The sequence below is a fragment of the Amborella trichopoda genome, chromosome 9 (genome assembly GCF_054954075.1).
Source record: "Amborella trichopoda isolate Santa Cruz 75 chromosome 9, AtrichopodaSantaCruz75HAP2 v2.0, whole genome shotgun sequence".
Lineage (NCBI taxonomy): Eukaryota > Viridiplantae > Streptophyta > Magnoliopsida > Amborellales > Amborellaceae > Amborella > Amborella trichopoda.
This window is the reverse complement of record NC_142344.1, coordinates 14,322,459-14,394,547: the sequence shown is the minus strand read 5'-3', so window position 1 is coordinate 14,394,547 and position 72,089 is coordinate 14,322,459. Positions and strand designations below refer to the sequence as shown.

General features: G+C 36.0%; 3 protein-coding genes, 3 long non-coding RNA genes and 1 pseudogene across 16 annotated transcripts in view; 1 reads left to right on the top strand and 6 right to left on the bottom strand.

Moving 5' to 3' along the window:
• LOC148780408 (uncharacterized) overlaps positions 1-3,799 on the top strand; it is a 6,011-nt gene extending 2,212 nt beyond the window's left edge. The window contains exons 1-2 of the long non-coding RNA XR_016041441.1: positions 1-888; positions 2,036-3,799. The exon at positions 1-888 is cut by the window's left edge and continues 2,212 nt beyond it. This is a non-coding gene — a long non-coding RNA (uncharacterized LOC148780408). The remainder of the gene's footprint in view (positions 889-2,035) is intronic.
• A 3,781-nt stretch (positions 3,800-7,580) lies between these two features.
• Positions 7,581-8,144, bottom strand: LOC105421838 (pentatricopeptide repeat-containing protein At5g15300 pseudogene; annotated as a pseudogene).
• Positions 8,145-22,709: 14,565 nt separating this feature from the next.
• Positions 22,710-37,910, bottom strand: LOC18424433 (mitogen-activated protein kinase 4b-like). 9 transcript variants are annotated; one of them, XR_016041437.1, is made up of 5 exons: positions 36,989-37,910; positions 25,138-25,311; positions 23,720-24,014; positions 23,333-23,534; positions 22,710-23,241 (listed from the first exon to the last, which is right to left on the bottom strand). XR_016041437.1 is itself a non-coding variant. In XM_088848010.1 (4 exons), the coding sequence occupies exons 2-4, from the start codon at positions 25,222-25,224 to the stop codon at positions 23,159-23,161; spliced, it is 465 nt and encodes a 154-aa protein (XP_088704136.1). In that variant the 5' UTR covers positions 25,225-25,311; positions 36,989-37,910; the 3' UTR covers positions 22,710-23,158. The 9 variants fall into 9 exon arrangements, 7 of the variants coding, with proteins under 7 accessions (XP_088704136.1, XP_088704138.1, XP_088704137.1 ...); XR_016041438.1 differs by having other exon boundaries at positions 36,941-37,877; XM_088848010.1 differs by lacking the exon at positions 23,333-23,534.
• On the bottom strand, positions 37,010-37,610 carry LOC18424432 (pentatricopeptide repeat-containing protein At1g09220, mitochondrial). Its single transcript, XM_088845994.1, has 2 exons — positions 37,265-37,610; positions 37,010-37,191 (listed from the first exon to the last, which is right to left on the bottom strand). The coding sequence occupies exons 1-2, from the start codon at positions 37,608-37,610 to the stop codon at positions 37,010-37,012; spliced, it is 528 nt and encodes a 175-aa protein (XP_088702120.1).
• LOC18424431 (pentatricopeptide repeat-containing protein At1g74630) lies at positions 37,845-42,953 on the bottom strand. Of its 3 annotated transcripts, XR_016041436.1 has the most exons (4): positions 42,567-42,953; positions 41,495-41,583; positions 38,506-40,230; positions 37,845-38,037 (listed from the first exon to the last, which is right to left on the bottom strand). XR_016041436.1 is itself a non-coding variant. In XM_011630798.3 (3 exons), the coding sequence occupies exons 2-3, from the start codon at positions 41,504-41,506 to the stop codon at positions 38,596-38,598; spliced, it is 1,647 nt and encodes a 548-aa protein (XP_011629100.2). In that variant the 5' UTR covers positions 41,507-41,583; positions 42,567-42,953; the 3' UTR covers positions 38,451-38,595. The 3 variants fall into 3 exon arrangements, 2 of the variants coding, with proteins under 2 accessions (XP_011629100.2, XP_020517338.1); XM_011630798.3 differs by lacking the exon at positions 37,845-38,037 and having other exon boundaries at positions 38,451-40,230; XM_020661679.2 differs by lacking the exon at positions 37,845-38,037 and having other exon boundaries at positions 38,451-40,230; positions 41,495-41,578.
• An 8,944-nt stretch (positions 42,954-51,897) lies between these two features.
• Positions 51,898-54,412, bottom strand: LOC148780407 (uncharacterized). The gene is made up of 3 exons (XR_016041440.1): positions 53,215-54,412; positions 52,995-53,122; positions 51,898-52,743 (listed from the first exon to the last, which is right to left on the bottom strand). It is a non-coding gene; the product is annotated as an uncharacterized LOC148780407 (long non-coding RNA).
• Positions 54,413-61,008: 6,596 nt separating this feature from the next.
• Positions 61,009-69,753, bottom strand: LOC110006380 (uncharacterized). Its single transcript, XR_016041439.1, has 3 exons — positions 69,312-69,753; positions 68,441-69,079; positions 61,009-61,488 (listed from the first exon to the last, which is right to left on the bottom strand). It is a non-coding gene; the product is annotated as an uncharacterized LOC110006380 (long non-coding RNA).
• Positions 69,754-72,089: the final 2,336 nt, after the last annotated feature.

Genomic DNA, 72,089 nt, shown 5'->3' with positions numbered 1-72,089 from the left:
TTGGTGATTTATATTGCCGCTTTTTGGTGTTCTCCAATTTTTATGAAAAATCCGCCAAAGTAAGGATTTTGGCGTGGTTTCCAATTTTTTCGATAAAAATTAGGGGATTTTAATGATCATAGATATATCTAGATTTCTAGACTCCTGAATCTATTGAAACGGAGAGATTTGGAGCTCGATTTTGAGATTGAAGCAAACAAGATAATCTCCAGCCTGATTTTTTTTTAATTTGTTTCTTAATTTTGCAGCTTTTTTTAGAATTATTCAAACAATATTTGACTGAAATTATTGATTGCATTCAATAGAAGAACGGATTTGAGAACAAAAAATAACATTTGAAGCTCCATTTTAGGAATTTAGGGTTTCTTGAATCAAAAATGAAAAAATACATGGAGAAATACATATAGATATATTTTTATTGCAGTAAACTCCATGGAGAAATACAAAAACGAAATTGTTTTATTGCAAGAAACTCCACGGAGAAATACAAAAACGAACTTGTTTTATTGCAAGAAACTCCATGGAGAAATACATATATAATTTTTTTGTTATATTTTTGAGGTGTTCATGATAGATAATTGTGTTTCTGAAATTGAATTTGCGGTTGATATTTGATATATTTTAGTCAAATTTTTTTATATTTTGATGTTAAGCTTGTTAAGAAATTGAGTCTCACTTTTTCATTTTTGCTAATTCCGGGTAATACTTCTTGGTATTGGACTGATCTCACTTTTTCATTTTTAATACGTCTTGGTATTGGACTGAGATTAAGATCCTTTTTCACCTGGATCAAGATCCTTTTTCACTGAGATTATATCCCCGATTTCTGATATCAAGTTTTCGAAGGATGGAAGATACATTCTCAATCGTGATTACATGACTCTCAAGGTCCATCAATGTGTACTCATTTTAGTGATTTTGTGTTACTTCTAGGTATTTGATGTTTTCTATGGTAATTTTTAGGTAGAAGAATTCATGCTTGCATTCATTTGGATGATGGACTATCATAGTTTATCTATGATGCTTGTGATGGCTTTTTTTGGTTTTTTATACAATGGTCTATTGAATTGATTTTTTACCATTAGGTGTAACAATATAATGCAATTTATGGTAATTTTTGGCAAAAAAATCAAGTTTAGAGTGCATGAATTCATGATGTTTGTTTGTCACATTTCATATTCAATCTATGATTTTTCTTGGAGTGTGCAGTTGGAAGAAAGCATGAATGATGTTCATGTGCTCTCTGGTCTTACTTTTTAAGCCGTTCTTTAAGTTCGGCAAAAGATGTATGAGCCTGAAGTGGTGGAACTTGAAAAAAAAGGCACTAAATGAAGAAAAACTATAGTATCTCAGAGCTTCATCTTTGCACACCCATATTTCAAATTTTTTATTCACAATTTTTCAGTCGTATAAGCATAATTCCAACCTCATATAACCAAAAACGGATTACAATCCATTCAAAGTTAAAAAACTCGTCAACTCTGAGTTTCTGCTAGATATTCTCTTTCCAGAGAGACTACAAAATGGGCATGTTTTGCTTTCTAAGCCTAGCCCATCTCTGCAACTGATTCAAAATTGACAACTCTGAGTTTGTAAAAAATGAGCAAGTTTTGCTTTTTAAGCCTAACCCATCTCTTCAACTAATTCCATTAGGCTAGAGCCTCTGTTTTCTTAGCATACCATCTATCCTAAGTTCCTAACAGGGTGTTCTATAATGGAGTTCTTGTGTTTATCTTCATCACTATTAATTCTTTCTCTTTGCTCTTTTCTCCTTTCATTTCTGGTTTTTAGATCCCAAGCTCAAGAAACACTTGACCCAGTGAGAAAATCATACACCAGTGCATCTATTTTTAACTTTTAAGTTTACTAGACACCCATATTGATTAGTTCTGATAACTTTATTTGCTAGAGAGAGATTTGTATTTTTGTATGGATTTTTTGGTAGAAATTAGTCAACCAGAAAGATTAGAATAGTGGTTTCTTTATTTGTGGTTTAATTAACTGGTTGTCTGACCTGTTTCTTTCGAATAAGCAGTCGTGGCTCTGAGATCATTGTCAGAAAGATGGAGTATTTCTTCTTCTGCTAGCTGGAATATCAGTGCTGAACCTTGTAGTGGAACCGCCATTGATACTTCAAAGATTGACGACAACAACTCTGCAATTAAGCGCCCTTGTAATAGCACAACTTGCCATATTAAAGAGATGCATTGCTCTAATCCTTTTTCATGTTTTCCCTTGAATTATTTGGAGTATAGTCTAGTTTTATCAACTAAGGTACTGAACTAGAAACCCAAAAAAAAAGAGGTTATGAACTTATCACTCTAGAATCTAGTTTGGTTGATTAAGGTTCTATACTTCTCACTCTAGAATTTTGCTTCACTCTGTGAGGTTCAAGATTCTCACATATGTTCTGGCTGGTGCAAGAGAATCTATGCCATGAGCATTACAGGAAGCTTTCTGGAAAAGATTGGGAATCTGACTTTCCTCACAAATTTGTATGTCACCATTTCTTAATTAGATTAGTGGAATTGTAGTATGACATTCGTAAAACTTTTCCAGATTTGTGTTTTTTCAAAAAATGATGATACCTTAGGCCCTTAGCTATCTGTTATGTATGATTAGGAAACTCCTATACTTTTTGGTTGATCTGATACTCTTTTATGATATGTTTTGTTGTGATTCAAATCTGATTATGCAATAAAGGAAGAAAAACTGTAGTATCTCAGAGCTTCACCTTTAGCTCAGAAGGCATGAAACCAGTCCTTGAGATGTAGCACAAACCATTTCACTGAGAATGAACAAAAATGGCTTCCAAATTCAAAATCACAGTAGAAACCATTTCACTTTGCATAAACAAAAATATTTTCCAAACTCAATTCAAAGGATTATTATCTTAAAGGTTTTGAGTTTCACTTATTTAGGCAAAAAAGAAAGAGAGGGGCCTGTTCCTCAAAAAAAGAGAAAGACAGGGGTCTTGCTCAGATTGAAAAATGGGGTGTTTGGGGATCATTAAAAGAGTAGAATGGGTGCATCTTGTAACCTTCTCATCCAATAAAAACATGAAAATAAAGCTAACCATCAAAGAAAACACAAAGAAGAAAGGAAAAGAGAAAGGGGATTCCTTTTGTTCCAATGTTGCTACGAATCTCTCTCCTCTCTCCTAGGAGCTATACTTTATGATTTTTCATCCTTCTCTCTCTACTTTAGTCGTGGTCAATAAAATACGACCCAAATTCTTGTTTCCATTTTTCACAGTTCCTTCAAACATTAGGGCCCAGAAATAGAAAAGGCAGGAAAGAGTAAGTGATAGAGAGAGCAGCTCAAATGAAAGGGGGAGTGAGAGAGAGATTTCCTAGAGTGTTGTGCATTATGTTTCTAAACATTACATATTCTTGTGATTTCTTATGGGCTGTGGGGGTGTAATGTGAAATTTTCTCTAGATTTTCAATGTCATAAAAGAGTGAGAGCTAGCTTATTAGCTGGTACCATTGCAGTTCATCAGTATACCGTAGATGTTAATTTCTCAGTCAAGAGCTATTACCTTGAAGTATACACCGATTCGTTAAATTGTCCTTATGGTTCTAGTCTTTTAGGATTCTAAATCTTTCAAAGTCATTGCTGCACCATATTTTTACCTTCAGCGGATAATGTAGTTTGACTATTTCCCTTAAGAGGTCTTGTTCCATAACTCTTTCCCTCAAAGTCTTTGTTGCACCATATTTTAACCCTCACCATATCTTGTCAAAGTCATTACTGTACCATATTTCTTCGATCTATGCAATTCATTTCTGATGCGAAACAATCTTGGATTCAGCAAAAACTACTTTATAACTATTTGAAGCTATTAGGAACCAGTTGGGCTTTTCTCTTTTGCGGCTTTGTGATTTATATGAAAATGACTCAATATTCGACAAATTTGAGTGTTGTCTAAGTGGAGATGGACTGAGGGTGGCAACTAGGTCAACTACTTTAGAAGCCAACAAAAACCCCACAAGGTATATTGAATGATTTTTTACAAGAAAATAATAAGATGAGGAGGGGAGAAGTGACGTGGCAGTATGGCACAAAAGTGAATGATAAAAGAAGAATTCGATGTAATTTTTATAACAACGAAATGGGTGGTAGAATTTATCGCCTAAAAGAATACATTGCTTGGGTAAAAGGTAATGTCACCGATTGTAAAGAAGTATCATCTAAAGTAAAACAATAAATGTTAAAATTAATTACGGACGAAAAAGGAAAAAAAGTACAGAGAGAAACGGATGCGGCAGAGGTAGGGAGGGGGTATGAAAGTCCAATAGATGAGGATGAGGACGAAGAAGCACAGTTTGAGGTGCAAATGGAACGAACTAGGATTGCCAGCTTTCAAGAGTTAAATTATAGACAAATGGAAATTCAAGAGATGTATGGGAGAAGGGATGGTACATCCGATAGCCGTCAACCTCAACAACCTATAATACCGGGTAGGGGAGGATGTGGGCATTCATTGCTTAGGTCTACATCTAGTAGATTGAGGCGCAGTTTCTCTAGTCGCCCATCATCTTATAGTCGGCTATCTACTACTCAACGACATGAACCCATAGATGTGCTACTAATGACCCGCAAACCCTCTGGACTTGATCCCCACAATATCATCAAAAGAAAATAAAATTCACGTTAGCATGTATATTAATAGAAAATGCGAAAAAGATAATTAGCATGTTCTGGTATGCTAATGCGTTGTCATTAATTCTGCGAGCTCATACTTCTACCCACAAATGGTAGCTTCTATAGCTGAGGTAGGGCCGGGTGTTAAAGACCCAACTACGAAGGAGCTTGTAGGGCCATGTTTAGAATTTGTTGTTTGTGATGTCGATAAGCATATTGTCCAATTCAAGGTTTGTTGACCAGGTACAGGTGTGACCATCATGACAGACGGTTGGAAGGACAAGTCCGATAAACATCTTGTCAATTTTTTAATAAGTTGCCTTAGGGGCATTGTTTACCACTCTAGCATTGATTTATCAAGAAAAAAACATATAGGGAGACTAATATGCATAAACTTGGACAAAATTGTAGATGAGGTTGGGTCTGAAAATGTAGTCTAAGTAGTGACTAACAATACTGCAAACTACAGAAAAACAAGCTTATTGCCAATGGAGAGAAGACTCAATTTTTATTGGACTCCCTGTGCTTAAGGAAATAGGGAAGCTGATGAGAGTTAACAGTTGTATTTTGAAGTGTAAGTAGATTACAAGATTCATATACAATCACACGTATCTCCATGCTTTAATGAGGGAGCATTGCATACAAGAGATTGTTAAGGAGTCCACGACCAGGTTCGCTAAAACGTTCCTTACTATACAATCGATATTGTCAACAAGGCAGGATTGAGGTCAATGATACGCTCTAATGAATGACAGATTGATAGGGCAACAATGAATCAACATAAAAAGCAAGTTGAAACCATCCTTGTCGATCTGAGGTTCTGGGGTTGATGTAACCATGTTGTTTCTGTAACTCAACCTCTAGTGTAGGTGTTGAGGTTAGTTGACTCTGATGATAAACCTGCAATGAGGTTTCTGTTCGATATAATGAGACACACAAGGCAAGCTATATTTGAAAATAACATATGGATTGCAGAGATATTGGAGATCATTGATCATAGGTGGAGAAACCAACTACACCGGGATATCCATGCGGCAGATAATTTATGATTCATCATCGCAATTCATGATTCTTTCTTAACTCCGAGTAAAGTTACCGTAATTAATAATATGACAAACTATTTGCAGGGTTCTTTCTTAATCCATAAAACTTGTACTCCAATGCCACCTTAGATGTTGCAAATATCATGGAGGGGGTAAGAAACTGCATCTACAGGCCTGAGCTTGATCTTGAAACTTAGATGGAGTGCTTGCAGCAAGTAAACCTTAATCACAATGAGTCTGTAATAAAATTTTAGTTCAAAATAATGAATTGCATTTCTATGTTGTACTAATTTCTTGCATATGCATCTTGTTATTTGTAGTTTATCATGTATATGGAAAAAAATGGGGAATTTGTATACAACAATGCCAAAAAAATAGCTAGAAAGTTGCATCTATGTTAGTTTTAAGTTAAACTTACAATAGTTTAGTACAATACTATTTGTGGTTGTTTTAAATCAATTTATTTTCTATTATTTAGTAGTTCTATGTTTGTCTGTGTCAGCAATGGTGGGCGATACACGGAATTCAAACAAAGCAATTGTAAAAGATTGCAGTTAGAGTTTTGAGTCAAACTTGTGCTTCCTCGGGATGTGAAAGAAACTAGAGTACATTGCAGTGGATACACACCCCGAGGTGAAATAGGTTAAAGACTCCGACGCTGCACAACTTGGTGGACGTTCATTACAACCTCAAATTGAGAGAGTGATCTATAAGTAGGACGCCCACTGACTATACACCGATCAACCTTGATTACATCTTCCGAAAGGACCTCGCCGATGACTAGGTCTCACAAAGGACCCCACTATTAGACCAAGATTTCCTTAATGGGGCAATTGTTACTATGGATGATAATGCGGATGTTGTAGTACCCAATAAAGGAGACATGGCAGTGGAAATGGACACTGACTATGACGATTATACACAAGATGAAGATGACGCTCAAGTCGAGGAGGACACAAATGCGATAATAGAAAATAACTGGCAAGGCCTTATCGTCTAGGAATGTGAAGGGACGAAACATGATGCGGTACCCGAAGATCAAGAAGATCCAATGAGATTGACTTAGGAGGAAGTGCAGGCATCGAGGCGTAGCAGCTACTCGACATGGGAGAGATGAAGCCGTAGTTGCCACCGTAACCTGGTTATTCATGATGATGATGACATTGAAGCTGCTGACGACCATAACATAAAACATAGTGGGGGTAACATAGAACAACATAGGAGTAACACATAACAGGGTGTGGGAGACCCCGAGGGCTGGACGAGTCTAGAAGACTTTGGCCAAGGGGGTACCACAGGAAATGTTCCTGATTGGCGAGGGGTATAACTGCAGCATTACAAACTCCATCAAGTTTTACTCAATGTTTTTGTCCAATAAACCCTGATAGCGAAATACAACAGTACCATGATCCCCCTCGCCACTCTCATTACTACTAGGCATTGTTAGTTGGACATTGTAATTTCATCACTTGAATTTACAAAGGGGTAAGTTTGGACCACACTTTTTGTCTAATGTTTTAGAAATGCGAGATAAACGCTTTACGGCTTTACTAAAAATATGACCTTTAATATAGCAGAACGATAAACCACGATTCGTATAGCAGACCTCAATTAGTTGAGAGAGGTGTTTATAGTACAAACCACAACTGTAAAGTGGCTCATCCAAACTAGCAACTTATGCATCAAAATAGTCCGGGATTCATACTAGGATACCCAAACTCTATCATAATATCAAACAGTTCTTTTAAAATTTGAGGTGCAAGAATTTTAACATGTACACAAGCCATATGTTTTAATAAAAATATCTCAATACAAAATTACCTCGATCAATTATCTCTCCCACAGTGTAAATTACTTGTAAAAAATTACCTCAATCAGTGATCCTGCCCATCAAAGCAAATTACTCGAACTAAGAGTTTTCATGAGATTCCCCTCTTCTATAGACCTCCTCACTCTCTCAGCATCACTCCATCTCCTAACCCCTGCATAAATATTAGAGAGAAGCACATAGTCCCCTCCAAACTCTCTCTCTAGCTCCGCCATCCTCTCCATAACATGCTCCGCCAAACCGACTGCACCATGAAAACAACAAGCTCCAAGTAAAGTCTTCCAAACCACCACATTACCTTTTAATAATGAGTTCTCTCTTTCTAACATATTCTCGGTTTCCTCTAATAAGCCAGCTCTACCTAATATGTCGATCATGCATCCATAGTGCTTGACATCTGGTACAATCCCATAGTCCTCTACCATAGCTGTGAAATACTGATGGCCTTCTTGTACGAGCACTGCATGGCTACAAGCATGCAACAACCCAAGAAATGCGATCCCATTTGCCCTCACTCCCATCCCCTCCATCTCTCTGAAACTTGAATTGCCTCTTTGGCATGGCCATGCATTGCATATGCCGATATCATGCAGGTCCATGAAACCAAGCTTTTTCTTGGATTTCATCGAACACTTTTCCCATGTTTGCTATGCTCCAACATTTTGCATACATGTCAATGAGCGCTCACTGGCACAATGAATGAAAGCCCCATCTTTCGGGCAAAGGCATGGATGGAGTCCCCAATATGGGAAGCACTGAGACATTGATTCAAAAAGTGGACCGCCTAGTCGGTCCAGAAGGCTTGGGCTCATCGCCTAGGCCTAGGCGATACGGAACCTGCCTAGGCGGGCGCCCAGCACCCAGCGCCCAGCCTAGGGCAGCCGTCCAGGGCCTGTGCCCCGCCACCTAGGCGGCCTCCCTGCCCAGAGGTAGAAATGTTTTTTTTCAAAGTTGATAAAAATTAATTAAAACATCACTCATTGATATTAGATTTAATTTTTGATGTTTTATAAATCTATTGGGGTTTTTTTAGAAGATTTTGAGTCCTTAAAAGCATATTTGACTGGGTATCTTTTTGGGATTCGACTGGGCCGCCCAGGTTCTGGGCGCCCACCTAAGCGCTGGGCAGCCTGGACCCCCCAGGGCACCTTGGACCTGCCTAGTTCTTTTTGAAACTATGCACTGAGACCATGTTGCAAGGCTGGGAGAATACTAAGTATAGTGGTCTCATTGGGTTCGTTCTCATTCTCCTCCATCAGCATAAAGCAGAAAATAGCGAATGCCTCTCTTCTTCTGTTTACCCATCAATCATCGTGCTCCAAGAAAACACACTCTGTTTCCACATCTCATCAAACAGCTTGTAGGCATCATCATTCTTGTCATGCTGTCCATAAGCAAGGATCATGGCATTGCATATGACCACATTCTTCTTTGGCATTTCATTGAAGACTTTGCGACCATTAGATAGGCACCCACTTGTTGAATATACAACAAGGAGAGAAGTACGTACATAAATTTCGGAATGGAACACAGTATTAATAATGTGGGAATGGATCTCCCCCCCTTTATCTCTCAGGGAGGGATCTGTGCATGTCTTTAGAAGAAATGAATACGTGAAGCCGTCCCTGTGGGGGGCAACTTAAATTTTGCATTTGTTTGTATATAATAAGAACTGCTTGTGGGTTGTTGTTCCTTTCATAGACTCCGAGCAAAGAGTTCCCAATTATTGCATTCAATCTCGACTCTTAAATGCACATAATCAACTGAGAATGGACTTGTCTAATTGGATTTGTACTGAGACATCCATTCAAAGAACATTTCTCTCTCCGAACCTCGAATTTCCTTATGGACCGATTCTTGGTTTCTCCATTATGAAGTCGAGTAGTGAGAGGTGATTTAGTTACCCAAGTATTGAGGATTGAGAGTTATAAACTGGACTTACCCTTTGAATAAGAATGTAGTTTTTTCAATCCCTTGTATATCATCAGTATATATGATGTTCTTCTCTCTACTTAGCTTCTCGATTTTCAATCAGCCATTGATCTCAATATGACTGCACCCAAGAGTCTTTAGAACCCCCATCTTAACCATCATTTTTCTTACCCTCTCAATATCATCCCATGTGTGAGCCTCGACATATATATTGGATAATAGCACATAATCCCCATACTTTAGAGGCTCCAATCTACCCAAATTTTCCAGAGCGACCTCTACCAATCCCACATTCCCATGAGTCCTAGATGCACCCAACAAAGTCCTCCATATAATAGTATTGGCCTCAAATGACTTTTTATTAATAACATCATGGGCCTCTTCTAAGAGGCCTTATCTACTAAAGATATCAACTATGCAACCATAGTGCTTGATCCCAGGCTCTATCTTATACTTCTCTATCATATTACAAAACTATTGGCAACCCTCATCAACAAGCCCACTATAACTGCAAGTCGTTAAAACCGCCAAGAAGGTCACACTGTCAGGATTGGTTCCGCTCGACTGCATTCTCGCAAACAATTCGATTGCCTCTTTGCAATGGCCATGAACTGCAAAACCCAGAATCATTGCATTCCATTCCATGAAGTCACATGCTTCATTTTCATCCTCTCAAACACTAAACTTGCTGCCTTCAAGTTCCCACATTTTGCATACATATCTATCAGAGCATTGCCCATGATCCCCTCAGCCTCAAACCCACATTTTTCTCAATGTATTCATGTAATTTTTTACCCATCTCCATGGCTCCAAGTTCAGCACAAGCTCCAACAAGTGTGATCAACGTAATCTCAGTTGGACTCACATTAGCATCTTGCGTTTTATCAAAGAGTTCCAAGGCCTGATTGTAAGATTTCTTCTTGACATAGTAAACTATAATGGCATTCCAAGAAGCCGTATCTCTTTCAGGCATTTCTTCAAACACCATTTGAGCAGTTTTGATATCGTCAGAGTCAACATGTGCCGCAATCATGGTGTTCCATGAGACGACAATTCTTATCGGCATCTTTTTGAGCAACCCATTCGCTGATTCAATATTTTTTGCTTATGGTATGCCATGACCATGGTATTCCAAGAGACTATGTTTTTCTAGGTCATTCTGTTAAATACCAATCGAGCAGCCTCAATGCTACCAGATTTCGAATACATGGAAATAAGAGAATTATGAACAAACGGATCCAATTCTAGAGTAGTTTGTATAATTGTGCAGTGAACTTTTGCCCCTTTATGGAGAAGAACAAAGTTGTGCCCTTCTGCGATGCTTCTCGACACCCTAGCACAAGCCTTGAGCACGAAAGGGAAGGTAAAGTTGTCGGCCATGAACATTTTCAGAACGCATTATGTTATAGAGAAGAATGGCTTCGATTGGAAAGTTGCTATTAACGTAACCTCTTATCATGTTGTTCCATACAAATGGGATAGGTTTTGCTCATAGTTATTGGGAGTGGGAGCGGGAGTGGCTCCGGTTCCGAGAGCTAGTGATGGCTACTTGAAGCTCTAGATCTAGGGAAGCGAGTTCTGGTGAGGGTAGAAGTTACAGATCGAGATCCCATTTAAATAGGGAGTGAGATCCCTATACATTGGGATCGATATCCTATTTAATGGAAAAATGTTTCATATATTTACGAAACAAGATCCCATTTGAATAGCGAGCGAAATCTTGATACATTGGGATCGAGATCCCTATTTGTCAGGAACGCATTACATGTAACATGGGATCGCGCTCCCATGTCTATTAGGATCGCGTTCCTGTTGACAACGAGTACGATATCTCATTTAATGTTGAGTCTCACCCCCATCTAAACAATACCACGATCCTATTTGGCTAGGATCGAGCTCCATTCATTATAGGATCGTGTTTTGCACAATGGTGATCTGCGCCCCCATTGCAGTACTCCACTTGTATGAAGAACTCAATTCTATTACACATGGATTCGTGCACCAACTAAACACGGCAGCCCGTTCCCATACAAATGCGATCTCAATTTGGTTAAATTTAGAAATCATTGTTCTATCTATCAATGGCCCATGCGGCTAGATCTATGCACAACCAATCTTAGATGTCCATGGATTAATTAAATCCCATTAATCTAGTATGAAATAAAGTCTTCTAATGCTATGAACGATTAATGTTAGTATTATTCAAATTCACATACATGAAATGAAAATAAGCTTTACGTTGACATTTGTATACACGGAAATATATTTTCCAGGATTTGGGTACCATTTGGATGCAACCTAAGCATATATGGTTACTGTTAGGTTTAAATTTGAGAAATGCATCACCGTTATTTTTTGGTAGAAATAACTATATGAAAATTTTACTAAAAATATTAATTTTTATAGTTTAATGTTATTTTTATTTAAAAAGTTTCTTTTAGAAATTTGTAAAATGGTAAAATAAATTTATTCAAAATTTCAAAAAAATTATTGTCATAGAAAAAGGTAATATATATATATATATATATATATATATATATATATATATATATATATATATATATATATATATATATATATATATATATGGGAAAATATGAGATTAGGCCACTAACTCATATGAACATATGAGCTCAACTGCCTAGATTTAATCTGGGCCGATCTGACGATCATGGATGTCCAATAGTTCCTAAATTTTATTTATTTTTCTATAAATCCAAATCACTTGAAATTTTAGGTGTATGTTCTTCTCATCAAGATGCACCTAATAAAAATACAAAAAAAAAATATTCATGAAAAACAAAATGACCAAAATACTCTTGAAAATTTTTTAGGGTATTTTGGTCAATATATTTCATGTAAAATATTTTTTGATATTTTTCAAAGATTCAACTATTTTTGATAAACACACACCTAAAATATCAAATAATTTAGATTTGTGAAAAAAACATTAAAATTCAAACACTATCGGATATCCTTGATCGTCAGATCGGCCCATATTCAATTTGAGCCGTTGGGCTCATATGTTCATATGAGCTAGTGGGCTAATCCCAGCTTTTTCTTTTATATATATATATATATATATATATATATATATATATATATATATATATATGTATATATATCCAATTTTGGGAACTCATTTGAGAATTATATAGTATTTTGGGAGCGGGAATCTAACTTATTCAGGAACCGCATCTACAAAGTTACAAAACACATTAAGTGAGACAATGAGAGCGAGATTCGTAAAGTAGAGGGAGTGAAATCCGTTGTGTATGGGATTGAGATCCGCGCTTTAGCGGGAGCGAGATCCGTTGTAAATGGGAGCGAGATCCCTGAAGTATCGGAAGCAAGCTCCATTGTGAATAGGATCGAGAATCCTAACAATTGGAGTGATTTTCCAAAAAGATGGGAATGAGTTTCGAGCGAGATCCCTGCTCCAGAACGCCAGAGCGAGATTCCGGTGCAAGAGCGGTAACTATGGTTTTGCTAGCTCTTCAAAGACCAGGAATGCATAGTTTAGGTTTCTTGAAACAGAGACAACACAAAAGCTCACCATTCTACAAGCGACAGAGTTGCGTTCTTTGAGCCCGGTCTTTGTGATTAGAGCATGAACCTGATCCATTTCTTTGATACAAGAAAACCCTTTAAGAAGTGAAACAAAACCCTTCAAGAAGTGAAACAATCTTCTTTTTCACTGAAGAAATGCATGAAACCCATCTTTGATTTGTTAGGAGACTGTAAGGCTGAAAGAAAAATCTGCGGCATGCGAGCAAGAAATTAGGAAGAGCCATTCCTCAAATGCTTTGCATGCATACTAAGAAAGGTAATAGAGGCATCAAAACATTGGGTTACTAATCATACAATCATGGTTCAGCATCGCATCTAATCCAATACTTAAAGCCTAGGCTGTAGGCTCTAAACAATCAAATCAGATCCTACCTTAAAATAGTGTTGAGAAATGTAGTTTCAATACTGGAAATTACTATGAGCTTTAAAACATATTTTTATATTTATTTATAAAGTTTAAAGCTTCAAAAATAGTGTAGATCGATAGATCTATGAAAACTTGAATGGATGTTTTTTTGGTAATTATCGCTAATATACCTATATTTTAATAACATCGAAAAAAAAAAAACCAAACTTTACAAAACCTCGCCTACATCCTTTTTCCCAAAGTTCGGCTTTTTTGGATGAAAATAACCTTCATGGTAGTCTTTCTACGGTAAAGAATATTATGGTAATTTAAATACCGTAATAAGTTGAAGGAGTATTACGATAATTAAAATACCTTAAACTATCATTTCTGGCCTATAAACTATCATTTCTTTCCTTTTTTGTCACAAAATTCCACTGAATGCGGATTAATATCATCATCACATTATTCCAAAAAGATTTTTTAATAAAAACATCATCACCATTCCAAAAAGATTTTGTAATAATAACTTGTATCATTTTAAAGTCATCATCACATAATTTCTTACTTATTTTGCATGCCTTTGGCACTTACATGGAATCACATGTCTTCTAACATGATTAGATTTTGGCTTCAACATGATAAGTCATTAGAATAATATGATTGAAATAACATGTTTTTATTAAGATAGCCTTTTTTTTTATTTATTTTTTATAGAAATCTTTGAAATGTCCATCTATATAATTTCAAATAAGTAATAAATTTATGATACTAAATTAAAAATCTTTATGATACAAGTTAAAAAGTGGCCAAAAGTTTGATTAGTAAACTAGAAGGTTTGGTAATTGGTGAGGTATTAGAGGAAACTAAAGAGGTATCTTATTTCAATTGAGCTTTTATTCATCTCTTATGAGGATTATGTTGGGTGAAATTTTTTTATTATAATTGTATTGTGTAATTTCTTGTGTTGGGTGAAATTTTTTATTATAATTGTGCTATCTAATTTCTCATTGATTAGATATTCTAAAGAGAATGGATATGCTAAAAACAAAATTTCTCATTAATTAGATATGCTAAAGAGAATGGATATGCTACAAACAAAATTTCACATTGATTAGATATGCTAAAGAGAATGGATATGCTAAAAACAGAATTTCTCATTGATTAGATATACTAAAGAGAATGGATATGCTAAAAATAGAGGGAGAATGGAAATAGTACAGATGAAAGAGGAAGGGGTTTAAAAAAATATTAGGAAGTGGCTCAAAGATAAAAGGGCTAAAAAAATGCCTTAAAAAAAAAAAAAAAAAAAAAAAAAAAAATACAGATGAAAAAAAGGGGCTTAAAGAGAGGGAGCAACATATGAAAACTAGTTATTAGGGTTTAAGAGAGAGGGATCGGGCTTAGAGAGGGAGGGAGTAGGTCGGTTGGCATTTATTAAGTTGAAATAGGTAGAGAGACATGCGAGAGATTTCTAAAGATTATCTGTCAAGCGTCTAATAGATTTTTCATTTTTCACCGCGCTTAATTTGTTTGATGATTTTTGAAAAAATCTCAAGTAATCTCTTTCTATTTCTTTACTATGAAGTATATCCAAACGGTGGAAATGTCATATTTCTCCATAATTGATTGTCATGTAATAGATTTCCAGGTACCCAAACCAACCCTGTAGTATTACGGTAATTTAATTACCGTAATATTGCCCAAGACAATAGATTTTTTTATGAGTTTGCTATCTATTTACTCCATCGACAAAAATCCATGCTAGCTGTATTTTTCAAATTTAAAATTTTTAGGATATAATATCTACTTAATTTTTATATAATTCTCAAAATTTTAGAATAAAAACACTCTTAAATAAGTGTTTTTGAGCGAGGGAGTAGATCCACATCGTGTCCCCATTAAAACATGGATTTTTTTAGAACTCTGAATTGAGCATTGAGTGAAGACCGCAACAAAAAAAATCACAGCCTCCATGCACCAGTAGCAATATCAGGTATCTATTTGAACAAAAGAAACAAACTCACGAAATCACTTGATCCACTATGAAATCTCTCTCTCTAAATAAACCCAACTAATGTTTTTAGGGGACTTGAATTACAGAGGACTTTCATATTATACCTTTATTGTTTTTTTTTTATGTTTTCATAATTACCCCATCCGAAAGTGCTCTTTGGTTAATCGAAAGGTATAAGAATAAAGAAAAAGAGAGAAGAAAAAAAGCCATACTCTTTCAATCATTTGACTATGAAATCAATTGATCACAGTTGAGATTTAACATGAACATTATATGTTTCACAATCATGCTGTAGTCTGAACTGCATCACAACAAGAAGCTGTATTAGTTGAAGTTTGATGCCAAACATGCACGAGGGAACAAAGACAGCTAAATCTGTAGCAACTCATGTTACAGACTTAGATCCAAGGTCACAATACTCGGTTAAGGCTCAGAACTCAGCCCCTGCCTGAGCAGAATCGTCCAAACAGTGTACTGGCCCTAAAAAAACAACTAGTAAAAAAAAGGAAAAATTCAAAGAAATAAAGGAAGCAGGAAAATTAATTTGGGGGAGAGAGAGCAGTTGAGATGATAGAGAGAGATGAAAACAGGGTGTGCGGATTTCCTCCCCCATTTTGGAGAGAGAAAAATGAAAATACAAGCCTCTTAGAGAAATTGGAAAATTTCTGCTCCCTTTAAGAGAGAGATTTCGGAATGGTTAAAGTGATTTAGTGAGTTTGTTTTTTTTTTTTTTTCCGATAGATACCTGACATTGCTACTGGTGAATAGAAGCTGTGATTTTGTGTTGTGCTCAACACTTTCCATAGAGAGAGTTGCTAAGAGCTGTATTTTTCAAAAAATTCATGTTTTTATTGGAGCACGATGTGGATCTACTCTCTCATTCAAAATCACTTATTTAAGTATGTTTTTGTACTAAAATTTTGAGAACCATATAAAAATTAAGTAGATATTATATCCTAAAAATTAGAGATTTGAAAAATACAGTTAGCATGGATTTTGTCGACAAAGTAAACAAATAATAGACTTCCGAGAGAGTAGAAAATCTTTTGTACTGAATATTAGGCAATATCACGGTGTTTTAAATAACCGTAATGTTATGGTAAAAAGACTAGCGTGAACGTTATTTTCATCCAAAAAATCCAAAAATTGGGAAAAATGATTAGGCGAGATTTTGAAAATTCAAAAGTTTTTTTATTTTATTTTATTAAAATATAAGTATATTAACGATTATTTCCTATTGTTTTTTAATGGATGTGAAACCCATATTTTCTTGTAGCTTTGAGCAGATAAGGTCTACCTAGGGGATTTGGGTTTGTGAGTGGAAGTGATAGAAAAGTAAGGAATTGGGTCTTGGTGTTTTTAGAGAGAGATAACAGAGAAGCATCTTCCTTTGTAGGAGACAGTACAAACATAAAAACTATGAGGGAGGGAGACAGAGAGGTGGACCGGGTGTTAATGGCTACGTCTTGTAACGCTACAGAGGAAGCGCAACTACAGAGGGATTTATCACATGGCGGAACTACCAACGCCAGTTTCGTCCTCTAGGTCCATTGCAAGAGATAGGAGGTGGTTACTAGAATTCTTTAGTGCTCCTGCAGGTTAGTTACTATGGCCACGAACGGAACTGAACACGACTCGTATCAATGTAGAAAGCCGCCCAAATCTATCCTTAAAAGGACTGCCCTTACAGGCTAACCTTATGAATGGGTAATGGACTCGAACCGAACATTCTAGTGACTCTCCTGTTCCGGAGGGTCCATTCTTCTTCTTAGATTGACTATACACTACGCGCGCAATTAGTTGTTCGTGAAAAGACAAGACTAACTTCTGGTCCGGGCATAGAAAAATGAATAATGAAATTCAATTGCAGTAGGCGACGTAAATTTAAATAAAAAGTCCAAAATAAATGACGAACTCCATTACTTATATGATAGCACAGCGCTAAGGCAGTAAGATCGACAGAGCGTAGGATGAACTTCGGTGAGGATTGATAGAATTTTTCATAGGCGAAGCTAATCAAACTTACTTTCAGACAACGTTATCGCTAACTTCTATGGGTACTCCATTTGGCCGTCCACTTAGGAAAGGGACTGACTCCAATCTTTGACCCAGCCGAACGAAATCGTAACTTCTTGGTCAGTTAACAGTGGACCATCATAGGTGCATGCAATAGGATCTGACCACTAGGCCTAAGTGGTGCTGTAGGATCCGAATGCTTCCGCTCCGTTGGTCCTATGATTCCCCGAGTGATATTGCCATGCAATAAATCATCATAAAAAATTCAGTAAAACCCCAGCAATCAACAAGAAGGCCTTATACATCATCGCTTTTAATTACATTTCCTTCTTAAGTGGAGGATTTAAACCCGAAAGAGCTCCCTCCCACTGACTAGGTCGGATGACGTCGCGAGAGAGGAATACGGGTACAGCAAGTGGATTTACAAACGAAATGGGGTTTCTTTGATTATTGTAGATATGACGATGCCTGTAAATGTTAAATAGGCCACCAATTTCATGAAATAACTTGTTTGTGGTAAAACAAAATGGGGGCAACCAAAACCAAAATTACTTGATTGTAATGACATAGTTTTTTAAGTTTTCTCCTTTCTTTAGTTTTTTTCTTTTTGAATTCATATAAGAGGGTAATTACCTATTTGCGGCGGTGGTTTGGTATTTGTAGGGAAGAGTGTAAGGGTAAGCTGGTGAGGATCTTGGGCTACATTGATGATGGCGTGGTCGCCACCAAGTTTGTTGTAGACAACAAAATGTAGGTTTAGTCTCAACTTTGTTTATTCCACTTACATGGATCGGTAGGAACACAAAATGAGCATAGATGATGTGGGAATTTTTTTTTTTGGTTCTTTTTTTTTTTTTTAGGGAGGAGTTTGAGGGTAAGCGTATGAGATGGTAGGGGTAAGTACTGAGCACAAATGGTGTGGGACTAACTTTGGTTGGTTAGTTTGGATTGGAGTTGGGCTTGAGCTTGAGTGGTTAACAGTTAACGTTTTGTAGTGCTATTTCTAGTTCGATTCCTACCAATAATAAAATTGCAATATCAAAATTCTTCCAAAGATGTATGTTGTTAGATTAATGTCATGCATTAATGAGGTTTGGGTAGATTAGATTTTCCCAAACCTTTCTCCCCTTTTTATGTCGAAAAATTACTCAAATACTGATTTTTGAGGGGTTTGTTTTCACCCAAACAATGCCGCGGCATTTTAGAACATTGACTTCCTCTTCTTTAGTTGTAGCACTCTCCTTTGATAAAATCTTCATAGTACGTATATTTTTCCACTTCAATAAAAAGAAAAGTTGGAGTTGTGTAGTCTTTTCATATAAAAAAATTCCCTTAGAATTGTCTATTAACACTTCCGGGGACATGTTTTGTTATGAGTTTTTCAAGCATTTCACATGTATGTTTCTTTGTTCGATTATCCAAACTTTGAGGGTCGTTTTTTTGTTCGAATTGTTGCTTAATTTTTGGGGTTTTTGAAAAATGGATTTTTTAAAAAAAAAATATTTTGTTTACTAAAATTATGTTTTTTGATTAATAGAGGAAGTGTTTTTCGATTTTTCTTAATAACATTATTTTTAATAGAATTATTATTTTTAATAAAATTACGTTTTTTTGATGAATATGGGAAGTTTTTTTCTATTTTGCTTAATAAAATTATTTTTAATAGAAGTATGATTTTTTAATAAAATTACATTTTTGATGAATATGAGAAGTGTTTTTCTATTTTCCTTAATGAAATTATTCTTTTTGATAAAATTATTTTTTGATGAAATTGATTCTTCTTTTTGATAAGTGCATGATAAATTTGCTCGATTTTTTGCTTGATTTTTTTTAATTATGTTTTTTTAAGTGCATGATATAGTTATATTTGTAATGATGGAAATGTGACATTTTGTTTTTTTAAGTGCATGCAAAAATTTTGATTGCCTTTTGTTCAATATAACATTGCACCATTGTCTTGTATGTGCTTGGTTCTTCTCTTTGTCTTTTTTTTTTTTTTTTTTTGTTGTTCCTTTTTCATTTACTATCAAGGTTTTTGGAATTATAGAAAGAGCCTTTAAGAGATCAGGTGATTTTTAAAAAATCGGCCGACTAACTTGAGATCTGTCATTGGTTGATCCCGATCTGGCCTGATGCCACATAGAGAGAGAGAGAGAGAGAGAGAGAGAGAGAGAGAGAGAGAGAGAGAGAGAGAGAGAGAGAGAGAGAGAGAGAGAGAGAGAGAGTTTTACAAATGTGATCTCAATTTCAAATTATCCCTCACATTTTGAGAAATTGATTTTTCTAAAAAAAAATTCATTTTGCTTAGTAAAATTATGTTTTTTATCAATGTGGGAAGTTTTTTTCTATATTGCTTAATAAAATTATCTTTCGAATAAAATTATGTTTTTAATAAAAAATTATGTTTTTTGATGAATATGGGAACTGTTTTTCTATTTTGCTTAACAAAATTATTTTTTTAATAAAATTATGGTTTTTAATAAAATTATATTTTATGATGAATATGGGAAGTTTTTCTTAGTAAAATTATTTTTTGATAAAATTATGGTTTTTTAATAACATTATGTTTTATGATAAATATGGGAAGTGTTTTTCTATTTTTCTTAATAAAATTATTGTTTGGTCAAATTATTTGCTCTATTATTCTTATTTTTAGATATTGTTCTTATATGTATCTACCATATCCAAGTATGTTGTGCATTGATTTTTTTTTTGTTGCGTATCATGAGATGTACGTTTGTGAAGTATGCCTTATTTAACTTCAACGAAGTATTGTATGAATAATTCTTTATCTAACTATATAGAAGAGGTCCTTTTTATTTCTTGTCTTAATTAGTTGGTGTTTTTATTTAATTTAATAGCATCAAGCTACTCTTGTTATTTGCAAAAAAGTGCATAAACTTTCTTTCCTAATGCGAGCAATTTTTGTACAAAAGAAGCTAGCAAGTTTTTCATGTAAGGTTGGGGATGAAAATGTTAATTCTTGGAAGAAGATGTTACATGACAAAAATATCAATATCCTAAGATATTTTCATGTTCAGGACCATAATATTTAAATATTAAGTTATAAAAAGTTGTTTCAAACTTTTTTTTGACGTAAGCTCTATTTTGATGTAAGCTCTAATTTAATCGTTTAGAGCGTCGGCTCTATATAAACTTTTCCCATAAATAAAACCCTCTCTGTCCTGTGCCCTAAAACTCTCTCTCACGTAAATCTCTTCACCTTATTTTCTCTCATCTATACGAGTTTCCATATCTCTCGCGTATCTTTCTCATATCTCTCCCATGACCTAAAATTCTCTCTCTCAAATAAAGCTCTTCACTTTATTTTCTCTCATTTGTACGAGTCTCTATATCTTTTTTATATCTTTCTCATATCTAAATCCAACTCTATTTAAATCTTCTATAAATCTCTAATAAATCTCCTTTCAAGATTATCTTTCCAAAATTAGTTCCCATCCATTACCCAAAATCATCTTAACAACTCACGCACCTTGTCCCACGTAACATAAAACTACGCATTAAAATTCTTCTTCTCATATTAATTATTCCAAATGACTTCTTATTATTGAGAAAATAAAACAAAAGAATAATAAAATAAAAATTAAAATAACCTTAACTTTATTTGCATCAGTTTCTCTTTCTAAAATTTAATATTTGAAGTAGTTTGTCTCTCTAAAACTTCAAATTTGAGATAGTTTCTCTCTCTAATAATTTGAGATAGTTTCTTGCTCTAAAAAATTCAGATATTTTCTCTTTAAAAATATTTGTATTGTCTCTATAATATTTGATATAGTTTCCCTTTTAAAAATTTTAGTATATTTTCTCTTTAAAAAATTTGATATAATTACTCTCTGAAATTTGAAACTGTTTTTTAATAGGTCATTTCCATAAAATGTCAATTCCACCTATTTTGGTGGAATTGAGGTTTCCAAATTTTAGGCTTAAAATGTACATTTAGGAATCGCAAAGAAATCTCAATTCCAACGACAATGTGAATTTTATGCGAATCAAACACGATTGGCCCCGCTTTTCCAAAAAAAGTGACTAATAGAAATCTGAATCCAAAAAACCACACGGGCCCTTAGTGATTTAAATTACATCGAAGTTGAATCAGTTATCCAGAATCCGAGCAGGCTCGTAACCGCCAGAGCTAGCTCATCGGTTCTCTAGAGTTTTCCTATTAAATAATCACACAAAAACACAAGGGAAAACCCTGGGACCCGGACCAATCCACAGTTCCACACCGGTTTAACCTAATTCCGCAATTATCAAAATACTGAAGATGGCTAGATAATACTTTCAACTCGGCTGTTATCAAGACCCTTCAAAACGGTTGCTCCATGCCTGATACAGGACCAATTTAGATCTTCACTTCTGTGGGACATTAAGTTGGGGTCCTAAAGTTTTTAAATTTTTATTCCCAATTTACCTCAGGTCAAAAGTCAAACTCGAACCACCCGAACCACCCAAAACACAAAAAGATGGTATATTAAATGAGAGTCAAAGAGTTTCAAACCACCAAACACTTAGTGGCTTCTTCTCTCTTTTTGCTCTTTTGGCTATTCGAAAGTTAGATTTGATCCTTACTTTTAAAAAATATGTAGTCTTTTAACATAGAGATCATGAATACGAAAAAAAAATAAATTGAAAATTAGAAATAATAATTATATTAAGAAAGCATTTGACTTGTTCTTAGATGGACCACCTATTTGCAATGATTGATGCTTTATATCTTTGGACAGCATGTTGTAGAAATGCAGTCCAACCCGCGTGAAACAATTTCCTTTAAACAATCTAAATATTTAGGGGTTTTTTTGTTTTGGATAGCTCAAAAGTTAAACTTCTTAACTCCATAGGAAAATTCGAGTTAAAACAAAAATCAAGACTACATAATCTCACCATAACTCATCCCAAAATATGGACCATTCGGTAGTACATCTTTTTTCTGTACGTAAATTCTTCTCCTATTTTTTCCCTCTAGGAAAACTCAGTCAGAGTTGTGATCTGATGACAATGTGTGTTTCAGATGAATGATAAGTTCTCTGTGTGTCTACCCAGAGCCAAAATAAACCTTCGATGAACCTGTGTTGTGCAAAACAATTTTCAACATCGGATCGAGTTCACCATTCCCATACTCTTTAATTACACTTCCATTCATGAACCTTTCGCAAATAAACCTAGCTTTAGAAATCTGCAGCAATTTAAATTTCATCATAAATTCACACCTCGACAATTACCCAAAAAAAATTCACACTTAGACGTGGTACAAACAATTAAAAGCACAAGCACCACGAAACACATGCAAAGTTTTTGAACATTCTAGCCGATAAAAAATAGAACTTAAAAGGTTTTACAACTTTACAGATTGAACCCACTCAATAATAATTTAACTGCATAATAATTTAACTGCCCGTCCAACAGTCACAAACATTGATTGAGGGAAGATCGCATCCCATTTTATTTTCATAGACCATCGTACATTCCCCTCTGCCTTTGGGCCTTCAAGATAGGCAACATCGTCACTCCATCCCTAATTACGAAATGGTTCCCTCGGCCGTATGAGAACAGGTTAATCATACGCATAAATTTCCATACAAATTTCTTACATCCAAGGGATGACAAGATCGCTCAGACAAGCAGCACAGGCAATGATAGTAAACTACATATTCTACGTCTTTGGATCTGGATAAAATTAGAGAGATTCACCCCAGATAAGATCCTTAATATTCTCTTCTGTGATTGATGGCTGCTCAAAGTCAATTGGAAGGCGAGTGGCAAACGGGTTCATCATCGATGTCGTGAAGACTTGCCAAATAAGGGTGGGCCAATGCTTCCTCAACTGTATACACACAATAGAAAAGGTTAAAATAATTCCGACTCAATACCAGGGACAAAATAAAGGAATTGCTCATCTATCACTTAAAACTCACAAGCAAGTAATGAAGTAGCTGTGATGCGCTTGCTAGGATCAAATACGAGCATTTTCTCAACCAAATCAACAGTCTCAGGAGACATGGTTGGAAATCTTTGTGAAAATTCTTGCTTGGGGAATTGTGGGAATTGGTGAAGATATCTGCACGCATTATCACTTCGTAGAAACCCAAGGCTCGAGTCACTTGGTGTACCTAGGAACTATTCAAAGAACAAAGGCTGGCTCTCATTAAACTAAAATTCAGAAAAGCGATAACAACTCATGAGATTACTGAACTCCAACCATAATTCTTTGAACCAAGTATTTCCCTCTAAAAACTGGAAAGCAGCACAATTTTTCAAAGAAACCTCAGTGATAAGCCTCAGTTGTTGAACATAGTCTTTACCAGGAAACAGAGGTTCCCGTATGACTGCTTCAATGAATGTACATCCAACAGACCAAACATCAATAGCAGCAGTGTACTCTAAACAACTTAGGAGCAATTCTGGTGCTCGGTACCATCGAGTGACAACATACTCTGTCATGAAATTCGTTTCTGATGTAATCCGTGCAAGTCCAAAGTCACGTATCTTAAGGTCACAGTTGGAATTTAGAAGCAAATTGCTGGGCTTTAAGTCACGGTTAAGAACGTTGGCTGAGTGTATATATTTCAGCCCTCGCAGCAATTGATATAGAAAATACTGCATGAATATGCAAGTATCATAAGCACAATTATGCAAGTTCATCAAATAATGAATTAGATACTGCACATTTAAGAAGTTTGTCCAACACAATAGTATTTAGAAAGCAGCTGTGAAAAGATGGAGCTAAAATTTGACAAAAAAACAATCTCAAGAGGATGAAGGAAAAATAAAAAGAACAAGGAATTTTGAAAATATGAGGTTCATGATACAAACTTCAAACTCAGGTAAATTTTAGGGGCATTATATCGAACATGATACAGAGAACAGAAGGGAAAGAAGAGTGGGAACAGATGTACACAATGGTGAGGTAGAACTAGGTTGTCGGAGGCAAAGATGTAAAAAGTAAGACGCAAGTGCATTTCTAAGGTGGCAATAGTGGAGAGACCGTGTGAGGCATATAAGAGAACCCAAAAAACATTTAGACATAGAATTCAATGTCTTGCAGCCGATCAACTGGCCTCAAGACTTTGAAATAAATTCAATGGAAGATATTTTCTTGCTCAAAAGTGAGAGCAGATTACATCCAAAACAACGAAAAAAACTTGGGGTTGAGGCCAATAGGGTCTTCCTCACTAATTATTAAAATCATGCAAGATGATGGTCACAAGCATGAATCCCCCAATAGGATAGTAAAGTAACACCAAGAATAAATTAACTTGAGTTCCCTTTGATGCGGTGAACAGATCCCCATGACATATTGAATGAGGTCTGCAGGTTATAAGAACTTTTAAACCATGAATTAGCATGTATATTCAACAGATACAAGGTATAAACACAGCTCTATCACCTTGTTTGAATGTTCAAAATAATTAAATTGAGTATTATTGAGCCAATGACCAATGATAATCATGATCATCATATTGAAGATTAGTCTTCAAGGAAGTATGCATACAGAGGGCACAGGCACACACACACACACACCCTCTGAGAGAGAGAGAGAGAGAGAGAGAGATATGAGACAAACTGATACACACATATGTACGTATTTAATGTCTGCACATAAAAGCACATGCAATTGGTCATAAAAAAGCCTACATGTGGAAAGCAATTAATTAGAACTTAAAAGGTTACATGCATATAAAGAATACACAATGATTGACATGCAAGCACCAATACATACCTTGCAATGATCATCTGTCAAAGGTTGTTTAGAGCGTATTATCTGATGAAGATCTGTATCCATTAACTCATACACAATATAGAACATCGTTGAAAGGTTCCCTATCAGGTGGACGAATGATATAGAACATCGTTGAAATTTTCTCTATCGAATGATATCTTTGATGGCAATAATCTGTAGCACAAGAAGGGTAACCTGTTGTAGTGGGCTCCACACAAAATATAAATATTAAAAGATCTCAACAACTACTAAGAATCCTAAACCGTTCCAGCTTATGTAGTGGTAGTACATCCATAACTAATTATTTGAGCATCTATTTCAAGTTGATCTTTGCCACTTAGGGAAGAACAAGATCATTTATGAATTGTGCCTTGATTCAAGAAAAATCTACCAATTGTAGAAGACATAGGTAGAAATACCCCAATTCAAACCAATTTTTTGAAAAGACTTCGATTTCTTCAGCAATGTAAGTGAGAGAACTTCAAAAAAAAAAAAAATTCATTTTTTAAGGAAATAAAATTTCAGCCATATGATACTATTAGTCAAAAGAACTACTAAAACCAACTTCCTGAAAATTACCACCGAGTCAATCTGTGCTCCCTCCCCCAACCAAACCCAAACCCAAACCCAGCCATCTATTCTCTCACGCCCTCCCTCTTGACGTAGTCAATTTAGATGTTCATCTTTTAAAGATGACAAGGTTATAATGGTGATCCAGAATATGATTATTTTCATTATGAACATAAAATTTTCTTTGTTTTACTTATAGTTTATTGATTTTAACCAGCCCTCCCCAACAAATTCACCCAAAGCAATAAATTATAGTGTCCCAATGATTACTAAAGAATACAAAGAGAAGGCTTGAATAAACCTTAAAACGACAAATAACAAAGCCACATAGAGCTTTGACACCCCAAAAGTCGATGCATAGTTCCATGGATGATTTGCTTCTTGAGAAACAATCGAAAAAAGATCAACAACAACAAAAAAAAAAATTTTAAGATGATGCACAAAAGATGTAGAATAGCCTGCCAACCTCACCATTGTTCCTAATCAGCTAGGATGCACCAGACCTAGAAATAACAACAGAATTCCAGTCAACAAGCTCCCCTGGGAAAATTAGATTCGTAGACATATCAGACATGAATCACATTTGAAATAGAATCAGAATCTTTAGGATGAATGACTAAATTGTCAATTTGGTTATAGAAAAGATATAATCATATAACCAACAGCAGCAGATAACAAAGTGGTGTCTTGATATAGACAACTTAAGGTAAAGGTCTCAGAAATGTCCGTTAACAAGATATAGGAAGAAAGATTACCTAACGAGAAGCAGATAAGGCTGGAAAGTTTCAAGTAAAAGCAATAGGATGGTAGGTGCACAAAATATAGCATAGGATGTTATGTAGTGGCTTCAACATGACACAACCTGTCACTTATCTGCACTAGGACCTCTTATCCTAAATTTCTTTGTCTTCTGAGGACAAGAGGTTCTATGTATCCAAATTTCTTTCAACAGTTACATCACATTTTAAAATATGTCAAAGCCACAATTCACATGCATCATAGAGGAGACTAGAACTGAGACTAAGTTGCTAAAGTTTAAGCTTGTGGTGTCACCATAGAAGATTAACGTAAGAGTTTCCTCATTGATGGAAGAGATGACCAATGTGGAGAAATTCTGATGCATTCACATTATAGACTGCGAAAGATAAGCCCATAAACCAATTTTCAAAGTTACAATTGTTGGGGTTTTGGCCTTTAAAGCCTGTGAGAACATGAAAAATAAAGAATTATAGTGGATTATACACTTCACAGGGAGTTTGTGTGTTGGCTGTCTGACCTAGGGTTGTGACGCAGGAAAATTTGAAGGAACATTTAAATCAACAAGAAACAAAGCTAAACAGTATAATTCAAATAAACCTAAGGCTTCTTGCCCATACCCCAAGTTAGGGTTCCAAAAGCCCAAGCTTTTCTCTCTTTCAATTTCTAAAATTATTTGGAATTGACCCTCTCAAGACCCCACACACCTCATATATATTATAATTCAGTGCTCGAATACATTACATGTCCATACAATGATTAAAATGGTCTATATATGTTAACGTTTATCCAAAAAAAAAAAAAATGGTCTATATATAGAGAAGTTTACCCCTATGAACAATACCCATGAACAGTATTCGTGAATAGTACTTATAAAGTAAATAAAAAAATAAAAGCCGTAGAATCTATATATAGAGAAGTTTACCCCTATGAACAATACCTGTGAACAGTATTCGTGAATAGTACTTATGGAGTAAATAAAAAAATAAAAGCCCTAGAATCCCTCGAAATAAACCCTAAAACTAAAACTATAATCCCCTCATCATTCACTCCTAATTGGAGAAAACTCGTCTTCGAGTTTTGAAGTGTGCTAATATGAAATTGGTGCTAGTCCGGCAACATTCTTCAACTTGAATATTGTAAACATGATCTTGGGACTTGTAGGTTATTGCACTAATCAAAACACAGTGATTGTGCATTAGAACTAAGAAACCCTCGAGGGAAGGGTCATTGTATGTCAATAGAATATTTTTAATCACATAAATTTGTTGAAATTGCATCACTTCAGCCATGTGATCCAGCTGAATTTGACTAGACTCAGCTCTAGAAAACACCACAGGTGCATCTTTGAGATCAGTGACTAAACCAACAACTTCACCTATCAATTCTCCTTTAAGTCCTTCATCTTTTTCGTTGTGAAATACCAATTCAACCAGAAAATCTTGATCATCATAGAAGATAGGATCTCTTACAAGATCTTTTTCTTCATCTAAGTATGCGTCAAAGAATGGTGACAGATCCCAATCTTCATCTTGCTAATTTTCGATATGATCTGTATAAAAATAAAAACTCCAATACCAATTTGAGTACTTCCATACACAATTACAATACTTTCCGTGTAGATCGTGAGCTCTGATACCAATTTGATGCAAGAAAATTTGCGGGAATAATAAAATCAGCAAGAAACAAAGCTAAATACATGCATAATACAAATAAACGTCGGGGTTTTTTCTCCATACCCCAAGCTTTTATCTCTTTCAATTTCTAAAAATATGTGGAATTAACCCTCTCAAGACCCCACACACCTATTATGTATTATAATTCAATATTCAAAGACATTATATATTCATACAAGGATTAAAATGGCCTATATATTCTAACTTAAACTTAAATTTTACAATAATAGCTTTACCGCTGTGAAGATTAATCGTAAATAGTACTTATGAAGTAAATAAAAAGAATTAAAACCCTAAAATCCCTAAAAAACTAAAAATTCTAGAAATAAACCCTAAAATTAAAACTATAAAATGTATCCTTTAAAGTTGAATAAAGATAAAAAATAAGAATAATTTTTCCCTTCATCAGGTCGAGCGGTCTATGGCCGTGGTCGTGTCCAAAACCCTTACCTCTGGGCATATAGCACTACTAAAGAGGGTTTTTAGAGGTCATCAGTTGTTGAGGTTAGAGAGATGCCAAGGGATGGTTTGTAGGCCAAGAGAGCCTCATGGTCCCTTATGGACGGATATAGGCCTATGAGAGCAAGGGTGAAATCCTCAAAGAACTTCTGAACAACATACACATATGACAGCCGCATTACTAAGAAGCAACCCTAAAAAGGGATACATGTACATATGCATAGAGAGAGTCTCCCTTGTAGTATAGTGATATATGCTTAGGTCTTGTTCTTGAGGCCTGTATAAGGAGGAGAACCCGCTCATTATCAAGAAGAAACCCTAAAAAGGGATACATGTACATGTGCATAGAGATAGTTTCCCTTGCACCATAGTAATATGTGCTTGTGTCTTGCCCTTGAAGCCTATATAAGGAGGGGAACCCGCTCACTCTTATTCACCACATTCTAGCTACTCTCTCTTTTATTCTCTCTCCTCCATGCCTCTCTCTCGCTCTCGCATTAGTCATTAAAGGGTGGTGCACACCACCCTAGGCTACTAGGGGCGGCATGCCACTCAAAGACAGCAAAGAGGGGCACGCCCAGCCCACTAAGAGAGGTGCCTTTCAGGGCATGCCCTATAGAGGTCTAAAAAGGGTCTAGAAACCCTAATCTTGTTCATGTTCTAAATATATGAGGTATTGCCTAAGGAAGCATCCCATCTCAAAAAATTCAGTAGGGCCAATAGGATCAGAGTGCGCTATAGATCAAGAAATTGGGTGTGGGATATACTAAGTCCTAAGGGGATGACCCTAGGCAAATTCAAATAAGTCTTCTTGGCTGTTTGGGAATCTTTGCTTGTTTATTGGAGTTTTCAAGAACATTATTTGTATTAAAATTTATAGTCAAGGCGTGTTTTTCAATCCTGGAATGTGTCTATTCTATTTGGCAGTATTGTGTAGCATTTGTCAGTGGAATTCAGATACATAAATAAAACAAATGAAAAGAGAATTTTTTTTAATTTTACTCCCTTGAATTCCACCAAGCCACTGCTTTCACACACACTATGCTAAAGAGCTTGGGGACCCATAGGATAGATAAAAGGGCCAAGCCAAGCCCTAAATAGGACCAAGGGAGGTGCCACTTGTGGCATGCTCTAGATAGGTCCAAAAGGGTCTAGTACAACCCTAATTTGTTTTAAGCCTCAGAAAGCCTATATATCAAAAAATTATTGCCCAGCAGTTTCCCGACATAGAGAATACAGCAGGGCCAATAGGATCAAGAGTGCGTCATAGGTCAGGTAATTGGGTATGGGGTGAATGAAGTCCTAAGGGGGTGACCCCAGGTAAAGTCAAGTAAGTCTCCCTGGCTGTTTTTAGTTTATTTTTTATCAATATTATTCAATTTATTGCAATTTCCAGGAACATTGTTTGTATTAGAATTTACAGTTAGGGATTGTTACAATCCTAGATTGAGTCATATTTATTCAGCAGTAAAAAGAGAAGATCCTAGCTTGTATTTAGGGTTTTATTTCTTGTTTACAACATTGTTTTGTGGTACTTCTAAGTGGAATTCAGATATATTAATAAAAGAAAAAGAGAAAAATTTTATACCATATAAAGTTTTACATAGCCACTTCTTTCAACAATAATAAGCTAGAAACATGTCAGCTGCCACTATTCAAAATGGTCGATTCATCATTTCCTAAGCATAAAAAATCTTACATAAATTACAACTCTTGCACCAGCTGAAAAAACCAGGCAGCCTTTGCCTGTCAGTATACTCTCTCCAAGAAATTCAGACCAATATTGGTAATTTTTGAGAAGGATCAAATTTGAGCAGTTCATGCACCAGTCTCCACAGACCACGAAACATTTTGCATATTGTTTATCAACCATTCTTTATAATTCTTTTCAAAATCAGGTCAAATAAGAATTAATGTGACAACAGCTGTATCTTTGTCTTCCAAACAACCAAAGCTAGCCATCCTTGATCTTTTTTGGGTAGGATGCATTTCCATCAATTAAGAATATTCAAAGTTACTAGCCCAAAAAGGAAGAAGAGTTGTTGGATCAGATCACACTCAAAAATAAAAGGAATCACAAAAATAGTCTGCTACAACACTTGCTTGCAATTCCCCCTCATACCTTTCTGAAAAACACAGAAGAGTCTAATCAGTTACAATAACAACAATAACGATAATCCGTAAATATTTACCATCCCTAATCAGATACACAGACTCTGAGAGAACAAACACTCCACAGCGTGTTAGTAAATATATGACCTGCATGACACATAAAGGGTTACACACAGGAGTTTTTGTTTCTCCAAAAAAACTTCAAAAACTGGAAAATAGGATAATTTTTAGTTGGGACACTCTTCCATAGAAAAAATATGATGAATGGCATTCTATTCACTCATGTAGCTAGAGGATTTACCGTTGTGACTGCTAAAATAATAATAATAATAATGGTAACCCTTGCTCTAATCCTAAATCCCAACAAATGAAGAAAATTTACAATTGATCCCTCACGTAAGTTCTGTCCTTCCAGACAACAGAGCACGATAAATGTGCAACATGCCAACACAAAAAACTATATGAATCCTATTGAAAGGACAACTAGCCAATAACTCATTGGAGAGAAGGTTTACACTTAAAGCCTGAGTTGGCCCTTGGCTATAACATTATGAGAATTTAGCCCACAGTCTCAAATATTGAAATTGCTTTGCCAGATTAGCATAGTCCCAGATTTATGTGGTTTGACATAGGAGACAAGTAGAAAACACTAAAATAACCTCCAGGCAAAACCTGATAACAAATAGTGAAAAAAACAAATTAAAATTCCTTCAATTAAAACAAAATATCACAGCTAAATAAGAACAACTCTGGGACAACCCAACAATGGGGAATTGTTGATGTCGAACACAATCCAAGGCTCACTAGGCAAGGTCGAGCAGATATTGGTATCAATCATTTTCATCAATAGATGTAACACTACAATGCAACGAGCACCGACAAAAGAAAAATGACATCATACATCTGGCTTCCATGTTTTACTACTTTGATCATTTCTCTTGTTGTCCTCCCAAGACATCCAATCCAAAAATATACAAGATTTCATATCTCGGGAGAGCAACAGGAGAAAGGATCAAAAAGACCAAACACAGAAAACAGGAATGACATAAATATTCACAGAAAAATCTTACGAAAAACAGAAATTACAAATGAAAATAGGGCCCTTCTGAAGCTTGTTGGCAGCATTTTGCTAGCAAATTATTTAATGGCTAACGGTACATCATTTGAACTTATATTTTCATGATCCATATGAAGAAGGAGCTTCATTTCTCTTAGAGTCCTTTTGGCATCGATTCTATTATCAGAGGCATTACCTATTTTCTTGATAGCAACATCTTCATTGGTTTCTGAGTTCACAGCAGAGTTGCAGAAAAATGCATTCCCATTCATTTCAATAAGTCGATGGTAAGAGGAAAATGCCAAAAGACAAGCTAATGCTCATACTGACTTAGTTAAATGATTTTATATTTTATCAATCCTAGCTGAAATGCGCTCACAGACAGAGCCCCAACAAGTTAAAATAATCAACCATTGAAACCTTGAAAAAATATTCTTTTTTTTTTATCAGTAGCAGAATTTATTGATAAATTTTGTCGAAATGAATCTTCAACAAGAAAGAATACAGCGATAATCAAGAAAATAATCAGTGTACACATCACACCAATGGCAGAGGAATGTTCTCAATAGCATCCTTCCCAGATTTATAGCCTGATCCAGCACATGCTCAGTTCAAAGAGGCCACCCATTCAACCAAAGCAGTAAATGTTGCCCTGGAAGCATCTCGGCAGCATTTCTGCATTCTAGGATAGGCATACATGAAGCTTATCTTATAAATTGAGTAATTTGATATTAAAGACAGGCCTTCCCTCCAATTGGCACCAGCTTGCAGACCAGTAATGGGAACTAATTCAAACTCATAGCAAGTCTATCAGACTGGTGATTCTAATGGAGCTATGAACCATGCATTCGGATATTCCAATAAAAATGACAGGAGGTCATACTCTACAGAAGTCTAAAACCTAAATTACTTTGGAAAGGTTTAAAGGCACTAAAGAAAGTAACGAAAAAGAATGATAAGGAAGGAATTAACTATCAGTTGTTAGATTCTTTCCTGTTTACACTAGCTGACTCAACAGTAAAAAATAAGCAATTGCCTGGGGTCCATAATATCGTACTTGATCCATAACCTACTCAAGCTTTCTTGACTTGAACTGTCTTACATAAGGAAATTGAGGGCCCTAATCTTTCAAGATGGTTCTATAAATAAGTTAAATGCACCTCAACACCATTCCAGAAACTGGATTAACAGTGATAAGATCAATTGATAAGAACCAGTAGGAGTTTTGTAGAAACAATTATGCATATATTTCATTACATATGCAATGGGCAATTCAAAAGTAATGTGTAATCAGGGTGAATAATTAAAACTTTTAGATATAATTATTTATCTTAAAAAATGAACCCAAGCTCCTGGCATCTCATATGTATGTGCTGTTAGGATGGCAGAATTTTGATGTAAGATTAATAAGGGGAAGTTAGTTTTTGACTTCTGACAACAGGAAGGTTGTTTGTGGAGAGTAAGAGGTTTGGGGTAGAATGCCTTGTTCGCAAATGGCCTTTGTATGTGGCTTTCGTCTTTCTTTGCCCTTGAGGGAATAACTGGTGGGTAGGGAGCATAGTCCAGAGACGTAATAAAGAAGCAACATACAATGATAGGGAGGGGGAAGTCCATAACGGGGATATGGTGGTCAAGAAAGAAAAGGCAATGTGGAATAGAAACGAGGATACTTTTGGTCTTTCACCTGGTTGACTCAACTGATGAGTAATTGTTGTGCTCGGCTTTCAGGCAATTCAATAACTAATGCTTCTTTATTTTGATTTCATCAAAACATATTTTACAGCAAAAGAGACACTGATGGGCAGCATAGCAAAAAATAAATAGACATCGATGGCAGTGACCCCGGATATAGAGTGTGTAAGATTGATTATATGTTTCAAATGGAGAAGCCATCAACTTGAATGGATAATGGGGAGCTTTCAATGCTATCAAAATCTCCTAGTCATGGTATGGTAGTAACTCATGGATGAAGTTGACATCTCTATTATCAATCTTGTTCTTTACTTTGCAATGAAGATATTGTTACTTGTGAATGAGAAATTGTACCAATCCTAAAATTTCAAAAAAAAAAAAAAAGAGAAAAGATGCTTTTAAATAGGTGATGGTCTGATTGAGTATGATGGTCCTTGGGGACCATCACTATTTTCAAAACTTTTTACTTGGTTTAAACTTTTGCTGCTGCTTTTGTTTGCAGCCTTTGCAGTTGCTGCTTGCTGCTGGCCACGTCCTTTAGCGGACGTGGTTTTCGTATGTTAAAAGCAGGCGCTTAACGCGACACCTCAGGTATGAGGTAGAGCGTAATAAAATATTATAATAATACGTTATAAGAATTTAAATAGGGGAGGTGAGCACTCCCACCCTAGAAAATTTTGAGATCTCTCTCTCTCTCTGGTCGAAACACAGTGAACTCCTCTCTCGAACCGAGTTTTTTATCGGAAGCTCCCTCTCAAACATTTGTGGGTAAGTGATATCATCTTCCTGAAAAATAGTCTGTTTTTAATAAATAGTGATATTTCCGTCCAGGATCTTTATTTTATAAGTTTTGTGTGTAAGTGACCCCATTGTCTTGAAAAATAATCCATTCTTTTTAAAAATGAAATGAAATAATTATTTCTGCTTATTATCGTGAATTTTAGGCGCGATAAATTTTATGCGCACGTGACCTCATTATCTTGAAAAATAATCTTTTTAATAAAAATTGTGATATCTTATCTATGTTAGAAATTTTGAATGCTGTAAATTAGAAAAATAAATTTATTTATTTTTCTTGTTTATTGTTAAAAATAAATGTGATATTTCTGCTTTTAGTAAAATTGTGATATTTCTTTCTACTGTTCTGAATATTTAGACATTGTAAAATTCATGTGCAAATGACTGCCTTATTATTTAAAAAAATTGACATTTTTGCAATTGATTATAGTATTGTTGTGAAATGTTTATTTGTGGATTGATATCCCATAAATTGTGATAATTCCGTATTCTTGAATTTTTATAAGAGTTTTTCTATACATATTAAATTGGCAATTATGCTAGAATGCCTTTACAAACTGCTACCTTTCTAAATTTGAGCCCAAAATATTTGATTGGTTATTTTTGAAATGTTATAGAGAGTGACTGTTATTAATGGTTTAAGTGAAATTCATATTAATGATTTCAGTGATATGTTGAGTACATGATATTGCTGCTTTCGAATGTTTAAAGAGATTTAGAAATAATTTAAGTATGCAAGTGGACTCATCCGGTTCGCCGGTGAGGTATAAGGGGACCCATCTGGGACGCCGGTAGGGATTAAGTGGACTCATCCGGTACGCCGGTAAGGTATAAGTGGACCTGCAGGGATTAAGTGGACCTATCTAGGACGCCGATAGGGATTAAGTGGACCCATCAGGACGCTGATGGGGTATATAGGTGACCTACTTGGGACGCCAGTAGGGTATTTTGTGAAATCCTTTGAATTATGTACTGCCGTTAAAGTGTTATAAGCATTTCAATTACTCGGATTATACTTAATTATGCATTTATTGAAAGTGAAACTGTTGATGCATTTCTGTTAATAGATCTCATTTTGGAAAATATTGATATCTTTCAATCATGATTATTTTTAGGATTATGATGATCACTTACTGAGTAGCCAAACTCATCAAACTATGGTAAACATTTTTTTCAGGATAACTGCGGATTCATTTTGAGTGCTAGTCAAGATCAACCTTGGAAGATACTGTTGTTGTGCTAGCTTTCTTTATTTATTTTGTAAGACCTCGCCACTGTAAATTTGTCCTATCAATAGATGTATATATGTTTTGTCTGTCACATCTCAGGATTAATAGTACTGTAAATTTTTGGGGTGTGACAGAAATGTTGTTCTGATTGTAGGTGCAGTGCATTCCTAGAGGCAAGGTTAGGAAGGTGTTGTAGACAGCAGGTGATGGTTGGTGGGTTTGCTTTCCTTATCAAACAATAAATATTGCAAGTGCAATGTATTCCTAGAGGCAAGGTTAGGGAGGTGTCGTAGACCGCAGGTGATGGTTGGTGGGTTTGCTTTCCTCATCAAACAATAAATTAGTTAAAATGAAGATCTTGGAGTTCTTTTTCATATTTTCCTCGAGAGTGTAACTACACTCTCATATCTCTCTCCAGATCTTTCTGTAAGGACTTGTTTCAGAGATACAGTGAGAATTTATAGTTAGTCACTTCCACCTTGATTGGCGGGTTTTGTTACTCTACAAAGCAAAAGGACCAAATCTTTAACAGTGATTTTTCCAATAGAAGGGCTTCCACTCTTTCACTTCTGGTGCTCTCCATTGGACAGTAGGGTAAGGATACCATCTATTCCCATGAATTTGTTTAACCTCGACCTTTCGGTATTATAGGTTGTCCAGGGTAGAGGTGGATATTTCCCATTTTGAATCTAATTCCTAACGGAAGAGTGTCACTCTTATCCCGCTTTTGCTCCATCTTTCTTGGTGTTCCAGATTTCTAGGTATACAAGGTTGAGGGATATGTAGCTAACTCAGAGATGGGTTCAGTGGTACCAAGAAAATGTGTTTCCCTTCTCCAAAGGTTCCCAAGGTCTAGTCAATTTCATTGGAAGGGTTTGGTAAAAGCTATAGAAATATGATGACACTTTGGAGAGAAAGGGTATGAATTGCAATTAAGTATTTAAGATTCTTCTGGGAAGATATAATGTATTGAGATACATTAATTCTTCCTACTTAAGCGTGTAGATTACAAGCATACTAATAACCAATATTATCAGGACTGGACTGCCATCGACCTAGTGGAGGCACTGTTTCTCTATTGGATGAGATGTTCACCAATCAGAACCATGAAATTTAATAAAAATAAAAAAGGAAGAATACAAATATGTAAAGAAAAAAATGGAGAAAAGGGAAACACAAAAAAATTGAATCAATAGAATAATTTCCATAGTTCAAATAAATTATTTCAATAATTGAACCAAAACAATCGATTATTTATATCAGTATCAAATTATCAATATAAAGAAAAACTCAAAATACTAAAAATTTCCATGGTTCAACATATTCCATAGATGCATTTCCCATAATTCCATAAAAATGCACTAATGCTAGTTATGGAACATTCCATATTTCAGCATTTCCCATTATTCCATTGAAGTATTAAACAACCAAAAAATATCTCAATCCAAAATTACCTCAATCAATGATCTCTTCCACAGTGTAAATTACTTGCAAAAAATTACCTCAATCAGTGATACTGTCCATCAAAGCAAATTACTCGAACCAACAGTTTTCATGAGATTCCACTCTTCCATAGACCTTCTCACTCTCTCAGCATCACTCCATCTCCCAGCCCCTGCATAAATGTTAGAGAGAAGCACATAGTCCCCTCCAAACTCTTCCCCTAACTCCACCACCCTCTCCATAACACGCTCCGCCAAACCAACTGCACCATGAACACAACAAGCTCCAAGTAAAGTCCTCCAAACCACCACATTACCTCCAAACCACCACATTACCATCTAATAATGAGTTCTCTCTTTCTAACATCTTCTCGGCTTCCTCTAATAAACCAGCTCTCCCTAACATATCGATCATGCATCCATAGTGCTTGACACCTGGTACAATCCCATAGTCCTCTACCATAGCCCTGAAATACTCCTGACCTTCTTTTACAAGCCCTGCAGGGCTACAAGCATGCAGCAACCCGAGAAATGCGATCCCATTTGCGCTCACTCCCATCCCCTCCATCTCTCTGAAAACCCGAATTGCCTCTTTGGCATGGCCATGCATTGCATATGCCGATATCATGCAGGCCCATGAAACCAAGCTTTTTTCTTGGATTTTATCGAACACTTTTCCCATGTTTGCTATGCTCCCACATTTTACATACATGTCAATGAGCGCGTTGCTCACTGGCACAATGAATGAAAACCCATCTTTCGGGCAAAGGCATGGATAGAGTCCCCAATATGGGAAGCACCGAGACCATGTTGCAGGGCTAGGAGAATACTGAGTATAGTGATCTCATTGGGTTTGTCCTCATTCTCCTCCATTAGCATAAAGCGGAAAAAAGCAAAGGCCTATCTTGTTCTGTTGTTTGTGATATACCCATCAATCAACGCGCTCCAAGAAACCACACTCCGTTTCATCATCTCATCGAACAGCTTGCGGGCATCATCGCTCTTGTCATGCTTTCCATAACTAGTGATCATGGCATTGCATATGACGACATTCTTCTTTGGCATTTCATTGAAGACTTTGCGAGCATCATATAGGCACCCAGTCTTATCTGATAAATACAAGGAGAGAAGTATGTACATAAATTTGGGAATGGAACCCAGTCTTAATAATGTGGCAATGGATCTCCCCCCCTTTATCTCTCAGGGAGGGATCTGTGCATGCCTTTAGAAGAAATGAATACGTGAAGCCATCCATGTGGGGCAACTTAAATCTTGCATTTGTTTATATATAATAAGAGCTGCTTGTGGGGTGTTGCTCCTTGCATAGGCTCCGAGCAAAGAGTTCCTAATTATTGCATCTAATCTCGACTCCGAAATGCTCATAATCAACTATGAATGGACTTGTCTAATTTGATCTGTACTGAGACACCCATTCAAGAGAGAGAAGAGCCCTTCTCTCTCCGAACCTGGAATTTCAGTATGGACCGACTCCTGGTTTCTCCATTTCGAAGCCGAGTAGTGAAAGATGGATTTAGTTACCCAAGTGTTGAGGATTGAGAGTTGTAAAATGGACTTACCCCTTGAATAAGAATGTAGTTTTTGCAATCCCTTGCATATCATCAGTTTGTATGATGTTCGTCCCTCTACTTAGCTTCTCGATAATTCAATCAGCCACTCATCTCAATCTGACTGCACCCATGAGGCTTTAGAACCCCCATCTCCACCATCATTTTTCTCACCCTCTCAACATCATCCCACCTGTGAGCCTCTGCATATACATTGGACAATAGCACATAATCCCCATGCTTTAGAGGCTCCAATCTACCCAAATTTTCCAGAGCGACCTCTGCCAATTCCACATTCCCATGAGTCTTAGATGCACCCAACAAAGTCCTCCATATAATAGTATTGGCCTCAAATGGCATTCTATTAATAACATCATGGGCCTCTTCTAAGAGGCCCGATCTACTAAGGAGATCAACCATGCAACCATAGTGCTTGATCCCAGGCTCTATCTTATACTTCTCTATCATATTACGAAAATATTCGCAACCCTCATCAACAAGCCCACTATAACTGCAAGCCGTTAAAACCGCCAAGAAGGTCACACTGTCAGGTTTGGTTCCGCTCGACTGCATTCTCGAAAACAATTCGATTGCCTCATTGCAATGCCCATGAACTGCAAAACCCACAATCATTGCATTCCATGAAGTCACATGCTTCATTCTCATCCTCTCAAACGTTAAACTTGCTGCCTTCAAGTTCCCACATTTTGCATACATATCTACCAGAGCATTGCCCATTATACCCTCAGCCTCAAAACCCACATTTTTCTCAATGTATTCGTGTAATTTTTTACCCATCTCCATGGCTCCAAGTTTAGCACAAGCTCCAACAAGTGTGATCAATGTAATATCAGTTGGACTCACATTAGCACCCTGCATTTTATCAAAGAGTTCCAAGGCCCGACTGTACGATTTCTTCTTGATATAGCCAGCTATAATGGCATTCCAAGAAGCCGCATCTCTTTCAGGCATTTCTTCAAACACCATTTCAGCAGCCTTGATATCGCCAGAGTCAACATGTGCCGCGATCATGGTGTTCCATGAGACGACATTTCTTATTGGCATCTCTTTGAGCAACCCATTCGCTGATTCAATATTCTTTTGCCTATAGTAGGCCATGACCATGGTATTCCAAGAGACTATGTTTTTCTGGGTCATTCTGTTAAATACCAATCGAGCAACCTCAATGCTACCAGATATCGAATACATGGAAATAAGAGAATTCTGAACAAACGGATCCAATTCTAGACCAGTTTGTATAATTGTGCAATGAGCTTCTGCCCCTTTATGGAGAGGAACAAGTTTGTGCCCTTCTTCGATGCTCCTCGACACCCTAGCACAAGCCTTAAGCACGAAAGGGAAGGTAAAGCTATCGGCCTTAACATTTCCAGAACGCATTCTGTTATAGAGAAGAATGGCTTCAATTGGAAAGATGCTATTGGCGTAAGCTCTGATCATGTTGTTCCATACAAATGGGGCAGGTTTTGCTAGCTCCTCAAAGACCAGGACTGCATAGTTTAGGTTTCCTGAAACAGAGACAACACAAAAGCTCACCATTCTACAAGCGACAGAGCTGCATTCTTTGAGCCCAGTCTTTGTGATTAGAGCATGAACTTGATCCATTTCTTTAATACAAGAAACCCCTTCAAGAAGCGATACAATCTTCTTCTCCATTGAAGAAATGCATGAAACGCATCTTTGGTTTGTTACAAGAGACTGTAAGGCTGAAGGAAAAGTCTGCAGCATGCGAGTAAGATATAAGGAAGATCCGTTCCTCAAATGCTTTGCATGGATACTAAGAAAGGTAATAGAGGCATCAAAACGTTGGTTTACTAATCATACATTCATGGTTCAGCATCCCATCTATTCCAATACTTAAAGCCTAGGCTGTAGGCTCTAAACAATCAAATTAGAGCCTACCTTCAAATAGTGTCGAGAAATGTAGTTTCAATACTGGAAATTATTGTGATAGCTTTAAAATATATTTTCATATTTATTTATAAAGTTTAAAGCTTCAAAAATAGTGTAGATCGATAGATCTATGAAAACTTGAATGGATTGTTTTTGGGTAATTATCGCTAATATACCTATATTTTAATAAAATCGGAAAAAAAAAAAGTTTCCAAAACCTTGCCTACATCCTTTTTCCCAATTTTCGGCTTTTTTTTGGATGAAAATAACCTTTACAGTAATCTTTTTACCATAAAGAACATTACGGTAATTTAAATACCGTAATAAGTTGCGGTAATTAAATTACCATAATACTACTTTAAGGTATTACGGCATTTTAATTACCGTAATAACATTACAGTAATTTAAATACCGTAATAAGTTGAAAGAGTAATACAGTAATTAAAATACCATAATACCTTAAAGTAGTATTACAGTAATTTAATTACCGTAATATTACCCAAGCCTCCAGACAAAAGATTTTCTACTCTCTCAGGTTTCTACTATCTATTTACTCCCTCTACAAAAATCCATGCTAGTTGTATTTTTTAAATCTGAAATTTTTAAGATATAATCTTTACTTAATTTTTATATGGTTCTCAAAATTTTAGAACAAAAACACTTTTAAATAGGTGTTTTTGAGCAAAGGAGTAGATCCACATCGTGCTCCCATGCAAACATAGATTTTTGAGAAATACAGCTCTCTGCAACACTCTCTCTCTGTGGATACCGTAAAGCACTGAGTGAAGACCACAGCAAAAAAATCACAGCCTCTATGCACCAGTAGCAATATCAGGTATCTATAGGAACAAAAGAAACAAACTCATGAAATCACTTGATCCACTCTGAAATCTCTCTCTCTAAATAACCCAACTAATGTTTTTAGAGGACTTGAATTACAAAGGACTTCATATTATACCCTTTTTGCTTTTTTCTCTTTTTGATTGTCCTAGTATTGATGTTTTCATGATTACCCCATCCGAAAGTGCTCTTTGGTTAATTGAAAGGTATAAGAATAAGGAAAAAGAGAGAGAAGAAAAAAAAGGCATACTCTTTCAATCATTTGACTATGAAATCAGTTGATCCCAGTTGAGATTTAACATGAACATTGTATGTTGCACAATCATGTTGTAGTCTGAACTGCATCACAACAAGAAGCCGTTGGGTTATATTAGTTGAAGTTTGATGCCAAACATGCATGAGGGAACAAAGACATCCCTTAAAATCTGTAGCAATTACAAACTTAGAACCACGGTCAAAATACTCAGTCAGTCCCTGCCTGAGCAGAATCGTCCAAGCAGTATACAGGTCTTAAAAAAAACAAATAGTAAAAAAAAGGAAAAATTCAAAGAAATGTAAACCTGTTTGCTGCCATCTGTTGGAAGCATATGCTATTTTAATTAAGAATGTAAACCTGTCATTGGAATTGCAAATGGCTAAAACTTGCCTACCTATATCTCTGCAGCCAAATGTTAGTTCTGATGAGAACACATGGAGATCCCAACACTCCCCAATTTCGAAATTCTCTCAGTGATTTTCTTCAAGATGGTAATCTCGACAACTTCTCAAATCAGAATAGGTTATAAGGTTTTGTGACATGGGAAAGTACACTCTTATCCATTTTCCATTGGGATCATCCGCATCCAATGAAATGACGGGTGGTGATGGATTTAGAGTAACCCATCCGAACAGGGCGTGACCAATTGTGGGTTCCATTCTCTCTCCATCACTGTTATCATTTCCATGGATCATGATGAGTTGGAATCTCTCCATCACTGTTATCATTTCCATGGATCATGATGAGTTGGAATATAGTGTACTTTTGTGCTTTCTTTTAATTGGCAACTGGAATTTATTTTTATATAAAAGAAAATACTTATAAAAATGGTCCTTAAACCTCATGTAGAAACGAACCTTGGATACAAATGTAGGGTATAGAATGGAGATACCAGCAAATAAGGAAGGGGAGACAAATAGAACATGTCTCATATTCCCTCCCTGGCTTATGAATCTATTAGGCAATTGTGCTTCTTTCCAAGTATGCACAAGATCATACTCATAAATTTTTACAACATTTCGCTTTCCACTCATTCTACTCAAAGGAACTTGGTTTCATGATTTACCTTGCAGAGAAGATACCAGACGACACCTCATCCTCCAAAAGCACAGACCTACTATCAGTTTTTGTGAACAATGGCAAAGGCGTATCCTCACTAATCCTTTGCAAATGTTGAAAATGTGCCTCCCGTTTTGCCTCTTGAAAAGATTGACAACGCCTCTGCTGTGGCACCCTTTGCAAATCTTCATATAACTGATGCCCCTCTTGAACTGTTAAAGCCAGGCATACCCCCGCGAGTTCTCACCTGTGAAGACCTTGAACAGTCGATCTTGGCTGAGGTGAAGGAAACCAATAGTGACTTTACCTTTGATCTAATATCTGAGCAAAAACCAGCTGATGTTGACAATACAGCTTCTCAGGGTCTCCTTTCTTTTTTGCAAAAGGGTATGGGCCAGGGGTTGCCAACTGACCCAGAAATGGGGTCGTCTAAAACCCTTGTTTCTGAGATGCAAAGCCCCAGCGGGATCGGTGTTGAAAGTGATCGTAGCTCCGAGAAAACTCTAACTCTGAAAACACTGTTTGGTACAGCATTTATGAAGGAGCTGCACTCTGTAGAGGCCCCAGTCTCTTTGCAAAAGAGCTTAGGAGGTGGGTTACCACCATTCCCAATTAAAGATGATGGATTTGGCCATACTTCGTTTGGTGAACCTGGATCTAGTTCTCCAGTGGCCACCCACACTCAGAATGTAAACCCGATAAAATCTATGGAATTTGGGTTGATGTCTCGAGGTTGAAGGTTCAAAGGGCCTCAGTCGCGCCTCAAGTTTTATAACATTAAAATTATGTGGATGTAACGGTCTATTCGCCAAAACAAATTCGAAATTTTTATTATATATATATATATATAGCTTTAAAACAAATTTTTCATTGGAAAACCTTTTTTTTTTTTTTTTTTAGAAAGTTTTTTTCTCAACTTTTAATAATATGAGTAGAATTTCTTACGAGACCCTCTCACACCCATGTGTAGAATTTCAGATGATCATCATTAAATTTTGTACAGATTTTTAAAAAGATTATCACATGAGTGTGGGATTTGACTTTTCTAGATATTTGTGTCAAATTTAATGATAATCCTTTGAAGTCCTACACACATGAGTGTGGGATGATATCATAAAATTATTACTATATATATATATATATATATATATATGTCTTAACATATTTTCAATTCTGGATGCTTGCCTTCCTAAAGATTGCACATGTAATAGAACAAAATAACTATACAAATTTATATATGCAATCTTTAAGAAGGCAAGCATGCAGAATTGAAAATATGTTAAGACCTGTACCTATAAAAGAAACCACAAATGTTTTATTTAAACCACCTCCATCACTTGATAAAGAAAAATTTAATTTTAGAGAAAATAATAAAACCCTAATGGATCAATTAATATCAAAATTATCTAAATTAGAAATTAAAGAGAAAACTTAAAAAATTCAGGACAAAGAAAAAGAGAAAATTTCTACAGAAATCCCTGAATCATCTACATTAACCTTATAAAAAGAGACACCCATAATTGCTAACACAATAGAGAATATGGAAGAAGCTTTTACGGAAAATAGTCATGAACAAGATAATAATAATATTCAAATAATAGTATATGGAAAATCATGGAAACCTTTAACAGCTAGGCCCTATCATCATAGACCTACCCCTGTTGATATACAATTCGAAGAAGATTTGGTAGCCCAGAATATTTCCTATTCAGGAAGATCAATAGTAAATTGGAATATAGATGGATTATCTGAACAACAAATATTAGACACTATGAAACATATGACCATGTATGCCTCTGCGTGCAAAATGGTAGGCAACCATGATCAAGAGGTCGCCAAAGTCATTGTTTGTGGTTTCACAGGATGGCTTCGAGGTTGGTGGGATTTCCACTTACCTGAAAATACAAAACAACAAATTTTGAATAATACTCGCTAATGGACTGTTAAAAATGAAAATAATCAAGACGTCCTATATTCCGATAATGATGCTGTTAATACTCTCATTTACACCATCACACTTCATTTTGTGGGGAGTACAGCCTTACTTGAAGCCCGATCTGAAGATTTGTTATCTAATTTAAGATGTCCAACCCTATCCCATTATAAATGGTACAAAGATGTTTTCTTTTCCAGACTATTAAGCAGAGAAGATAGCCAGCAGGATCATTGAAAAGAAAAATTTATTGCTGGATTACCATATTTATTTGCAGAAAAGGTAAAAACTAGATTAAAAATTAAAAATGGAGGAATAATACTATATTTTGTTTATACATTAGAAGAATTATCTGCAGAAATATGTACAGAAGGATTAGCCCTATGTACAGACATGAAATTGAAGAAACAATTAGATAAACAAAAAATGACTGGTAAAAAAGAATTAGGAGACTTCTGTGAAAAATTCGGATATCATATAGAAAAATCTAGAGATAAATTTCATAAAAAGAAAAGATATAAGACAGAAAGAAAAGAAAAGAAATCTTATAAAAAACATAAGAAAGAAAAATTCATAAAAAAATTCTCTCCAAAATACAAGTACCATAAGGGTAAAAGGAAATTACCTGTATGTTATAAATGCGGAAAAATTGGCCATTATAAAAGCCAATGTAAAATAAAAAAGAAAATAGATACAATAATCTTAGAATAATCTATTAGAAATAAACTATATGATATAATACAAATATATGATGATGATTCTTCTGAATCTTTCACTGATACTACAATGGTAGGACAAATAGAAGATGAAGATTATTTCATGTCCTCAACAAAACAATCTGGATCTGAACAAAATATAGAAGAATGTTCCTGTAATATGCTTTCCAAAGAAGATACATTAATATTAGACCTTATAGAAAAAATAAATGATCTAGAGGAAAAGAGAGAAATTATTACCCAATTTATCACATTAACAAAAGCAAAAAATAAACCAATTCCATTACTCAAACCACCAGAGGATTACAATTTTGCTAAAATACTCAAACGAATTAATAAAAAAGATATACTTCAAAGAGAACCCACAATATCTGAATTAAAAAAAGAAGTAAATGAAATAAAAACAGAAATAGGACAATTAAATACTAGAATCAAAATATTAGAATTACATAAAGACATATCAGGAACTGTAACTGATACATACGAAATCGAATTCGATCAACTAGCAGATCCTAGTGATAAAGAACCAGAAACCTTCAGAACCAAAGAAGTTGAAGAAAATATATCGGTAAACTTAGTAAATAAAATTATTTCTCAAAAATGGTTTATATTAGTAAAAATTGTCATCGAAGGGGAATATAATTTTCAAACATTAGCTTTAGTAGATTCAGGTGCAGATTTAAATTGTATTAATGAAGGTTTAGTTCCATCAAAATATTTTGATAAAACTACTCAAATACTTAATACTGCTGATGGTAGTAGATTATTTATTAAATACAAATTATCAAATGCCATGGTATGCAATAATGGACACTGTTTTTCGACACCTTTTATTATGGTAAAAAACTTAAGTCAGGCAGTCATACTTGGAATTCCATTCTTAACCTTACTATATCCCATAACAATTAATAATACAGGAATAGAAACATCTAGAGTAGGACAAACAATTAAGTTTGAATTTTTAGAAAAACCAAAACTTAAAGAAATCAATAGAGTCAAAGACAAAATGGATAATAAAGAAAAGTTTCTATGTTCCCTTAAAATAGAAATATAATATATATATATATATATGGGTGTAGTTTCTATAAGGTTACAACCTTAAACAATCCAATTATGGTGTACCTTAAAATTTTATTATAACATGTAATTTTGTTGTAAAAAATACTTAGTATTATCTTAAAATCTATTTTCATACCTAATTAGAAAATTTTGTATTAAAAAATTGATTAAAATCAAGTCGATCTATAAATATGTAAAAATCTTGAAAATAGACATTCTAGATAATGTGTTGCAAGATGCATTATTTTTCAGGACTAAAAAACGTTGTTTTTTTTCATATTCATGCTTTTGGGGGATATTTTGGTCAATTTATTTCATGTAAAATTTTTTTTTTTATTTTTCAAAAATTCCTCTATTTTTTATGAATACACGTTCCAAGTTTCAGGTCATCTGATTTGAATAAATAAAAATAAAAAATGAAACACTACCGGACAATCGTAACCACACAATGAACTTTAGACAGCGATGGGGGTAGACGAAATTATTGTTCATTTTCGCCTATAGGTGTTGCACAGTGTTTTCCTATATATATATATATATATATAACTTTGATAGAACAACAGTTACAAAAGCGAATTTATCCATGACTACAAACTTCTTCCATACCCCTCTTAGCTGTACATACGAACAATATGGCTGCGATTACTCTGAAAAGATTTCACAACAGCTTGTACTTACTAAAGTGACTATCATTATCCTAAAAAATCAAAGTTGGAAGATGTAAACATTTTTTTAAAAAATGCATAATAAGCAAAAATTCGACGTATTGATTTCATGCATTCTAATACATGATATTAGACAGATTCATTTCTAACCTTACACATATCATGTATTTCTTATTGGACAAATAAAATAAGCATGATACATAAGCTATATGCACGTGATTCATATCAAGATCAATTATAATTTAATTTTAGTAGTTTAAAACATTACTACAATCAAGTATTAGATATGATCAAACAAGCATGCACAACACAAGTCCTACAATAAAAGCACCAACCTCGGGTCTCAGGTCCCAACTTCGAGTCCAAGGTTGCAACTTCTACCGTCCCACAGGAGAAGCATCACCAACGGGTACTTCTGTTGTGTAGTACCTCACATACACATAACCCTACGGTGCTTTGGGGCTTTTGATAGGCACTAGTCTTGCAAGACACACCCCTCTCATGTACCCTTCTGGCAAGAGAGCGTTACACTACCAAATGAGTTATGTTTTACATAGATTTTGGGGGTGCGACCTCCCAAACACATGCACTTCAAACTCTCATACTATCATAGAGAGTAAGGATAAACCACAACTGTCGGCACAATTATCACATCAGATTACAACAGAGGCATGTCTCCATGCACTCGTATCTTAATATGTTGTCATGCACACATATCTTATCAAAAGCATGTTACCATGTACACATATCTTATCAGAAGCATATTATCATATGCACATATCTTATCATAAGCATATTCCCATGCATACACATCTTATCAGAAAATATGTTGCCATACAAACATCTCTTATCAAAAGCATGTTATCATGCATACATATCTTATCAGTAGCATGTTACCATGCACACATATCTTATCCAAAGCATGTTACCGTGCACACGTCTCTTATCAGAAACATATTACCATGAACAAATATCTAATCAGAAGCATGTCTCATATATAATCACCAGAAACATTACCTTGTCTATGCTACACATATAGTCACAAGAGACATCACTATGTCATATATAATTAAAAGACATTATTATGTCAATTGCATGCTATATATCAATGTAGTAGATATTAGGAAATAATAATATCGTATTTTTAAAATATTATTGAAATCATTAACTTGAATTTTCATAAAGCATTTTATAGCAATCACTTGCACGCAGACAACACTTGCTCTGTCATTTGGACATAACACTTGCACATAACACTTGCACATAATATTTGCTCTATCATTTGGACGTATAACACTTGCACATGTATAACACTTGCACTGTCACTTGGACATAACACTTGCACATAGCGCTTGCACATAACTCTTGCATGCACATAACATTTACAGTATCCAAATTTATTCTATAAATTTACTATTAAATACAAAAATATACAAAACTTACAATATCAAAAATATTACAATTAAATGTAGAAATATCTCTAGGCATATTATAGAAATATCAGTTTTTATCAAATAATGATTTTATAGGAAAAAATGAAGTCACTTACCTATATGTTATTATGAGATTGAAGAGAAAATGGCGATGAAGAAGGAGGAGGTACCAAGAGAGAGACGGTAAGGAAAGCCATGAATGAACTGCAATTACTACTATAGAAGGGCAAACATGTTTAAGGAACAATTACTTTTCTTCGTAGCAAGTGCAGGCAGTGAAGCAATCGACAAAAACACAAAAGACAATGGTATGCTTGCAGCTCGTGCCTGCAAGTACTGTCTAGGCATTGTATACGTTGTGCCCAGTAAATGAGCATCACTAATGTCCATCATCAAATAGAAGATAAATTTTGCCACCGGTCATATGCAAACAAGCCTCGCCAGACCACTGTTCTCGCTCCTGTTATTGTTGTTGTGCGACAGCGAAGAGGCGTCGACGATGGTAGGGTACTGACAAGTGGTGGAGGAGAGAAAGAAGCGTCGATGATAGTAGGATACCGACAAGTGGTGGAGGAGAAAAAGACGAAGCATGAGTAAGGTGACGTGGGTGGTAGATACGGCGTAGAACCATGTGAGCCATTAATGGATTTTCTTCGGGTTTTCTCTGTCTGAATTTACGAAATAGCTAATATACATCGAAGCTTGAATGCCTTTAATGGAGTTTTTTTATTTCTTTGTCTAAATTAAAAAGATTGCCAGTAATGGAGTCACGGTTTGGTGTTTCCTTAACAAGCATTTCTAGAGAGATAAATGAGTCGGCCACTCTTCAAACTATCGCTGACGACACAATGGTTCTTTCAATTCTATTTGACTGGAATCATGTAGGAAACTGAGAGGACTCACTGCAAAACAAAGATGACGTCAGGGTTCAAAGCATTTTTAGAGAGAGGATGTCTTATGGGGTCGGGTTATTGAAAAAGAGGTTTTTGAAGCAATTCTAGAGAGAGAATCTCTTATCCAATTGGACTATTAAGAGAGTATTGTAACATGCTTTAAAAAAGGATCGGTGTTCCGGGCTCTTTAACCCATTCGGATCAGTGAATCGGCGATTCGGATTATAAATCAACTGACTTAGTCGGATTAAATTTTTTAAAAATTTTAAAAAATTATTATAAATATTAGCTTTTAGGAATCCAATAAGAAATAGAGTATTACAATATTATCTTTTATTTTTTCCATCAATTTGTGAATATTGAGATTTTCTTTTCTTGAATGAACTTATGTTAAGCATTAAATTTACATCACACAACGGAAAAATCATAGAATTATCATGGATGAAGTATATAATCATACATGGACTACTGTAAAGAATGGATTAAATCGATGAAGAAATAGCCACTAAAATCTCGAATTCGCGGAAAACCCCAATCTGCTAAAAAAACAACCCCAAATTATTACAACCTAACTAACTATGATCTAAAATTATTACAACCTAACTAATTATGATCTAAAATTATTACAACATAACTAATTATAATATTATATACTATAATTGAAATTGTTGGTTTACATTTTATAATTATTTTATATACAAATAATAACAAATCCAAAATATCTTATAATATCATTTAATTTAAAATATATTATTGACAACTGTAAGAAAAAATAGTACATTACATAATTTATAATGCAAATAAAGTAATACATAAGATAAAAGATTTGGTTATCAATGTAAAAATTATTAAAATGCGTACCAATTTTTGAAATAACACTTCTAATTTTTCAAAAATTTAATTTTTTATGTTTCTAGAATAAATTTAGTGGAAGAGATTGTTAATAGAGAGAGAGAGATTTCAAATAGCCTCATTGTATGAACCCTATATTTAAATTAATATTCCTAAAATTATGTTAGATATCAGCACGTTATAAAAATAAAAAATATAATTAAACAATTTATTCCTAGGTAAAAAAAAAAAACATCTAACAATAGGCGGTCATAAATGATAAAGAAAATAGTTTACATGCTTCAAGCCTATAATGTATTACATTTACAGATCTAATTTAAGCTTATAATAATCGCAGTTTAAATTCATACTTGAAAAATATGATACTTGTTGTATTATCTTTTTTTTTTACAAGAAATACTTGTTGTATTAAGAAATACCTTTTTTTTTTTTTGACAAGAAATACTTGTTGTATTAAGAAATACCTTTTATTTGTTTTTTACAAGAAATACTCTTTGTATTATCTTTTATTTTAAATTTTTTTTAATAAGAAAAATATGATACTTGTTGTATTATCTTTTATTTTTTTTTAAGAAATACTTCTTGTATTATTTTTTATTTTTTTTAAGAGAAAAATAAAAAAATAGCAAGAAATACTTATTGTATTAATAAATACCTTTTATTTTTTTGGCAAAAAATACTTGTTGTATTAATTTTAATTTATTTTTTATGAAAAAAATAAGAAAATAACAATAAATACTTGTTGTATTAAGATATACATTTTTTTCTTTTTTTTGACAAGAAGTACTTGTTATATTACCTTTTATTTATCTTTTGACAAGAAAAATAATAAGATGTTGTATTACCTTTTGTTTTGTTTGTTGTATTATCTTTTATTATTATTATTATTTTTTTACAAGAAAAATAAGAAGATGGTGTATTACTTTTTATTTATTTATTTTATTTATCTTTTGACAAAAAAAAAAAAAGATGTTGTATTACTGTTTTTTTTTTTTTGTTGTATTACCTTTTATTATTATTTTTTGACAAGAAAAATAAAAAGATGTTGTATTACTTTCTATTTATTTTTTGACAAAAAATGTATATTGTATTAACTTTTATTTTTTTATTTTTTAAGTTTCCTTTTTTTTACAACAAAAGTAAGACGGTCGTTGCTACCCAAGTTCACGTGAGTAATAACCAACTACACCGCAGCCTCACTTGTGGCTTTATCCATGTGAGTAAAATCTTATATTGTATTTATCTTTTTGAAGCCAAGTACCATTCAAATCCGACATTGAAAAATTGAAAGGAGATTGACGGGTATAAAACTTTCGTCGGTGCCACAAGGGATCGCGTGGGAAGTGTGTGAGGAAGCATGAGGCCTTGTGCTCGTGCACACGTGGTGCCGTTTCATTGTAGCGGCTCGTTTTTAACTAGACCGATTTTCGGTATTGTGGGAATCGTCGTTTTATTATAGCGAATCGCTATTTTTTTGCTTGATTTTCGGTATCGGTAATGGTTTAAAAAGCGGATCAGTGACTCGGATCGGGCACCTAAAAAATCGATCCGGATCGGCGAATCGGACAATTTAGATCGGAAATCGGGTGAATCGGTCAGATTAAAGCTTCAAAAAAATCCGAAAAATTTATTAAAATTCATTATAAATATTTTTTTTTAGGAATTCAATAAAAAATGAGGGTACTCCATTAAGAATTTTCATTTTTTTGCATGAATATGCGAATATTGATATGTTCTTTCCCTGCATGAACTACTATTTACCATTTAATTTACGTCACACAAAAGGATAAACATAGAATTATCATGTAATAAGTATATCAACATACATAGACTACAATAAAGCACACAATTAGTAACATACGATCTAAAAATAAAATGACAGACGACGTCGTTCTTCTTCTTGGTCACGCTGGTGCCATTGATTGAATTCGTTTGACAATTTATTGATTCGATCTAAAAACGAATCATCGATATTAGCAGGCGTCTGACTATATCCAAATCCCTGATGTTCTGTTGTGTTCCCAATCCAAAATCCCCGAAGCTTGTTTATCCTTCATGCTCACCTACACTATCGTGCTCATCCCTACCCTGTTGCTATTGGGACTCGATATGTGAATTATATGGTTGGGATAGGGTGGCCTCAGAATCATCATCTCTCTCATTTTTCCTTAGACCCCCTTCTCAATCTCCCTCATTAGGTGCAATGTTACCGACATCTCCGACGAATTGTGGATACGTTGGCTGACTGGTTCTGCTTTCATGCTGCTCATCACCTTCTTCAAGATCTTCCTCACCGATAGCCTCAAGGAATGCTCTCTTGTGTAACACTGGCTCCTCCTCGTCTACCACCCATTGGTCTGTTGTGTTTGTGACAAATATTGTGTCTAAGTCTATCGACTCATAGTCTTCAAGCTTCTTTTTTATTTGTCGCTCTCGGCGGTTTAAGTTGTAATGAACATAGACTAGTTTATGAAGCTTCTCCGTAGCGAGTCGATTTCTCCTAGTAGTGTGCAACCATTGGAAAATACTCCAGTTGCGCTCACAGCCCGTAGCAGAACATGTCTGGGAGAGCACCTTGATTGATATCCTCTTTAGGTGAGGTGCATCAGTACCATATATCTCCCACCATTCAGCTGTATTAAAATGCAAAAAGCATTGTAAGTGCAAGAACAATTCATAAGATTAAATATATAAATGAACAAAATATTAGCGAGGGGATAACCTAGATCCATCTCAGTTCGAGAATTCCTAGCAAGTCTAGTTCCGAAGGATTCTATAGCATCCCTATACATAGCAAGCTAAAACAAATATATTTCGTTTTAGTGCATTATTCCTCACAAATATAACAACTCAATAAAGTTCTTACCAAAACATTAAATAATACCTCTTGTACTGCTGCTACCTAGTTTCGATGGCTTCTCTCCAACCTGGCAATAATGTATCTGACCCCTTCCATAATCTTGTGGGGATGTTCAGGTGTCAAATAGAAAAATTTTGGGTTGAAGAAGTAACCTGGAAAATATATCGATAGAGAAACGTCATTTAAAATTTCATAAAAAATTAATTTACAATGAAACATTCTAATGATATAAATATATATTTACCTGCATAATGAATTGGACGTCCAAATTTGGTGTTCCACCTCCATTCTATAATCTCGATCACTTTGCTAGCAAAACTACACTTCTCCCCAATAGCTGATTTCGCTCTTTCGATACCTTCATAAAGGATGCCCATGGTAGCTTTCTTGTCAGCATCCACCATTCGTAACACCGTGACTAAATGGGCAGTGGCCTCTACGACACTGTAACATCGAGACCAGAACCTCCTATTTGAGACTATGCCGTCCACTTTTATACCGGTACTGGACTTTGAGAGGCGGTCATTTAACCACTCTTCACAGGTAAACAATCTCTTTAATGCACTTTCAGATTCCTGAATGGAGTCCACAGCTAAGTAATCAGTTGCAAAGCGGGTTGATTATCTCTTTTTTCTTAGAGTGTTCTCTAAACAGAAATAATAGTTTAGAGTGGTTGTATATAAATCTCGACACCATCCTTGCTTCCTCTAGAGTCTCCTTCACAATTTGATCTCACCGATCTCCTCTAACATAAGATCGATGTTGTGTGCAGCACACGGCGTCCATACTAGATGCTTCATCTTATCCATTAACTTGCTGCCCGTAGAAACACACGCACACATATTGTCCGTAATAAACTGAACTACATGCTTATCTCCTACTTCCTCAACTATCTGATCATATAGTCGTACGTAGAAGTTTGCATCCTTCTTCGTTCCTGATACGTCTTTGCTAGACAAAAAAACTGTACCTTTTGGGGAATAGGCCAAGAAGTTTAAAAACTCCTTTTTTCTAACTTTATTCAACCAACCATCACTCATGAGAGTAATGCTTGTCCTTGACTAACTCTATTTATATTCTTCAATCCACTTAGTAACTTTCTCCACCTCTTTATCTAATATTGGCCCACTGAGCTCATATGGCATCGGGAGTTTTACACGGGCCCTGCTCTCTGGATTGCACTGACCATAAGTGGAAAATATGGGCTATTGGTTGCATCAAAGGGAATCCCTTTATCGTATAACCATTTACCAACATATCACCGCAACATGTTTTTTATACCTTTAACCATGCCTTTTAGGGTCATCTGTTGTGACTTAGGCTTTGAGAGAAATGGGTTTATACGACCATAACCTGCAATACTGACACTCCTAGATAAGTTAGGAACTATTTCTTCAACGTTTGATTCTTGTTGACACATACTGCCGCCAATCCGTCCATACATATTTGAGCTGGGCCCGCCATACATGCTCGACCTAGGCCCGCCATGCATGTCTAACCTGGGCCCGTCATACATGTCTAAGCTGGGCACGCCATACATGTCTGAGCTAGACCCACCATGCATGTCTGAGCTAGAAGCACCGGGCATTCTAAACCCACGTTCCCTTTGATATTGTTCATGTAAACTCAATCTTGTGGCCATGTTCAGGTCATTATTATATTGCTCTTCTAAGTCATTATTATATTGCTCTTCTGTATCATTCCTGCTCGATGACGTATATAAACTAGCTATCTCCTCATTCATCCTATGTTTGGCAATTTTTTTACCTTTGTTAGCATTAAGAATTACCGCCATCTGTTTTTTTACATTACTAGGGACACTACTACATGCAGAAACATCTCCCTTAACCCCTGTCAAGTGTTGCTTGAACCTATGTACCCTACTACTTCTCACTCTTTGGCAGTAATTACAAATAATTTTGTTTTTTTTGTTGGGATCAAGTCTGACCCCATGTTGCCATACAGAGTCTTCTGCAGATCTTGACATTATTCAACTGTTTTAATATGTAAAAAGTTAAAAATTAACCTGACAGTTCAAAAGAAAAAATAATCACCATGTGTAGTGATAATATGTTGGGGTAGTTCATGTAGTCATATTTGTCGTTATTTGTTATTGCAAAATATCTCTATTGACAATAATATTTTCGTACAGATCAATTACAAACATACAGGATAATATAATACAAAATGCAAGCTCCAAACATGGCTACAACTCAATTATCAAGAACATACATTTTTTGCATTTAAAAATTAATAATAAAATTGAAAAAATGCAGGATAATATAATTGTCATATATGCCACGATTTTTTTACAATGATATTCACTTTAATTCCACACGATAATACATTTTAACAACATGTATTTTTTGCGTTCAAAATTATAAAAATTGAAAATACATTTTTAATGCAAAACTACATAAAAAATATAATACAGTTTTGCTTTAGAAATATAATAACATGTATGTTTTTTGTATAAACATTCTATCAACTTGCAATTTTTTCAAGTAAAACTTTAACAATAAAAATTAAAAAAAAGGTTTAATACCTCATGATAATCAAAACATGGTCACTATTTTCACATCTTTTCGGAAAATCATGATTTTTAAAATAAAATCCATCATGTATAAAAAAAAACAAACAAATAAAAACATTTCTTCACAGAGCCACCTAACATAAGTTATTCCAACTCAAAAATGTATTAACAACAGATTAAAAAAATACAGTTTTGCATTAAAAATATAATAACATGCATTGTTTTGCATAAATAATCTATCAACATACAATTTTTTCAACAAAAACTTTAACAATAAAAATTTAAAATATGGTTTAATACCTCATGATAATCTAAACCTTATCACGATTTTCACATATTTTTGGAAAATCATCATTTTTCAAAAAATTCGATCATGGATTAAAAAAAAAATCACAAATTTTCAAAAAATTCGATCATGGATTACAAAAAATTCGATCATGGATTACAAAAAATTCTATCATGGATTACAAAAAATTCGATTATGGATTACAAAAAATTCGATCATGGATTACAAAAAATAAAAATTCGATAATGGATAACAAAAAAAAAAGAAAAGAAAGTATGTTCTTCACATAACCATCTTACATCAGCCATTTTAACTAAAAAATCCACCTCCAAGCAAATAAATTACATCCAACTGAGTACATTTTCTGATAAACAACAATATAAGGAATCAAAACCCTAAATTTTGAACACATTATCATCTATAAATCAAATCAAATCGATTAAAATAAGCAAAAAAAACAAAAAACGCAGTTCTTCACAGACAACAGTCATTGAATCTAAAAAATGAAGCTGAAATTGAATAAATCAGATCAAATTGAGTAGATATGATTATAAACAAGACTATAACGATTAAAAACCCTAGAAATCTAACACATTAATTGTAATATATCATGAACAAAAAATCGAAAGGCGGAAAAAAAAAAAAAACAGTAGAAATTTTTTTTCTCAGACATCACTGTGTTCATCTAAAAAATCAGGCTGTAATTGAGCAAATTAAACAAAATTGAATATGTTACATGATAAAAGACACAATAACGATTAAAAACTCTACAAATGTAGCTCATTATTTTTAAAATCTGCAGTGAAATTGATCATATGGCGGAAAAAAAAAAAAAACCAAAGTTCTTACCTGGTTTCGTGAACCCGAGACTTCAATCTCCAAATTACTTTGTTTTTCTCAACGATTCTCACACATTCGTAACATAATGTTTTGATGAACAACTTTACGATCAAAATGACGACAAATATTCATAGATTCATGCCCCATTTGGCATGAAACACAAGGAAATGCAGAAACCCTAAAAACCCAACTTTCATGATAAAAAAAAAACGAAATTTCTCCACCATTTAATCCATGAAAAGGCTGAAAAAATCTGTGTAAAGCTTGCATATTCGATCACAGAGCAAAAAAAACAAAAAAAATGATAAAAAAATGACAAATTTTGAAGAATCCCATGAAGAACACTGTGCAGCCCGTGTTCTTCAAGGGACTCGCCTATTCCGTACAGTGAATCGGCGAGTCACTGTACAGAATCGCCCGATTCTCTCTAGAACCGGGCGATTCCGTGTTCTTTGACCGATTCGGCATGTCCAGTACCGATTCCCGAGTCAAACCGGGCGAGTCCAATTTGACTCGGCATTTTTTTAATCACTGGGTATCGGTATTGTAGGAATCATCATTTTATTATTGCGAGTTGTTATTTTTTTCGCTTGATTTTCGATATTGTAGGAATCGTCAAAAAATGATCGCCCGATTTTCGGTATTGTAGGAATCGCCCGGTTTCCGGTATTGTAGGAATCTCCCGATTTTTGGTATTATAGGAATCGCTGTTTTACTGTAGCAAGTCACTGTTTTTTCGCCCGATTTTCGATATTATAGGATTCGACACGAGATGGCTGACTCTGGATTGGCTCACTGGTTTTTAAACTCTTGATTGTAACACCTCAATCAAGAGGTTTTTAAACCCCTAATTGTAACACCTCAACCATGAGATGTCAAAGGAGGTGTCAATATGGGTGGTACAAAAACCAGTATTGTAGAAATCGACACTAGGTGACTGATTCTGGGTCGACTCGCCGGTTTTTAAACCCCTGATTGTAACACCTCAATCAAGACGTTCTTAAACGCCTGATTGTAACACCTCAATCATGAAGTGTTAAGATAGGTGGTTTAAAAAAAACGAACCTCCTCATGAAAAGTTAAAAGTAAAATATGGTGGACCTAAGGTCCACCCAAATAAAATTGGACCATCCAAATATTTAATAATGTATTATTATTTTTTGGAAAATTACGTACATATCTGTTATAGTTTGCTTTATTACGAAACTACCGAATAGTTTTCGTTATTACCTATCTATCATTTTTTTTCATGTCATAACAAAAATAAAAAAAGAAAAAGATAATTTTACCTTTTTTCAGTTGTTGAATAACCAAAATCAATGGTTTTTCGGTTGTTTAATATCAAAATTAGGCTAATTTCAATATTTGAAATACCAAAAATTTAAAATTTTTTGTTATTCAAGAACTGAAATTTTCTTCCTCTCTCATAGGCCCTCTGGGTATTCTCTTTCTATTGACTAATCAAATTTATTTAAATTCAATTTCTCAACAACCAAATTTTCTCTCTATATCTTTTTTCCATCCATGCTTTATCCGTCTTTTCCCTTTAAACTCTTCCACATGTTAATCATTCTCTCTCTATACCTTAGATTGGTTGGGTTTAAATTCTTCCACCAGTGAACTCTATCAACCATAACCACTTTTTGTCTCTTCCCTAGATGCCCTTCTAAAGGGCCAACACATGAGGGAGGGTGTTAACAATCCATTGAGAGAGTTATTAGGAGGTGGTGGCCCTCACATTCTTGCCCAATCTGAACCTCCATATCATCATCAACATTTGCTTGGGATGCGGCAGTTTCTCAACAACTACTACACTACCAGCGTCAACAACAGCCTATGCCATTGCCACCTGATTTTCATCTCAATATGATGCAGCAACAACGTCGTCAAATGGACCAGCATCAACATCATCACAGAGGTGGTCATGGCCCTGAGCTTTTTCTTCCTCCACCAGCATGCTCCATGACCCATTCCATGCTGGTGGTGGGTTGAGGTTTGATCATCCTATGCATCATCATCAACAACGTCATCATCATCATCATCTGATGCAGCAGCAAGTCATTCTGAATCGAGGGTTAAGATTGCACCAATCACAATATCATGTCTCTACATTATTTTAGTTTTAATTTTTTTTTCTATAAACTATATTAACACGAAATTTTGGATGTCTAATCCTCTATTAAACTCACACCAGTGAAAAATATGAAAAAAATATTTTTAGTAAAATAAAATGACCCAAATACATTTGAAAGTTTCAAGGGGTATTTTGGTCATTATATTTTATCGAAAAATTATTTTTAATATTTTTTATAGATGCATCCCAATGAGAAGATGACACATACCAAATTTCATATTCATACAATTTGTATAAAAAAACTAAAAATAAAATACTTTGAGACGTTGGATCTAAGATCAAGAGTGACTCTCTTAATCAAAATTGGACGGCTGGATGGTAAGGGAAGCATAGATCTTCTATGCTGCAGAGGAAGTATAGAAACATTTCCTTTAACGGTAATGGGAACTGCAATCAATCTCAATAGCTTCCAATAGATGGGGTGTCCTATGGTTCATCGTGTAGCTGACCATGCACTTCATTTTTTTCTAGGGTTTTCGGTTAGGTAGCTTGTGCATGCTCTCCCATGATTTTAATGTCTGCACAACTGGTAGATTGTACTCCGCCTTTCTAGCAAGGGAATTTTACATAGTATGTATGCCTATGGTCACTGAAAAAATTGGCCCTTAGTTCCTATGATTGTAGGCAATTGTGAAACCTAGGTGTATAGCAATCTTAACAAAGGATGACTAGGATGTATCACCCAAGTCATGTAGAACTTATGGCTGGGCTTTGAGCAGAAGAATGAACGGTTGATATGAACGGTTGGAGGGCGTCGGTGAACCACAGGAAGCCTGGAAGGCTACCATACTATACCTCTTCTTCTTCTTCTTCTTTATTTCTTTCTTTTTTAAGATTTCTAGTATATGTCAATGTAAAACATCAGGGAAATATTTTTGGTTATTGCTTTATATTTGGATATTTTGAACCTCAAATTTTATGTAAGGCATGTTTTATTGTGTGGATCCTTAGTCCCTTGGGATATTGGGAACCCTTGAAGCTGAAAAAATTTAAAACTGGAAACCTTTATTTGGTAATTCATGCTAATTCAAACCTGCCTGATCACTTCTAAGATTCAATGTATACAAAGTCCACTACATGTTCATACACCCTGTCTTGCATTGCCTAAGACCGCTACATAAGCTCATGCCTGGGCAGCTACACAATTCAACTGCCCATGTGTGACCATCACAGTTTTAATACATTTGCACACCGAGGTGTATGGTTAACTCGCCTCCTGCATATGTCTGCTCAGGTTGAACTATCTATGCTCCAGCCAACCAAGTCTCTGCCTAAGGTTAGCCTTAGCCATCCATCCCCACCATCTTACCCAAAGTCTTGCACTAAGGTCTTTATTTGGTGGCCCCATGTGTGTGCATCATGCATCAATACAGCATAAGACTCCCTTCTTACTAGGTCATGACTAAGGGTTTCTCCTCCCTCATATTGCTTGGTCTGAAAACCTTGCTTGAGAAAAGATTGCTAATTCCACTAAAGTAGCACAAGTCCACTCAAGATTTTTGTTATTTGTTTTGTTGCTAAGGGGATTGGCATGCCTCACGTATCTTGCATGCGTGATGCTAAGAGAAGGGGTGTGACAGCTTTCCCCACCTGTCCTTGTTGGACGTTGTCATACATAGGTCCACATAAACCATGCCTTTGGCCCAAGGATCATGCTTGCCTAGACAAATCCTCTTTCTTGTACTTGCCCAAGTACATTGTTGCCACCAAGTTTGCCTGGCCACACACATAGTCAGGTCCTCATGCTGCCACCATGTGTCTATTTGGGTTTGTGGCGATGTTCACTACTGCTATAACGACTAATGTTACCTCTTGCGGCCCTCAGGAGGAAGGCCTTGCACTTGCCTTACCATAGGTCGATTGATACCTAGGGTACTTATGTTGGTTGCCAAATGGCCTCTTCTTCAGCCCACTTAGGCCAGGTAGATGTTGTGCAGGTTGACTGGGCACTACAATTTTAAGGTCCAACATTTAGGGCTTTAGTGTCATTTTTGGGCCTCGATTGATCAAAGAAAATCGATGATGCTGGTTTGTAGCTCATAAGGTTTACACCATCTTTTGTGGAAATAATAGGGATTTCAACATCAAAGTGAAAAGTTATGCCTATGCTTGTTCTTAGGAATTCTAATGAAATTGTTGAGTGCTTGAAGGCTTGTTAGCCCCTGCGAAATGATTTCAACATTAGAGCGAAATATTATGTCTACGTGAAGTCAAGCTATCATTTCAGGGTTATTTTTAGGATGAGTTTTTCTTATTTGCTTTTGTCTGGGTAAAAGTGTCAAATTCGGATTATATTTTAATAATAAGTGCTATTTATATTAGAAATAGAATGGGGGTCCAATAAAGTCTATAAATAGTTGTAGGTTTAATGTTTTCCATCAAGAGTTGACTACTGTATTTCAAAACATTATTTCTAGGAGTTTTAGAGCCATTGAAGCTAGGTTTGTTACTTCCCCTTTTAGTTCTTTTGAATGTACCTGAATTTGCATCGTCGGATATCATAGTAGGTCGTCTCCCGAAGCACCCAAAGATCCGCTCTAAGTTTGTGTTACTGTAGCCAAAGAAGCTTGAGGTTGAGCCTTTGGTGCTTGTTCTGAACCAAGATAGGAAGAATTGGATGACTTTAGGAGATTCAAGGAAATTGGCGCCAGAAGTGTATCACACCCACTCTGAACAAAACCTCACCATTTGTGACGGTTAGGGGTTTGATGTTGAAGAGGTGAACCTGTCGTTAAAAAACAAATTCAGAATAAGAGTGTACGCATACTTATTCTTTAATTGATTAACACTGTGAATCAAGATAACATTGTGAACCAAGATAAGATAGCAACATGTGATATTTTTATCTTTTAACTAATTAACACGATGAATCAAGATGACATTGAACCAAGATAAGATAGCAGTATTTTGAAGCACGATTAATACACAAAATTTGGGCATGGATAGTAACAAACAAATCATATGAGCTCGATCCTTAAAAAAAATATTTTAGAGTAAAAATTGGGAAGATGGAACCTGATTGCTCTGATACCATTGTTAGTAAATATTGATGAAGCTCGTATAATATCAAGCCCGATATCAGAGAAAGGGTTGCCGTGAGGTTGGTGATGAGCACGGATTTTCTATCCCTTAACTTTTAGAGAGATATACCCATTTTATTTATGGTTCACATCCTCTTTCTGACTTCCCATTTTATAGGGAGAAGAAGGAGTAACCATTGTATTTCTCCAACAGGTCTCTGAGACAACAAAGGGTTATTTGATTTCCAAATGGTCTATGAGAAAAGTAAGAGGTTACGATCATATGGACGTTGGACCATATGACCGTTGGATATATTGGATTCCTACATTGTAGGCTAAAACACGTAAAGCCTCATAGCCATACGTGTCAACAGACGAGTTGTCACTTATTAGATACCAATACGCGTATTAATATCCATATAATACTGAGTGACGGCCTACCTAGCCATAGGTGTCAACAGAGCAGCAGGTGCATGGAATGGCCCACAATCAGAACCAAACAAGATGGGCCAAGGGGAGGTTTGGGGCGAAACCTGAGTTGGATCTGAGGCAAAGCAGAGCCTCCAGAGGCGGCTTGTGCCGTTATTTCGGATTCCCGACCGATTTCGGCACTTGTGAAATTCAATGGGGTGAATCACCCAGATCTTGAATCAACTAGTAGATCATCAACACAGGGATTCATTCTCCAGATGAGTTGTGAGCTGGGGCAGCCCGAGCGCGACTAATACCAATCCTACACACTCCTTTCTCCTATTGGATACCAACACGCGGATCAGTATCCATGTAATACTGAGTGAAGGCCTATCGATTGTCGCTCCTCTTTCATGTTTTGGGACTGTATCAAAATATGAAATTACAACAATACACTTTGCAAACACTATACTTTATGCAGCTTTCGCTATTGTTTTCATTTATAGATGTGGAACATTTCTTTGAGTAGACAATAGTAGAACAACATTTCATCTCCACCGTGAACCACTGGAAACCGACAAATAGACATCATGCAGTAGTATTGTTTATACTTGAAAAATTCAGCAGGTCGCACAGTCCCTACCTCATTTTCATGAGTATACTCGCCGAATGAGAATGGGTCCCATCAAATTGTGGTTTGGGCGAAAGTTAGGCTAACAAAACCTCTTTTGCTCGAATGACTGATTGAGCCGGCTCCTAGTATCATGAGAACTGAGGTTTAGGCAGAAGTTTCTAGAAATCAGGGTCAGAAAAAAGAGGGTTTTGAAAGGATTTTAGAAATAGAATCTAGAGCTAAAATGAAAAGAAAATAAACAAAAAATAAACGAAAATATACTCGAGGCCAGGTCACTAGGCCCAGCGCTTGGAGGTGGTGTTGGTTCAGGATCAGTTCAGGTGTGGATTTTCTACTCCATAGGCCAGAGTGTGGGTTCGGGTTCTGGATTTAGAAGGGTAGGACCTTGGCGTAATATTTCAAAAATTCTAAAAATTCTATGAGTGACAGAGTTGAGTGTTGAAATTCTCTATTTATAGACAGGTGTTCACTTTAATGAACGTTGAAATCTAGGATTAAATCTAAGCAATTTAATGGCATTGGTGTTGACATGTTCATTCAACAGAACTTGCAACTTTGTCAAGCTGTAAGCATTCCAGGTTGCATAACACGCCTCCTATGATGTTACAACGGGTGTGATTTTGGCGTTGCCACGCTAGAGACATAACAACGATAGCTTTTACGTTCTTGTGATTGAGATGCTCGCCAAGCATGAATCAAAGTGATAACGGATTTCTAAATAACATTGACGTTGTTGGTCGCTCCGGTAAAAGCCATCGTGCTGCTCTTTGATCGTCTGTGAACTGTTTTGGAGATGCTTCAAATCTTTGGATGACTGTCTTGGAGAACTTCAATTTTCGTACAATTTTCTCGATTGAAATTGAGGTGTCTACAATTATCTGCCTTTATGTTAGGTATGTGTAGCCATTAAAGGCCTTATAAGTACTTGTAATTAAACATTTGACATAATGGAACTTGAACTTAATAGGAGTGTGGTCCTATGTGAATCATACTAAACAAATGATGTTTGCTGATATCGGACTAAACTTGATGTACTAAGCCAGTCGGTTGGAAAAAACCCATAATACTGAGCGTAGAAATTAAACCGATAAGGGTTATAATTGGTCATCCCTTGATGAGATCGGAGTATACCCGGATGAATCAGCCAAGGGACTGTGTGACCCTTGTGTGTGATGGTGGCCCTCAGAGACGGGGGCCAAAGCCTCATCCACGTAACATCATACGATATTACACATATGATAGTTGTATCATGAAAGCGAACCGCCTTTCAGGGTAAATCAAGTGCATGTGCAAGATATTACCCATATGCACCATAGAGCTGTGGTTGCATCAGGTTTAAGTGACTTTTATTGGTCTCTAGGGGAGAACCTGAAATCAACATATTGAAGTTATGTCCCATTATCCATTGGCTGACTTTAGCGTCCCAGTTGTGAGCCTCTGCGATAGAATGTTGGTCATGAGAACCACTGGGTCAGTTTGAGAAAGCAAGAGTGGATCGTGGTCCACAGTAGAAAGTGAAGTGCTCCAATATTTTGATTATTCCTAGACCATATGGATCCAATTTCCATTAAAAGTATTTAATTATATTTGGTTTAATGTTATTTGATTTTTAGAGTTATTATTTGAATTTTCCTGAATCTTTGGTATTTTATTTATGAAATTTGGATTTATAAATATAGATATATTGATTTTTTTCATTGTTTTAATTATTCAAATAAAATCATATGAATTTTAAAAATCATAAAATATTTTATTTGTGCATGTAGGCCAATTAGTATACATGAGCCCACCATTGCAACTTGGTGGGGCCTATAGAAGCCCACCAAAAGGTAGCACACCCTGCCTCATGTTACTTTCCTTTTATGTGATCAAGCCATATGGCTTGAGGCCTAAGATATAATGTGTTTTGGAAAGATTTGATTTTGAGGAAGTTTTGAAATCAAGTATGAAATGTATGAAGAGGCTTGTGCATGAGTGTAGAAAACATATAATTAATATTTTCATAATTAATTTAATTGATGGGAAATGGGTTTAGAAAATGGAGGATAAATGTTCTAGCACATTCCATATGATGTTGATGGCTAATCTATGGAATGGAGGGCTCAAATCTCGCACCCTATAGGTCACCCAAGATCAATGGTACGAATTCAATCTCGTTGCTGTAGGGTGTTTTGGACATGTTTGTATCCCCGATGTGAATAATGGAAAAGCCAGTTGTGACCTATATCCACAAGTACTAAAATGCTTGTGGACTACAGAAACTCTGATCCGAATAAGCCTAAATTTGGAAAGGTGTCAAATTGTCCTAAAAAAGCATGAAAAGATGGCATTCGATGTTTTAAAAATGCCCACCAAGTTTTGTCTTAATCCAATCAAGACAAAGTCGATCAGGATGAAAGTTACATTGTGTAGAACCGCCCTCTTTCAAGCAGAAAAGTACCTTATAACTGGAGCTATGCTGCCAAGGCCTCAGATGAGTACCAGACCACTTCTATTAGATCTGGAAGGCCCAAAAACCGCTAGATACCAATTTTCAACTCGTTTGGACGCTATTGGACTATCCTAAGGCCAACTCACTTAAACGGGGGTTTTACACTATTCACATGATGCTTCAAAGAACCAATTTCCATTTATGGAAACTGCTCTTTTCAATTTCAGAATGAACTTCCTAAGCTCATATCTTGCTCATCTAGAGTCTCATCGAGCCCAAATTCGTACACGAGTTAGATCTCATCGAATCGCATATTTTGATATAAAATACGGCTCCGGTCGATGCCTGGATTGAGAGAAATCGTGGAGAGAAGTTGCATCCCAACACTCATGCTTTACAAGTTTTTTAAAGAAGAAAATCGACCCCTTCTAGAGGCCATATTTTGAAGATATGTCTTCATGTAGCTTTAAGAATAGGTCCATTGTGACCGTGACACGAAGATCTTCGATTTGAGGTAAAGATCATACATGATCAATGACCGGAAAGCACCCTTTTCAAGTCCAAAAGAAGGAATGTTTCTGGTGGTCGGAATTCCATTTTCTGGCCACTTCCCAATTTTAAAAGTAATCGTTTGACATCCAAACGAAGAGATTTTTATTGCAAAATGATCGCAATAAACTTCCCTTTGATTTATGATGAAGAAAATAACCCGAAACAATGAAGAACGAGCAAGATCGAAGGTTCAATATTGCAAGTTTATGGGTTCGGGTGGATTTTAAGAACACCCTCAATACTTCGACCCAACCTTAATAATGGACACCAAAACGATCCCCTCGGCATGAAGATCATTTTTCTGATGGTTGATTGCCCGAAAGCTCGTCGTATAGTGGCCAAAGGAGCACCGAATGATAACCAGACCATGGGCCCCCTTTTTGGGGATGATTTAGTGAATTCTCTAAAAATTGTGATGGGCAAAAAGGTTATTTTTGCCCAAAAACAAAATTCACTTTTTATTACAAAAATATGTATTTTCTAGCCTAAAAAAAGCTTTGTGGTAGCTCTTTCTTTGTGTGTGTCTTCTTTCCTACCCCAAGAGAGAGGAGAGAGAAATATTTTGCCCCAAGGAGAATACCCTTGGACCACCATACCCAAACCTAGACCATAGTCCACACCTTTCTAACCCTACTCCCTAGTCCGCACCTAAACCGTAGTCCATACCTAGACCATATCTTACACCACCCATTGTTAACACTTATCTCTAGTCCCTATACCATACCTACTCCTTACCAAATCATAGACCATACACCATACTTGACCCACTTAACCCAAATCACTCATACTCCCTAGCCTAACTTAGCTTAGGTCCATCACAACCCATACTTACTTGAACCTAACCCTCTCAACCTAGACCTACCCACTAACCTTATCCCTGTAGTCCTCACTCAAAGGCCCAAGCCCTTCTTTCAAGCAACTTCACCTTCAAGGGACCCGGGAGAAACACACCCGACAGGTGTGTTCGAGCCTTTTGCCTCACTCACTTAGGTACCCGGTCCAACCCTCTCCTTCTTTCTTCTTCTTCCTCCTCCTTGTCCCTTTCTTCTTCTTCTCCCTTTCTTCTTATGAGGCAGACATTCTCATCCCTCTAATTTATATTTTCTGCAAAATATTACCGGCCATTCTCTCCAGGGTAATCCTCTGTCTATGCCCTTACTGATATAATGAGGGAAAACTCTTAGACAAGTCAAAAGAGCTATTTATTCATCCTTGGAAGTATCATAGACATCCGCTAGTCTGCAAAAGGAGAACCCTGTCTCAGTATTGGTTAACCTTTCTTGTTAAGCTAAGCTCAATCCTCCCTCCCTTTGTCTTTTTTTATTGTTTTACTCAATTCCTTGGTTGTTTGTGAAACAATATCTGACATCATCTTCTATCTATCCCTCTTTCTCCTTTTCAGTTTCAAGCTCAATGGGGAAGGAGTTTTGAGTAGTTTCGTAGGATAGTGCTTGTGTCTGACAAGAAAAGTGAAGAAGCAATGGGTATTCAGTTCCTTGATTTTCCTCCTTTATTGTTCACCACCCTCCTGCCTCTGTCTGCCCAAATCATCGCCCACCCAATTAACTAATTACTTGGAAAACAGATATAGTGAAGTTATGTGTATTTGTAACAACTGCTTTCTGCAACTTCTTCCCTTTCTCAGAACAACATCATTTGCCCACCCAAATCTATTGTAAGAAAGGTTCCCCTCATCTCTCTCGCCCACGCTCTCTCTTGATAGTTTCAGTGTTGAATTTCATATCAGACTTCAGCATATCCCCAAAGTTTTCCTTCTGTCATAAAGAGGGAGAAAGAGAAAGCCAACCAATTTGAAAAACTGTAAGCATAGTTTCAAGCCGGGGTGGCCGCCTAGGCGATTCTGGGGTGAAAAACTGTAAGTATAGTTTCAAAAAACCCACAAGCCGACAAGCTGGATGTTCGCCTAGGCAGTTATGGAGAGAAAAACTATAAGCATAGTTTCAAAAAACCTACAAGCTGGGCGGCGGCCTAGGCGGTTTTGGGCTTGGGCGCATCGCCTAGGCCTAGGCGCCTGAAAAAAGTGCAAATCCCTGGACGCCCACCTAGGATCCCTGGACGCCCACCTACTTGCCCTGGAACCCGCCTAGGCTCCCAGAAACCCGCCTATGCAGCCGCCCCACCTAGGCATCTGGCAACCCGCCTACGCGGCCGCCCCACCTAGGCGCCCGGAAACCCGCCTATGCGGCCGCCCCACCTAGCGCTCGAAAACCAGCCTACGCGGCCGCCTAGGATGTGCATCCCGCCCATGGGCGTACGCCCCGCCCATGTGTGGAAATGCCCCTATTGAGGTCATTTTGGGTCCATTTTTTAATAGTAAAGAAGAATAATTGTAGGTTTGAAGTTCATTTCAAACCTAAAACCCATTAGAGCCTATTTTAGAGAGAAAACCCGATCCTTATTCCCTAAAGGGGGAACGAGAAACTTCGCATAGTCGGCCCCAATACTCCCCTTTGAAAATGTAAATAGCGCAGACATCCTTCCGATCGAACCCTAAATCAAGCAAATCAATGTTTTGGACCCATAAAAATATAATAATGAATGAAGTAAACCCTAAATCAAAATAAAAATATAATAACTAATGAAGTGAAGTGAAAGAAGAAATCTTTACCCAGGTTGCTTCATAGAAATTTACTGCCCAGTCTTCAACAATCATCCCATGCTCGGCCTTGGCGCCCCTTAGGCCCTGGGCGGGTGTATAGACCTCGGCGGCAGTCTAGGCGGTCGTGTAGGCCCTGAGCGGCGGTGTAGTCCTGGGACGTCCACCTGAGCGGCCCCATATTCTCTTATATTAAGTATGCTACACAGCCTGGGCGGTCCACCTGAGCGGCCCTATATTCTTTTATATTAAGCATGCCCACCTAGGCGGCCCCATATTCAAAACTCTTTAAGGCTCTTATATTCTCCTTAATTTACGCGAGTAATTGAGCGTAGAAATATCATTCATCTTCTCCTTTATTTGAGCGAGTAATTGAGCAGTTCATTTCTCAAAAAATCCAAGGGGAAGTGGTTGAAGAGACAGACAGGGCATGCATGAGAACATCAAGAGCCCATCCCTTATTCCCTAAAGGTGAACGAGAAACTTGGCATCGTCGGCGAGCGTAGAAATATCCTTCATCTTCTCCTTTATGTTGCTTCCTTTATTTGTGCAAATAATTAAGTGGGTTCATTTCTCAAAAAATCCCAGGGGAAGTGGCTGAAGAGACAGCAAGGGCATGCATGAGAACATCAAGAGCCCATCCCTTATTTCCTAAAGATGAACGAGAAACTTGGCATAGTAAGCCCCAATATTCAGCTTTAAAAATGTAAATATTTTAAAATGTAAATATTTTAAAATGTAAATAGCGCAGACATCCTTCCAACCCTAAATCAAGCAAATCAATGTTTTGGACCCATAAAAATATAATAATGAATGAAGTAAACCCTAAATCAAAATAAAAATGTAATAACAAATGAAGTGAAGTGAGAGAAGAAAGCTTTACCCATGTTACTTCATAGAAAGTTACTGTCCCACCTTCATTTGAAGGAAGTTCCAATATTGATCCTCAGCGCTCGGCGCCGCTCACTCCATCTGAAGGAAGTTCCAATGGCCTGGGCGGTGCTGGGCAGCCTCATATTTTCCTATAGTAAGTATGAATCGGATCCCAGACGAATGTTCAAAAAAAAAAAAGGAAAAAGAAGCACTTTAAGCCTCTTGGAAGTCTTCAACAATCATCTCATGTAATATGGAAATATCCTTTATCTTCTCCTTCATTTGTGCGAGTTACTGAACGGGTTGCGGGTTCATTTCTCAAAAAATTCTAAGTATGGAAGTGGTTCAAGAGGCAGTCACCACATGAGAACATCACGAACCCATCCGTTATTCCCTAAAGGAGAAACTTCTCATAGTCGGCCACAATATTCAGCTTTGAAAATACAAATAGCAAGCAAATCAATGTTTCGAACCCATAAAATATATAATAATGAATAAAGTAGACTGTAAATAAAAATAAAAATATGGTAACGTGAAGTGAGAGAAGAAAGCTTTACTCAGGTTACTTCATAGAAAGTTCCTATCCCACCTTCATCTCAAGAAAATTCTAATATTGACCCAGCGCTAGGTGGCCTAGGCGACCGTGCTGGGCGCTTGGGCGGTCGCTGGCATGGGCGAAGGCCAATGTTAAAAAAAACACTTTCTAAGGCTTTTAGAAGTCTTCAAGAATCATCCCATGCAACATGGAAATATCATTCATCTTCTCTTTGATTTGCCCAGGGATTTCTCAGAAAATCCTAGGTGGAAGTGGTTGAAGAGGCAGCCAGGGCATGTGTTCCCTAAAGGGTGAACGAGCAACTTGCAATAGTCCGCCCCAATACTCAACTTTGAAAATGTAAATAGCTCACACGTCCTTCTTAAAATGTAATTAGTATAGACGTCCCTCTTATCAAACCCTAAATCAAGCAAATCAATATTTTGGACCCATAAAAATATAATAATGAATGAAATAAACCTTAAATAAAAATAAAAATATGATAACGAACGGAGTGAAGTCACCCTAAATCAAGCAAATCAGTATTTTGGACCCATAAAAATATAATAATGAATGAAGTAAATCTTAAATAAAAATAAAAATATAATAACGAATGGAGTGAAGTCAAAGAAGAAAGCTTTACCCAATTTATTTCATAGAAAGTTCATTTCCCACATTCATTTGAATAAAGTTTGAATATTTACCCCCAGCACTGGGGCGGCTTGGACGGTGCTGGGCGGCCGTTTGCCTAGGCATTGAGCGGCCTTGGCAGCCCCATATTTTCCCATATTCAGTATGAATGGGATCCCAGGGCAATGCTAAAAAAAACTGTTTAAGGCTATTAGAAGTTGTCAAGAATCATCCCATGCAACGTATAAATATCTTTCATCTTCTCGGCGGCCCCATATTCTCCCATATTAAGTATGACTGGGATCCCAGGCAATGCTAAAAAAAACTGTTTAAGGCTATTAGAAGTTTTCAAGAATCATCCCATGCAACGTACAAATATCCTTCATCTTCTCCTTGATTTGCGCGAGTAATTGAGGGTGTTCATTTCTCAGAAAATCTGAAGGGGTTGAAGAGGCAGCCAAGGCATGCGTGAGAACATCAAGAGCCCATCCCAGTGAACGAGAGAAACTTGGCATAGTCGGCCCTATGAAAATGTAAATAGCAAAGACATCTTTCTAATTGAACCCTTAATCAAGCAAATCAATGTTTTGGACCCGTAAAAATATAATAATGAATGAAGTAAACCCTAAATCAAAATAAAAATATAATAACGAGTGAAGTGAGAGAAGAAAGCTTTAACTAGGTTACTTCATACAAAGTTCCTGTCCCGCTTTCCTTTGAAAGAAATTCCAATATTGACCTACTGGGTGGCCTCGACAGTTCCTCTCCCATTTTCATTTGAAGGAAATTCCAATATTGACCTAGCGCTGGGTGGCCTCGACAGCGTTGAGTGCCATATTAAGTATGAATGGGATCCCATGCCAATGTTAAAAAAAAAAAAAAAAAACTCTTTAAGGCTATTAGAAGTCTTCAAGAATCATACCGGAAATATCTTTCATCTTCTTCTTGATTTGCGTGAGTATCCTTCATCTTCTCCTTGATTTGTACAAGTAATTAAGTGGGTTCATTTCTCAGAAAATCCCAGAAAGTGGTTGAAGAGACAGCATGCCGAGAGCATCAAAAGCCCATTCCTTATTCCCTAAAGAGTGAACGATAAACTTCCATTCCTTATTCCCTAAATAGTGAACGATAAACTTGGCATAGTCGACTGCAATACTCACCTTTGAAAATGTAAATAACGCACACATCCTTCTGATGGAACCCTAAATCAAGCAAATCAATTTTTTGGACCCATAAAAAGATAATAATGAATGAAGTAAACCCTAAATCAAAATCAAAATATAATAACGAATGAAATGAAGTGAGAGAAGAAAGCTTTAGGCAGGTTACTTCATAGAAAGTTCATGTCCCACCTTCATCCGAAGGAAGTTCAGATATTGAGCCCAGAGCTGAGCGGCATGGGCAGTGTTGTGCGGCTTGGGCGGCCCACCTAAGCGGCCCCGTCGTGTTGAGCCGCCTGGGCGGCCCCATTGCCTAATCGCTGGACGGCCCCATACTCTCCCTTATTAAATATGAATGGGATCCTAGGCCATCTCCCTTATTAAATATGAGTGGGATCCTAGGCCAATGTTTTTATTAAAAATAACTCTTTACGGCTGTTAGAAGTCTTCAAGAATCATCCCA

Coding starts and splice junctions, on each gene's coding strand:
- LOC18424432 (XM_088845994.1), bottom strand. CDS start 37,610: ATGGGAAAAGTGTTCGATAAAATCCAAGAAAAAAGCTTGGTTTCATGG. Junction 37,192..37,264: donor AGAGAACTCATTATTAGATG/GTAATGTGGTGG, acceptor TTCATGGTGCAG/TTGGTTTGGCGGAGCGTGTT.
- LOC18424433 (XM_088848006.1), bottom strand. CDS start 25,224: ATGTTCTATATTGTGTATGAGTTAATGGATACAGATCTTCATCAGATA. Junction 24,015..25,137: donor TGACAGATGATCATTGCAAG/GTATGTATTGGT, acceptor ATATTCATGCAG/TATTTTCTATATCAATTGCT.